The sequence below is a fragment of the Cryptomeria japonica genome, chromosome 4, assembly GCF_030272615.1.
Source record: "Cryptomeria japonica chromosome 4, Sugi_1.0, whole genome shotgun sequence".
In the NCBI taxonomy this organism is placed as follows: domain Eukaryota; kingdom Viridiplantae; phylum Streptophyta; class Pinopsida; order Cupressales; family Cupressaceae; genus Cryptomeria; species Cryptomeria japonica.
Window position 1 is genome coordinate 766,564,041 of NC_081408.1, and position 72,089 is coordinate 766,636,129.

At 37.7% G+C, this 72,089-nt stretch overlaps 1 protein-coding gene and 1 long non-coding RNA gene across 2 annotated transcripts; both read left to right on the forward strand.

Annotated features, from left to right (window-relative positions):
• The first annotated feature begins 23,826 nt into the window (after nt 1-23,826).
• On the forward strand, nt 23,827-29,940 carry LOC131041649 (receptor-like protein kinase HSL1). Its single transcript, XM_057974806.2, has 3 exons — nt 23,827-25,864; nt 26,963-28,573; nt 29,232-29,940. Exons 1-3 carry the CDS (start codon nt 24,880-24,882, stop codon nt 29,606-29,608), a joined length of 2,973 nt encoding a protein of 990 aa, XP_057830789.2. The 5' UTR covers nt 23,827-24,879; the 3' UTR covers nt 29,609-29,940.
• Nucleotides 29,941-39,324: 9,384 nt separating this feature from the next.
• On the forward strand, nt 39,325-54,813 carry LOC131041650 (uncharacterized). Its single transcript, XR_009105051.2, has 3 exons — nt 39,325-39,482; nt 39,647-39,716; nt 54,528-54,813. It is a non-coding gene; the product is annotated as an uncharacterized LOC131041650 (long non-coding RNA).
• Nucleotides 54,814-72,089: the final 17,276 nt, after the last annotated feature.

Sequence of the window (72,089 nt, forward strand, 5' to 3'; positions counted from 1 at the left end):
CAAAGTTGCCCCAAGATGGGAATGATATGCCCCCTCGAGAGATTGGATGAAAATGTCTGAAAAGATCACAGACAATCTCTTGATAAGAAATAAAGGGTAGAATGGACTGACCAGATAAGACAGAGTGACAGAATCATAAGATAACGAAGACTAACTCGGGAAACGAGGGCTAGGGCTAGGGCTAGGGCAGTCTATAAGATAGACCACGAGGGGAAAACATCCTCATTGTCATCCACACATCCAAGAGATCAAAGTGCAGAGAGAGCAGAGAGCAGTCAACAGCGATGGCATTGGTTCACAAATTTGATCACGTTCACCGATTTTAGAGGCCAACAGATGCAGGAGAGCCGGTGACTACCACAAAACCTCCTTGTACTTTGCCACATTAATTGTTGTCATTAATGCATGTTAGGTAATGCAATAAATGTGCATTTAGGAAATGTCAAATGGGGTAAAAATGTTAAGGCACATCTGCGTCATGAATGCGTGCTTATGTCTTCAAGGTCAAATCAACAGTTCTGTGATAAACATACGTTGTCGATTGGATAAGTTGCTAAGAGGATACACTTAATCAGGTCCTCTAAGGAAGACTAGGATAGCAGATAGGGCTAGGATCGACAATTCTGTGATAGAACATATGTTGCCAATTAGGAAACTACTCAAGAGGATACACTCAAGCAGAGGCCCTAGGATAGGATAGATCAAGACACTTTGTGATGAACAAGGAGTACCAAGACATAGTACTTTGTGATGAATAGGGAGTACTAAAAAGAGCAGCACTTTGTGATGAACAGGGAGTGCAAAACACGTAGTACTTTGTGATGAACAGGGATTACCACTAGGATAAACGACAACACTTTGTGATGAACAAGCAGTGTCACTAGGATAGATTACCATAAGCAACACTTTGTGATGAACAGGGAATGCTACTAGGATTGACACAATTGATTTGCTTGACTGCAGGAGGACCTACCTATGCTGGAGTCACGAGAGATTCCCTTCAACTCAAAGTTTGCGAGCAGAGCTGACAGTTGAGGAGAGAGCAGCAGTTCAGGCTATGGGCCTGCGACATATTCTGTATGTGCCTGAGTTTCGGGCGAACATGAGATTGTTGACTACACTGGCTGAGAGATGGCACTCAGAGACTTGTAGTTTTCATTTGCCAATGGGTGAGATGACAGTCACCTTAGAGGATATGTATAGGATACTGAGGATATCTATCGATGGGGAGTTAGTTCCTTATGATCGAGAGGGAGATAGGGATGCACTGAGACGAGTGTTCCAGGATCCGAGATTGGAGATGAGGGTTGGACACGTGGCATGGGACACCATGACATGGACAAGATTATCACTACTAGCAGTGTTGACAGGAGTTATCAGTGGGTTCCTCTGTCCGGATAGGGCGACATGAGGGTTGGCTATGGGTTGGGGGAGCACATTGGAGACACTGGTGACACAACATACCAAATATGCCTAGGGACTGTGCATGCTGGCACATTTGTACTATGAGCTTCATCAGTTTGTATATCATGGATCTGTAGGATTAGGCTGCAGAGTGACATTATTGCAGGTATGGGCTTATGAGCATCTGCCAGTTACCCGACCAATTCATTTCAGAGGTAGGGGCCATGGGCGTATTTTTGTTCACTTATATGATATGATTACATCTCAGCCGTGGATCGGGAGACTAGAGCACTGGCGCAGGGTCATTGATGAGGTTGACATTGTGGTTTGGAAACAATACCAAGAGTGCAAGGAGTGGGAGGATGACGTAGTGGAGCTGCCATACACCTTCAGGAGTAGGTATCTGATTGGGCGAACGCCCTATGTACTAGAGAGGCAGTTGGTTGACAGGGTTGGTAGGCAGTTCGGTAGGCTTCAGCGGATGCCACAGGGTTCCAGGATGTATCTCGGACAGTGAGGGATCAGGCACACTTCAAGCCATTGTTGTCATATGATCAGGTAGTGACGCAGATGGTAGAGATGATTCCCTTGCCTTGGGATATGTGGCCAGAGATAGAGGATGCAGGGATGGATGTAGAGTATACTTCATATTGGGCTGAGCATCCATTTCCTCGACTGATAGATCCAGGTGAGAAGATAGATGATGATGGAGATGGCAGAGGTAGAGGCCGACGGAGGAGGCAGGGTGTGATAGGGGAGAGGAGAGTGGCTCCGCGGAGAGAGGGTGGAGAGGAGAGACAGGCTCGGGTGGTGAGAGGAAGAGGTGGATTGCCTTTACAGATGCCAGCAGCACAGGGTCCCAGATAGGTACAGGGACAGGGACGAGGATAGGGACGGGGGCAACCATAGGTACAGGAGGAGAGGAGGAGGATGAGCTATTGGAGTTGAGGTAGATCTGCCAGGGATAGGCAGATGAGATCCAGGATCTCGAGCGGGAGAGGGAGAGACTCAGGAGACAGTTGAGGGACACTGATCGGGAGAGGGATTAGGCTATCCAGCGCTATATTGAGGCTAAGACAACATTGAGGGCAGGGAGGCAGACGACAGAGGACACAGGAGCTGGTTATGATTATGTTCTGCGAGCCAGGGAGGAGATAGGCTACTGGAGAGACCTATACTATGGAGTCATGCCACCAGGGCAGCGGGTTAGGAGCTTCCGTAGACCATCGCATACTACGACGACCACTGGAGGGAGAGACAGGAGACAGGTGTCTAGCGGTGGGGTTATGGGTCCTCTACCACCACCAGACAGAGGGGACAAGAGAGATGATCCTGGGGCAGGTTCTTCCAGGGCTCAGACTTCGTCGAGGCCAAGCGGCTCTAAGGGAGGGAGTTCATCATAGCCTTAGAGGGCTCCTTATGTATCAATTTTGTACCATTTTGTATGATGACACCTTCGGGTGATTGTAGCCATATGATTTTGACATCATTGTATCACGACACTTATGATTTTGATATATATATGAGATTCATCCTTGCGGCAGCTATATGCTTGTGTACCTATGTGATGCTTCTATATGTTTCTATGTGAGGCTTATGATATGGATGCAAATATGTACATGGTGAAATGTCGTATTTTTGTTCTTTTATGTTTTTAATGTTATGCCAATGCAGATGTCAATGTATGAAATGCTAACATGTGGTAATGCAGGTGCAACTGTATGAGATGCAAATATTTTTGGCGTGTCATTATACTTAGTTGTGTGATAGCAGGCTACACAGACTCAAGAAGGATGATGGAAGTCAATCAAGAAAGGGGGATGGAAGATAGAAGATATGAAAGTGAAAGAGCTTCTTGTGCGTTATCATCATTGAGCTTTATTATGGCAAATAGGTTATGACGATCAAGGCATATGTTCGACCCAGAAAGTCATTGTACCTATTTGCACGGAGATTAGACAGTCGCAAACAAAGAATGCCCCAATTCATACTAGACTCACAGTGTCCTCATATCCTTGGACAAGTCATAGCATTACTAAGTGACAATTTACAGACAGCAAAGAAAAATAGGTGACGATACCCCATCCTCACCTTTCTAGTCAACGACATCCTGGAGATAAAATCTCTAGTTAGAGACATCCCGGAAAAGCTAAAAGACATGTCACCAGAAAGATAAAAATCAAAAGAAAACCAAGACTCGACACCAACATCCATTGTAGTCCTCAAGTTTAGTGTCTCTTGTCACTGGTAGAGGTCATTTGATTGTGGTCATAATGTTTACTTTCACAAAAAGGATAGATAACACTGAACCATAATGTTGTCTGAGTATGTTGAAAGATTTGATTTGTTGAAACCCATTGTTGCTGCTGTGTCTCATCTGAAATTGACTGAATCCATGAAACTGATACTTTATTGCGAAGAAGACGGAACTTTATTGCAGATTGGTGATGTCAATGTTGCTTTATTGTGGATTGTGCGCAGATAGACTGAAGAAAATTGGAAGAGACTGTACTCCTCAGAACATGTGATGCTCTTAGTTCCACACCCATCACTATACATAGGATTTGCCTTAGCCATAGATAGGAGCTGATTTATTATGGATGGCTAACCAATCTTGGGTAGATCAATAACAAGCCATGATGGGAATGGGTAAGTTTTTTATGATTGGATAGGTTGTGAGTGTGTGCAAAGTGACGGGATGAAAGTGAATCTTGAAGGAGGGAGGAGCAATGTCTCTACACATGGCGTCGGTGACCCGATTTTCACCATGGTACTTGCCCAGGGTGCCAGCAAAGCGGTATTCACCATTGGATGAAAATGTTTTTCTGTTTTTTCAAAAAAAATATATTGTGTCACAAGGCGCCTGTTTGCCAGGTTTTCACCAAGTAACAATTTTTTTTATGTTTTATGATTTTTTTCTATTTTTGAAAAAAGATTTTTTAAATTTTTTTGTATTTTTGAATTGGGATACTCAGAAGAGCTATGTGTAAAACCTGCGAAGGTGCATGTTGTTGATAGGATCCTCCAAAGGTTCGCCTTCTATGGTTGAGAGCTGATATGCACCAGATCCATATGCTGCTGTGATGATGTAAGGACCAAGCCAATTTGGTTCGAATTTTCCCTTCTTCTCTCTGTCTTGCTGAATTTTAGGATTTTCTCTGAGAACTAAGTCACCTACCTCAAATGTGCGAGGCTTGACTTTATGATTGTATCTGCGACTCATTCATTGTTGATAAGCCTTGAGATGATTAAAAGCATTTTGTCTTCGTTCATCCAATAGTTCAAGTTCCTGTAAGAGAGAGACCCTGTAGTCCTCATCACTGATAATGTTTTGCAAGGAGACTCGTAAAGAGAGTAGCTCGACCTCAATAGGCAAGATAGCTTCAGCGCCATAGACAAGTGAATAAGGTGTAGCTCCTGTAGGTGTGTGGACACTTGTGTGATAAGCCCAAAGTGTGGGATTAAATTGGATATGCCAATTGCGGCTAGCATCTTCGACTGTCTTTTTTAGGATTTTAAGGATTGTTTTATTAGACGCCTCAGCTTGACTGTTACCTTGGGGGTAATAAGGTGTGGAGAAACGATGAGTAATATGGAAGCGATCACAGAGTTCACGAACATCCTATTTTTTGAAGGGACGCCCGTTGTCGGTGATGATGGAAACAAGAATGTCGTATCGACAAATGATGTAGTTGAGAATGAATGTAGCAATCTATTTCCCAGTGACTTGTGTGAGAGGCACAACTTCGATCCATTTTGTGAAATACATTGTGGTGGTGATGATGAATTTGTGGCCATTGGAAGAAGGAGGGTGAATCTTTCCTATGAGATCGAGTCCCCATTGGCAAAAGGGCCAAGGAGTCGCAATTGGTTGAAGTTCTTGTGATGGCGCATGAATGAGGTCTCCATGAAGTTGACATTGTTTACATTTCTTGACAAACTGATATGAGTCTTTTTCCATATTGGGCCAGTAATATCCAGTCCTGATGAGTTTCTTGGCTAAGGTAGGACCACTAGAATGTGGACCACATATCCCGTCATGAACTTCACGTAATGCAATTTGAGCTTCATCCCTTTCTAAACATCTAAGAAGAGTGCCATCTAGACCTCGACGATATAGGATATCAACTAAAATGACGTATCGAGACGATTGGCGAATGAAAGTGCGACGTTGGTTATTGGATAAGTCAGGAGGAAGGGTATTGTCATGAAGGTATGCAAAAATGGAACCATATAAATGGGAATCAGGACCAATGACACATATCATTTCAGTAGGAGTGATCTCATACGAGGGAACCAAAAGGTTATCCACCAAGAACTCATAGCGGGTTTCATTTTGTGGTAGATCGATTAGTGAAGCAATTGTAGCCATGGCATCTGTGGCTCGATTCTGCTCTCTTGGTATCTGCTCAAAGTCTAACTTCGTGAAATGTTGTTTCAGGTCATCTACCATTTTTTTGTAAGGCATTACTTTCTCATCCTTTGTTTGGTAGTCATCAGTTGCTTGACAAATTACAAGTTGAGAGTCCCCAAAAACATGAAGTTCCTGGATTTTCCACTGAACTGTGATCCATAATCCAGTTGTTAATGCCTCGTATTCTGCTATGTTATTAGTGCAGGGAAATGATAATCAATATGATTTTGGTATGGAATCCCCTTGAGGAGTTTTGAAGAGAATACCAACTCCTGCCCCATGCTGTGTGTATGAGCCGTCAAAGTATAGCTGCCAAGGCTTTGTGTGTGACACTGTCAAGATGGATTCATCTGGAAATTCTGAAGTTAGAGGAACATCATCTATCATGGGAGAATCTACTAACTGATCTGCGATAGCTTGTCCTTTTATTGCTTTTCTGTCCACATATTCAATGTCGAACTCACTCAGGAGCATCACCCATTTGGCTAGTCACCTAGTAAGCATTGCTTTATTGAGAAGGTATTTCAATGGATCGATCCTTGCAACCAACTTAGTTTTATGAGTTAGCATGTGATGTCATAATTTCTGTGAAGCAAAGACCACTGTGAGACATGCACACTCAATTGGTGTGTAGTTTAGCTCATATCCCACCAATGTGCGACTGATGTAGTAGACTGCCTTTTCTTTGCCCTCAACAACCTGTTGTGCTAAGAGTGCCCCCAGTGTTGTTGAAGTAGCTGATATGTATAGTAGTAGAGGTTGATCTGGAACTGGTGGCATCAAAACTGGCGGATTTAGAAGATAGTCTTTGATTATCTGGAAAGCTTGTTGACAGTTATCATCCCATTTGAATTTGATGTTTTTATGTAGCAAGTGCTGAAAAGGGTTACATTTATCTGCAAGTTGTGCTATGAATCTTCATATGGACTGGAGTCTCCCTTGTAAAGATCGAAGTTGACTGATATTTCTTGGTGGTTGCATCTCTAGGATGGCCTTGACTTTTGTTGGATCGGCTTCGATTCCTCATTTTGAGACAATGAATCCCAGGAGCTTCCTAGAGGTTACTCCAAAGACACATTTCTTGGGGTTCAACCTTACTTTGTATTTTTCCAACCGATCCAAAAATTACTGAAAGTATGTCCAAATGTGTACTTTGTCTATTGATTTTCCCAAGAGGTCGTCAACATAATCTTCCACAGTAACGTGCATGAGATCATGAAAGATAGTAGTCATGGCTCTTTGATATGTAGCACCTGCATTCTTTAGCCCAAAGGGCATGACCTTCCAGCAGAAAGTTCCCCAAGGACAAGTGAATGTTGTTTTGTGCTGATCCTCAAATGCGATTTTTATTTGATTATAACCCAAGAATCCATCCATCAAAGATAACGTCGCATGACCTGTTGTAAGATCTACTATCAAGTCAATATTTGGTAATGGAAAGTCATCCTTAGGACAAGCTTTGTTGATGTCTCTGAAATCTGTACATATTCTGTTGCTACGATCTGGTTTATTGACAGGCACTAAGTTGGAGATCCATTCAGGATAATCAATTGGGCGTATGAATCCAACATCCAATAATTTTTCAAGCTCTACTTTGAATAATAATGCCACTTGTGGATGCATCTTTCTTAATTTCTGTTTCACTGGTTTTGCCCTCGGTTTAATCGTCAAATGATGCATTACCAAATCTGGATCCAATCTAGGCATATCAGCGTATGACCATGTAAAATTGATTTGTCGCTCCTTGAAGAAACTTATGAACTTTGATCTTTCTGTCTCTGTCAGGGATTGAGCCAGGAATATGTTATGTGGAATTTCTTTTGTACCAATGTTTGTTTTGATGGTTTCCTCTACCAGCATAGATGATTTTTCTTCATATGATGATGGGAGAATGTCGAGCCTTCCATCCTCAGGTGCCTCAGAGAGGTTTTCGCCCTTAGATACGTCCTTTCTTTTTACTTTTTTGGGGTCAGACAATGCTACAACGTGGCTTTCACCATAAGACCCTTGATTTATTTTTATGTTTTTGCGACTGGAAGGCCCAACACCCTCACCAAAATATGCCACGCTATTAAGTTCTATAGTGTATCCTGCCTTATGGTCCCCAGGGGGAAGATCATCTCGTATGCCAAGATAGTCAATAAAGGCTTCATCATTTTGGAATGTGTTGAACTATGCAGGTCCTTCATGGTCCCAGTCAATAAGTTGGTGGTGAACAAGGGGAAGGCCTTTGATGTCTTCGAAGTTAGCTGGGCTAAGGGTGAAGATACAGTTATATTCAGGTATATTGAGGTAATTATCGAGGTCATCGTTGGCACTCTCCTCATCTGTCTCGATCGCAAATGAATCCAAATTATCATTACTAGTAGTGCATTCCGAGACAGGTGTCCTCATTCTATGTGATTTTGACCTAGAACCTAGAGGTAAGGACTGTGTGGGATCCTCAGGGGTTGTTCCTTGACCAACTTTGAATTTTCTATAAAATTCCTCTTCTTCTGTGGGTTCACCTAGTTCTTTGAATGTCTTGGTGAGTTCATAGTCACTGGAGGATTTATTTGAATCCCATTCCCATTCATTGGAGTCTGTGGAATAGCGATTCTCTTGTTGAATTTTAGCAACTTTGATTTGTAATGCTTCTTCTGTCTTTCGAATGTTTTCCTTAGAAGAAATGAAACCAAACCCTTTCGAGCGTTTCTTTTTGAATGTTAATTCTAGTTGTAAAGGTTCAATGATGCCTTCCTTTCTTAAGCCAAGAGGAATTTTGCCATCATACCCAAAATTTTGTAGGATCTTGAACCCTTTGCCATATTTTTCACATGGTATGCTGATGTGATCTTGTGTATCATTTTCAGGGTCTTTGTAAAGCATTTTGTATAAGTCTTCTTCTTCCACTTCACCCCACTTTTGGAAGATAGTAGGATCCCATTTCAATGTAATGATGGATATCCATTTAGAAGGATGTGGTCGTCCATATTCTTTTGGTGAACTCATAACTTGTTATATGCACATGGTTTGATTCAAAGTGTATTCACACATGCCCTTGTCTTGAAATTTCCCTTTAAGCTCACCTTGTTTTGATGTCGAAGGTTTTAATGATTCAGGATCAATGTATGTAGAAGAAGGGATGGCTTCCCTATTACTTGGAATGATCGTCTCATTTTTTGGCTCAAGTTATTGCAGTATATGAATGGATTAGGATCACCATTAACTGTTATTTCAACTCCATTGTGAGGAAACTTAATGCATTGGTGATATGTAGATGGGACTGCCCTCATTTCATGAATCTAGGAATTGACAAACCACATCCTTTGTAACTGGCCCAACTCTGAGAGGTAAGGTGACTGTGCCTTTGGATGAACGCTCTTCATCATCATATGCTTTGATGGTAATTTTGTTTGTAGAATTCACAACTTTATTTGAATATCCCAATTGTTTAATAGTGCTCAATGTGCAAATGTTTAGACCTGCTCCTCCATCTATCAGGACTAGTTTTATTCGATGTTTGTGTATGGAGGCTTCGATGTGTAAAGGTGCATTATGTGGTTGGCTTACGGAGGCGTCATCGGCTTCTGTAAATGTGAGGAAGTGTGGAACGGAAAGATATCCCACCATGACTTGAAAATGGTCCACGTTCAGATTAGTGGGGACGGTAGTGTCTCTTAAGATTTTGTCAAGAATAGCTTTATGTGCGGGGGATATGCGTAAGAGCTCAAGGATTGAGATAAGTGTGGGTGTCTTCCCTAACTATTCTACAAGGTCATACTCAGGCTTGGCTGATGACAAAGCAGTGTTTTTAGTTGGAGCACATTGCAAAGTGAATTTACCTCGATGAGTTGTAACATTACATTTAGAGGTAGGTTCAGAAGAAGATCCAATTCCTTTCAGGATGATCTTGGGTCTTTGGGTAGAATTCTCAGGTGTTTTATCCTTGATGATAATGGTAGAGACATAATTGTCCATTGAAATGTGATTGATAGTTGAATCATAGTTATAGGATGCTTTGGTATAGTGGTATGGTCATCTGTGGCTTTAAATTTTCCCTTGTCATGCTTTGGAAATGGTTCTTTAAACATTTCATGTTCTTGATTGGATGAGTGTCCTTCAATCTCAATGTCACCTCTATCAATGAGATCTTGTATGATGTTCTTCAGTCGGTGACAATTTCCTGTTTTATGTCCTTTGCTTTTATGAAATTTACAATACTCATCATCATTCCACCAATTTGGTTTAACCTTTGGCTCATATGGAGGCAGATCTGGAATCGTTAGTATCTTGTTTGCCACTAGCTTCTTGAAAATTGGCTCTAGTGGTTCTCCCAATGGAGTGTACTTCCTTCGTGATTTTGAAGTTGTTTGAGTATTCACTTGATTGTTTGTAGTTCTTGATCCCAAAAAAACGATTTTGGGTCATACTGTATTGGCATCAACAACACCATCATTGACTATGTGCTTGTTTTTGTTCCAAAATCTTGGCTTGTCTTTTCCTTTATAGTCCTCTTTGTTTTCTTTGAATATCTTAATTACTCCTTGCTCAATTAGGACCTTCTTTGTTGCTAAGCCTTTTCAAATGACATCCTTGAAGGTGGACAAACAAGCTTTTCTCAAGTCATAACCAATGTCTTTATTAACATTCTGAGTGAACATCTCTACCATTTGTTTTTGTGGAATTTCACAAGAGCATCTGTTGGCTAGATTTCTCCATCTTTGTAAAAATGAAAAAGATTCTCCATCCTTTTGTTTGGTGTTGCACAAAGTGGTGACTGATATGTCTGTCTCTATGTTGTTTGATAAATGTTGGATAAATGCCTCTGCTAAGTCACCCCATGACTTAATTCCAGGTGGAAGTTGAGAGAACCATTCCATAGATTGATCACCTAAGCTCTGTGGGAATAATCTCATCAAATATGTCTCTTCTGCTGCTACCTCAATGCAGGTTGTGAAAAATTGTCTTATATGTGCCTTAGGATCTCCTTTGCCTCTATACTTATCAAACTTAGGTGTCACAAAGTGTGTAGGAAATGGAGGCATTGGAATGCTTTTGTCAAATGGATAGGGACATATGTCTCTCATTGTGTAAGTTGGCTTTGGTGTATTTATGTCCTCCATTTTCTTTTGTAAGTCCTTGATTTGTTGTTCCAAATTATTCTTAGGTGGAGATCGACTTCTTGGACCATACCCCATGCCTGAACCATCTGGTGGAGGAGGAGCATGTTGCATATATGGAGGAGGTCTATAGTGATGTTGCGTATAAGGACCATTTGGTATAGAGTCATGATGAGAAACAAAATATCTGCTTTGTCCATGTATACCATACTCTACCGGAATGTCATGAGTTTGTTCTAGTGTGTTGCCCCGAATTTGACATGGGGTTTCCTTGTGTCCAAATTTTGATCATGCCTTTGGATATCCAATTGCCTTGGTGGTAGGTCTTTAGCATTAGCATGTGATTGAGTATATTTTTCTGCATAAGACCTCCATAATGGTCTGCGAAGGTGAGTATCATATGCTTGACCATGTGTGTATGAGACCTCTAGTTTTTGAAACAAAGATGATGGTGATTTAGGCACAAGATGTGGTCCTATTGCCTCCACTATTAGGCCTTCTTTGATCCATGTTGGAGTGAGTTTGTTGCAAAGGTCGATTTTCCATTATTTGAGACATGTCAAAATCATGAGGGATCTTGGCTCCACTTCGTGCCATGACTTGTAAGAAGTATTGTCTATCTCTCCTCATTATTTCCTCAACCAATCGATTGAAACGGGTATCCATAATGGAGTCTTCCACTTCTGCTGAATGTACTGAAATGTTATCCATATTATCATTGTGTGTACCATTGTTGTTTATAGTATCCATGTTCTCAACATTTGGAATGTTTCTATAAGCATCCATGTCAAGTAATGTAGTATGATCAGAATTGAAAAAGATATCATTGTCGTACTCATAGGAACTCATGTTTGCGGACTCTTGAGCCTCTTTAGCTTCTCTCCTAGATTTTTGGGAACAGGTTTCAACCATGAACTAGGTATTGACCAAGATGTGAGAGACTAGATGAAAATGGAAAGGTATGGAAGACCAAGAGTTGGATGAAAATGTAAATGAATCTGAAGTGTACTTGCAATGTCCAAAGTGTAAGACCAAGTATGTATGTAGTAGAGTAGGTGTGACTTCCAAAGAGATGATAGTTTCTCTTGATGAGGTAAGTTGACCTTGACTCTAAGTAAGACCAAATGAGACCCAAAGGTGATAGACCTTGATGAGGGACCACTTAGCAAAATGTTGTTGTATGTAATGTGTTGACAAAGTATGATGAGGACAAGCAAGTGACCTTTTGATTGAAGTTTAGACAAATGTGAATGTAATGGAAGGTGTAAAGCAATGATGGACTTTGTGAGACCCAGAAATAGGTTGAATGCTAGATGAAAACCCAGAGAGATAACCTAGGAAGCTCAATAAGTCTGAAACTGACTGTTCTTGTTTGCTGGATTGTAAAAGTTTTTCAATTCTGAACACAGACGTGCCTGTATACTTCACAGATGCACTTATATGACACAAACGCAGTTCTGTTCAACACAGACGCGTTTCTGAGATTTTGTAAATGCAATATTGCTCAGAGGACACAGATGTGTTTCTGCCCTTTACAGACGTGCTTAAATGACACAGACGCGATTCTATCAGACACAAACACATTTCTGAAAGCTTTGTGCAATTTTTCCAATGTGTGAAGTTGCTTGTTGTGACCAAATCTGAATGTTTGACTATTTTTCGTGACAAGAGGACACAATGTTGATGAGGACTCAATGTTTGCAAGTGTTTAGACTCAAAATGACTCAAAGAAAACTGTGTTGTTTGATGTAAAATTGTTTTGCATACACTTGAAGACACAAAAGAAACAATGTTTTAATGTTTGGTCTTGAATGTTTGATTGTTCAAAATAAGACAAGCACAATTCTTATGGTTGGCCAGGACAATAGTTGTTGATTCCCACATGAGGTTGTGCTATTCAGAGCGGATACTTAGATGCTTGACCCCACTGGCTCCACCCTCAGCACTAACTTCTCAGGGCAGCCAAGCATCACTCCCCATGAAAACTCCTTGTGGTGAACTTTGTATTTCTACTAAGAACCGTATGTGTGTGGGCCGCTCCAGAGGTCCGACCTCCTGCCCCAACAACTAGAAGGATTTTGCCTTCTAAAAAAAAAAGGTTCTAGTAAGGGCATCCGCTCGTGTGGCCATACATGCGGCACTTTCATCTCTGTAAATACAGAAGGCTCCCAATTGGTAGGGGTTACACCCTACAACTGATCAAATAAGTTTGATCAAACGAGTTTATGGGGAGACATAGTGTCGGTATGAAATAATCAACACATGTTATCTATAGTTTTCACCATGAATACAATTGTTTATAGTGGTTCGGAAGAGGTGGGTTTTCCTTGCTACCACTTGGGTCATTCTCTCCTCACTAGTAGTCCTAATGACCACACGGGGAGACAGGCCCTTTAAAGACGAAACAAAAAGAGCCTATTGCTCAAGACACAAAAGACACTGGTTCAATTTTAGTGCACCAATTGAAGTGTTTGCTAGTCTATGAAAACAAGGCACACAATAAAGATCAAAAATCCTTGCTAAGGTCCTGCAACAAAGATCTATTAGTAGTTTGGATTGTTTCAAATGATCACCCCTTCCTGCAAGCACACAAGTTAGGTAAATTTTAGATCCAAAAGACTTTGTGAAATAGGGGCCTTCGACAAAACAATTTTGCTTTTAAGACAAGCTGCACCAATTTCGTTAGATCTGAAGATGTTAGCTCAATATAAACCAGATCTGAAATCCAAATGACGAAAAACCGAATCAAAGAAGCAAAAAATGCAACAACTGAACATAGACACGATTCTAATTAACACAAATGCTATATAAATACGCAAATGCGGTTACATCCGACACAGACGTGGCTCCCAAACACAGACGCGACTCCTGCACACAGACGCGTTTGGAGACCTCACAGATGTGAATAGGGAACACAGACGCATTTCCTGGAATCTGCAAAAATAAAATAAAATAATGTCGAAGGCGCAGACGCGATTCCAGATGTCATAGACGCGACAGAAAATAAAAAATGCGATCTGAAGGTACTCAGACGCGAAAATGTCGAACTGTTGTCGGAAATGTCAGATCTGCAACTTCAAAAACACAAAATCTGCAACAAAAGATGTTAAATGCAAAAGGGACAAGGGTCCCACCAGGCATGCCAAAATGTTTATGGTGAAAAGTGGAAACAACAATAATATTGAGAGACTAAATGAATTCAACCACAAAACCTTAGCCTAACAACAACAAAGATCCACCATAACATATGAAGATTACCTAAGACAATGCAAATCAAATGAAATCACAAAGATTATACCATCACATGTCTAATAGGGTTTGGATCTCCATTCTTCCTATCTCTATTGATCTTGCTTGATATATTTGCTCTCAGATTTTATTTGTGCACAAGAGCTCAACAAAGAATGAAGATGTGGTTGCAAGTAGGCTTGATCGCATATGAAAGTTCGAAAGCGTAGTCGAGTAGTCAGCGGGGGTTGATAATGAAGGAGAAATCTCCTTATATAGAAGACACTTTAGGAAATGGAGGGATAAGATTGAGAGGTGTAAAAGATAAATGGTCGGCTATGATTAGAGGGTAGGTAGAGAAAATAAGAAAATAATGAGAGGGTAGGTAGTGTATGAATTAAGAGATGAATGACATGTGTCATAGGTAGAAAAGGTTAATGAATTAATTAAATAAATAGATTTATTTAATTAATAGAGGAAATGGGATCAATTAAATAAATAAGACATTTATTTAATTTAGGAGAAAAGGATAATTTAAATAAATAAAAGTATTTATTTAAATGAGAAATGAGGCTAGAAGAGGATAAATGAATTAATCAAATAAATAAAGATTTATTTAATTAATAGAAGAATTAGGCTTAAAATAATTAATTAAATAAAATGTTTATTTAATTAGACATGACCATTTTAGGTGTCTACAGGTGCTTCTAAACTCTCAGAGGGGACACATAACGAAGTCAAAAAATAGGCGGCTATTGAGGCATTACAAATGACAAGAAACATGGGCTTGTTGAAAATCCACCTTGAAGGCAACTCTTTGATAATCATTAATGGAATTAAAAGAAGGAATATCCATGTGTGGAAGTTGAGTAAATTTATATCCATTTCCAAACTCCTTGTAGAAACTTTTGATGATTTTGAAGTGAGTCATGTTTTGTGATTAGGCAATGAGTTGGCAGACAGGTTGTCAAATTGGGCACATTCCTTGAATGATGAAGTGAGGAGTACAATAGAGGATTTTAGAAATCTCAAACTTGGCATATGAATTGGTGAAGTACACCACCATTTCTAGGAGCTATTAATGATTTGGTGTGGTGGTGGATGGATGTGATGGGGGTTATCAAGGGGATTATTAAATCCTGCGAAGATAGCAGGTGGAGACCATAGATTGCAATGGGTGGCGAGGTTATCAAAACATGGAGGCCACCTTCTCTCTTATTACTCTGAGGCAATAGTTAGTGTTTTGGGGATGAATTTCAGAGAAGAGACTAAAAGAGCTCTTCAAAGTTGATGAGGAGATTTTCATTCAAATAATGGAAATTCTCCTTGGTGAATATTTCTTGGTGACTGAACATAGATATTGGACAAACATTGACATAGTATCAATGGTAGTGGCATGGGGTTAGATGTAGGCAAGAAGAAAGAAGTGGAGTGGGTGGTGAATGGATGTGTGGATGGTGATTGTCTTTTTAGTTTGTAATCAGTGCTTGGTCATGCAGTCTTGGGTGCAGGTTTTCTCCCTGCGGAGGTGGTGTAAGGTTCGGAGGAGGAGGTGCCGCAACAATTGATGCCATTTATACACTTGCTGAAGATGATGAACAAGGATGAGTGTAGGGTCGAGGCATATATTAGATGAGACTCTTTGAAGCTCTTTATGTGTGAGAATGAACATAAAATCTCAAAGGGAAAGAAGAAAGTAGGGGCCACATAGGATTTAGAGATAGGTTTTGAGCTCAAAGATGAGTGGGTTAACGGGCCACTCAAAGCTGTGAGGAAGAAGTAGATGTTTTTATTATAATTGATGTCAAAATTTATGTAGTTTTTGATAGTATAGTATATGTATTTAAAGGTATAAACTTTCAGGGTTATATCAGGTGGTTTTTTGGGTACATAGTAGAAGGTTTTAGTGGTATGCTTTGATGGGTTAAGACTGTTATTGTATTTTATTTTTAGCTTTTTTATGGAGAACTAATGAAGTTTGAACTATGTAATACATTTATATAGTAATAAATTATCAATATTACTGATTAAAAATTTTTTGTAACCATATTTAATTTTAGAACATATGTTATAATAGAATTTGATGTTCATGTTTTGTCCAAACTTGAACACTAATTTGAGGAAATTTTATAATTTTTTCATTGTTTTATATATCTATATCTATATATATATATATATATAGAGAGAGAGAGAGAGAGAGAGATGAGAGAGAGAGAGAGAGAGAGAGAGAGAGAGAGAGAGAGAGAGAGAGAGAGAGAGAGAGAGAGAGAGAGAGAGAGAGAGGAGAGAGAGAGAGAGAGAGAGAGAGAGAGAGAGAGAGAGAGAGAGAGAGAGAGAGAGAGAGAGATCTTGCACAAATATTACTATAAAACTTAATTTTTTTTATCTAAACCTGTGTTATGGTTACATATAAACTAAAAAAATTAAGTTCACATTCACAAATGGTGTATAGGTTATGGGAGAAATAAAAATACTGGCCTAAATCATAGATCTCATTCTACTTGTTATAATATTTCTTGGAAATAAATGCAAAAATTAATAAAATAATAGATCAATATGAGGGGGTGACCTTCAATAATCACAAAATAATATATGAATTTAATATTCAAAGTTATGATGATGTGAGAGGGAGTTATCTTCCTTATTTACATGGATAAATATACAGGGACACACCCCTTCATCCTAATTAAGAGAGGTTATGGTAATAACTAAAATTAATGTTACGGTTAAACTTACCACGAGTGTTTATCTTTATTATACTTAGGGATCTATCATATTAGGATCACAACATACGTTGATGTGATTCTTTGTGGGTTTTATAGAAATGAGATTAAAAGGTTTTTGTTGGATGATTAGAGCACTAAGGAAGAGCTTCTTAGTTTGAAATCTAGTAGTTGGTAAAAAAGGATGAGAAGCTTGATAGGTTGGAGGTTGACATTGTAGAGATAAGAGAAAATATTCAAAAAATTGTGATCTTTGGTAAGGCCACTATCAACAATTTTCCAACAGCATATATGTTTTAAACAAGAAAGTAAAAAATATCAAAGATTATATTTCCAATCCAAATAAAGTATATGTACAAGGGGATGCAAAGCCAAGGATGTTGACACCCTGACTATAGGAGTCATGAGCACCCATCTCCAAGCCTTACACGATTAGTGGGAGGCTACTTTGATGTTGTGTCCTTTATATTTTTTATTTTTAGTCTTACATAGTTTTTATTTCTAGTTATGTATGAGACTTCGATCTACTGTAATAATGTTGGTATTATGCCTATGCAAGGCTAATTGACGGTCACCTTCCATGATTTTTTGTTAACTTGACTATTAGAAGGTTGGGGCCATTTCAAAAACCCCCTCTTTACCTTTTATTAAAGATAAAATAATTTTTTTGATTGTAATTGAACATGTTCAAGTTCTAAACTTTTCTTGATTTATTTAATTGATTGCCAAGTTTCAAGGCATAAACATAATTTTGTGAATGTAATAAATCTAAAAAATATTGATTTGATTCATTTCTCTAATAAGCACATTAACACAATGTGATTTCATTATTAAAGTAAAATATAAGATATTTAGGTGAATTGTCTAGTTTTATCACATGTATACTAATGTCCTTTTCATATCATACGAGTACAAGTTAAGTAAATAAGATCATATATTTTTTATCTTTCATCTAGCATAACTCCTAACCCTGTAGACTAATATCCTTCATTAATTAGTTTAAATAAATTAGTTGATTAGTATTTGATTTTTAAAGGGAAAGAACAACTAAATTATTATTCAAACAATGTAGATATTTAAAAATTGTTCATAAAATAAGAAATAGAAATAAAACATCACATAAGCTTTCCAACTAAACACATAAATCAATTATAATAGAGAAAATTAGAGAAATAAACACATATAATAAAAAGTCTAAAATTATAGGTCTCTATTGGACCTAAAACTTTTTATTAAAAAAATTACTACTTGAGATGGTACACTGATAGTCAACTACCACTATAAATCTCAAGAATCTATCGCAAAACTTAGGACATGATTATAGAACTTCATTTGTTTAAAAAAATAAAATAAAAATGGAAACGAAATTGCTTCATAACTGTTAGGAAATGTTTCGCTACCCTCTTAAATTAGAAAAATATTATTGTTAGTTCTTTAAGCTACAAGAGAACCAACAAACTGGAAAATAGATTAACAATGGCTCCTATATTTTTTAAAGGCATAACTTTCACAAGAAGGTATAAAAATGCAATTAAGCTTTATTTTTTATAGAGACTAAAGCTATAGTCTTTCCCTATAACTCATTGAATCACAAATTTGATCAAAAACAACATCCAACCTTTAAATGATAATTTTTTTTTGTTTTGAAAATTAGCTCACAAATTCCTTCATTATAACAAAGTCTATAGTTTACATTCATGTATAATCTTCTTCAAATAATTTTAAAACACAATGTTACAAATCTAATTACTATCTTGTATCTATATAATCAATACATCTCTTCAATTGACAAGAATAATAATGTGTTTTATAAACTATTTCAAAGCATAATAGGAACAAAGATATGCCACTCCTTCAAGGTCTCTAACTCCAAGCTTCTACCCAACATAAGGCAAGCTACCTCCTAACCATGTGGTACCCAAAGGTCTCCCCACCTTTGGACAACTTAAAAAGATACTTTCATGCAAAGATTGTTTTCATGCACAAAGATAATCTTTTAAGACTCCCACTAAAGATAGATACGTTTAGTTAAAATATTAGAGCTCCTTTCACCATGAATCTCCACCTTAAATGATAAATATAAAAGAAAACATTAAGTATCTCAATAATTATAAACACCCATTAATGGATGCCAACAACAAAAAAATATCACCCTTTCAAGATTTCATAAATCGCTTACTAAGAATCAAGGTGAAACTACTACAATAATTTAAAAAAAAAAGTGTATGCAAATACAAAACTAATTTCTTGATAGTGGATTTATCATAAAAGATTATGTGAAGATTCACAAATTAGTAATAATAATAAAATCAACAAACCATGGTAACATGCAAGATTTATATGGAGAAACCCTTTCGAGAAAAAAAAAAACTCCACTAGAGAAAGAGGACAAGTGTGTATTAATTTTCTATGTACACGATACAATATTAACACACCACACTTTGCACTCTAACAATATTTTGAAAGCATCTCTATACCTCTAAAATATTGATACCAAACTACTATCTCATACCTTGAACATATAAGTAAAGATGAAGGCTAAAACAACAAATATTTTTTACCAAAATAATGGATTCAAAACTATTGTATCTTTAAAAAACCCCACACCCACCTTGGAGAGTACCTTTTGAGAGTAGTAAATTGAAAGAATTACTCCACATAATGAAGAGAGCTACAAGAAACTCTTCAAGTTACTCACTAACGACTGAAGCAATGTGCTCAAATAGCCATTGGTTGGTTGGCTTTTGTTTTTAAGCCCTTTTGGTTTATACTAATAAAATTTTTGTGGACACCCAAATCTGTCCACTTAATTAAATGAATACTTAGTATTTATTTGATTATTTATCCATCGATCAATAATTAATTAAATTAATATTTAATCAATTCATCTTAACCCTCTTTTCCTATTAATTAAATAAATTATTCAATTTATTTGATTTAATTCACTTCACCAAATTCAGACCATTAATTAAATAAATAAATCATATTTGTTTAATTAAATGTCCTCTCACATTTAAATATTTATTTAAATCCCCCAAAATCCCATCTCTCACATTTAAATAAATTAACATCTATTTAAATCACTTTTATCCTCCACCCACTTGCATTTCCTACAAATGCAAGTTGCACAACTATTTTAAATAAATAAATAATTTATTTAAAATCCTATTTATCCTCACCCACTTGAAACCTTTAATGGTTTCCCTTAAAGTCTTCAAACTTAATGGCTTCCTTCTAGAGTCTTCTCAAGCCTTTAATGGTTTCCCTTAAAGTCTTCAAACTTAATGGCTTTTTTCTAGAGTCTTCTTAAGCCTTTAATGGTTTCCCTCAAAGTTTTCAAACATTTAATGTTTTATCTTCCTTTTACTTATGTTTAAATAAAATCCAAAATTTGCATTCACATTTAAATAAATTAATATTTATTTAAATATCTATCCAAATGCAAATTACACCATTTAATTGAAATAAATGATTTTATTTTAATTGAAAATCTCAAAATTCCTCCCACTTGCATTCTCCTACAAAATGCACTTGCATGCCTAAATCCCTTCTAGATTCTTCTAACTCCTTCTAATTAGCCTAATCCAATCCTAATCATTGTCACATTCCTAAATAAAAGGAAGTCACTTCTCAAAAACCTCCAAAGTCTTCAATAACCATTAAAGGCTTTATGTCTTCAAATGGTTAACCTCTAAAGTCTTCCAAACCATTAAAGGCTCTTACATAACCATTTATGATTAACTCACCTTTTACCTTTGGTTAGAGACTTTCCTCTAACTTAACCATCCTTTTGACTCATGGGTCTCTTCAAAGCATTTATTTCTTTGACTAAGGTAACCATTTAACCCTTGCACATTCATTTATCCTTTGGATAAAAGGAATATCCATTAACCTAACCCTAACCCAGCCCCCTAGGGTAACCATCATGTCCCCTCAAGCATTTAATGCTCCTTATCTCTACTCTCAAGCCTCCTTATGGTGACACTTCCCAACATGGGATTGGATTGAAAGTCTCACATGGATTGAATATCTTTCAATCCTAACCCTTGTTAAGATTTCTTAATCTTAACCTTTCATTTCCCCATTTATTCTATAAATAGAACCCTTATCCTCAATCAAAGGAGGAAGCATTAGAGTATTGTTACTATACTGGTATTAGCATAAAGGTTTCTCATAGCATCACTATTTACACTTGCATAGCATTTGTTTATCATATCCAACCATCTTGAATCTCCATATGGCATCCATAGCTAGTGCTAAATGCTGAGAGCTACACTCATTTGGGACTTGGAGAGGGGAGAAACAAGGGAGAAGCATCAAAAGGCATCATGGAAGCATCTTAGGGAGGCTCTTCTCCTTTCTTTTGTTTTGTTAAACTTCTTTCATGCTTTTTGAAATCTCTTTTGACATGCTTGGAATGGTTTTTAGTTCTTTGTTTTGGTTTTATGGTTGAAACCAACTTATTAACATTAAACTTTGTTGTTGCCTTGTCCCCATTTCCAGAACATCAATTTTATATTTCATTACTATTATCTTGTTAAGACTTTTATGCTATTTTTTGATATGTTGTATGTATGTTGCTTGTTAGTGTGCTGTAAGTTGTTAATGCTACTCATGGGGTATTAGAGTAAATGGTTAGCACCCTTGTTTTGTTGCTTCTTATATAAAAAATAATTACTTCAGATGGATTTTACTCACATCCCCATCCCTCTCACGATTGCATATGACAACTAATACCAATATTTTAGGAGAATCTAAATTATAAATTATTTTTTAATTACACCTTAGGCATCCAAGTGCACCTTCTAACACTTTGGGAGACACACACACACAAGATTTGCAAAGTTAATGACACCTTTACCCCAACAATACCTTTAGTTCTTATCCCTTCACACATATCAAGAGAACTCATAAATGAGAGAGAAAGTACACTACAAGCCTCCTACAAGCTATGAACTCCTAAACATGTCGAGTATATCAGTCTCTCATGGGAGACTATTATCAAGGTCAATGAAGTATATCTACATACAAACAATCACCAACATACATGTATCATGACGTTCTCTTATCCTTTTGACACAAACTTGTAAATAGATAAAATTCTTCCTTTTCCACAACTAAATATATTCAAAATTCTTCATATAAAACTTTATTAAAATGAATCTTTTGTGCTCATACTCTTGATTTATGGCACTCACTATTCACCTCTTTGCTTATTTTATTCCCTCAAGTGTGGTCTTGAAAAGCAACTCTCCTTGGTGCTTCTCTCTCCTTTGATATTATATCCTACACCTGCAGACAACTGATTATCAATTTTTTTTGGAAGCTCTGCTATCTTGCTGTCTTTTCTAACACCATAATTCCCCTTCGAATAGAAACTCAAATGATCTGTGCTAATTTGTCTCTCCAAATTTTGAATTTGCAAATAGCCCAATCTAGCCTTTTACTTGATGAGAAAAGACATGACCTCCCTTTACAACTACATGCAAAAACTGAAGGTAATGGAGTATCAAACACATCATAAACATTGGTTATCACTCTTTTAGATTGATAGCTAGTCTGAGAAAATAGATGCAGCGCTGGATCTATCAAGGCCAAGAGCCACTTTCTACTAAATGACACAAAGTTGCTCATGAATCTCTATGTTTGTAATATCACTACAACTACATTTTGCTGCTACAATTGATTGCATTTTTTTCTATAGTTGTTAGTATGTTTCTTTGTAATTTGTATTTTTTCTGCCTCTTTCAATTTAAAAAAAAAATGTTTAAACACAAGGAAAGGAATGATAGAAATACTATTTTAACACACTCCTTTTTATCTTTTACATAAGTTTTTGGTGGTTGACTTAGGTGAACATATCCTTTTGAGATAGAAGTAACAATCTTTCAAATGTATTTCTAAATATTGCTATTCAAATATAAAAAAAGATAGAAAAAGCATATATGAACTAAGCAAATAGAAGAGTATGGTTACACATTGTGTAAAGTTATACATGAACATATAGGATGAATTTGTGATTTCAAACTAGACACGAACCTATAAACTTAACCCTAAACATAACACATAATTAATAGATGATTCAACAAATATCATTAATAAAATATCATTTTTTGAGCTCAAAGCACTTTCATTTTAATGTCTATAATACATTCACATATCATCTATAGACTTAAAACTAAGTGCTCAACCTTGTCTACAATACATTCACATATCATGTATAGACTTAAAACTAAGTTCCCAACCTTTCTTTACCTTTAATTTTTAATTATGACTCCCACCACCATCATTATCAAATTAATGGTTACATACATGCATCTTATTATTAAATTAGCACTTATTATAGTTAAGGAAAGCTTATCTTGCTTTTGTAGATATTAAGGTATATGGTATTTTTAATATCAAAACTTTTGAATTTTTTTTTTCGTAAACTTCTTAAATTTAAATATCTTATTTCACTAAACTAAAAGTCCTCCTCCTTTTCATAATATTCAACACTTTAACAAAAATAAATTATGTTATGATGGACCAGAAGTTCAAATATTTTAAAAATTTCAACTCCCACTTATTATAGTGGGAATTATTTACCCAACTAAACAAAATGAATGGAGGCCACCTAATTGAGGTACTATCCCATGTTAGTCCCAGGGACGGTCCAGATTCATTCCAAGCAGTTTGGAATTAAAAAAAATGTTCATCAATGGAAGTTGCCAACCGGTAGATGACAGATGTCCCAGAAGTCATCCACCCAATAAATAAGCGAAGCCCAAGAAAGAAATTTGTCCTGTTGAAAATTATATCAACATAGGACCAAAAGATTCCGCACACACTTAAGAAAATAAGACTGTAAAGATACCTGAAGACACATTAATTGCACACTTTGTCTCCCTCTGAGCCTGCAAAAAAGTGTTTCACCCACCAAAAAGATTGAGTGATGACACTTGTGAATCCTATTACACTCTCTGCAACTCATAACAGCCATGGCTATTAATTATGGTCTTCACTCCCATACGGATCTGTATTCTATATAATAATATATTTACGTATGTTTGCAGGCCCCAGGCGATTCACGGGCTGCTTGGCTGCCACCTTTTGGACGTACGCAGTGAAGTGCGCGCCCATGCAAAGATCAGAGTTTTTAATGTCTCTCTGCGCAATTTTGACTCAGGAAAAGTCCAAAACGAGGGGCTTTTAAAGCGACTGCGGCGTGCAGGACGATGAGAAGCGACCAAAAAGTCTCATCAGAGAGTCCAAATGCTGGAGCGCCAAAAGGGGTTTGATGATATATACAGTAACGGTACGAGCATATATACAGAGGGTTGGGAGGATATATACACTGTACGAGCACGCCCACTCCAATCCGGTAGATTTACTTGAGTGTCTTGAGAAATATGGCTGTGTTTGGTGACTTTTTCTGTTTATGCAATTGCATGATCGATTGATGTACGACGACACTGCCCACTAAGTCACTGTGCCCGGTGACTTTTTGCTCAGATCTTTTTCTGTTTGGAGGATGCTGTTTTCCAATGCGCTGAAAATTGTGTCTTTTTAGTGCCAATGATATATTTTGGTCATCAGCCTTCCTTGCTCGTTCGTCTGTCTGTAGCTTCTGTTTCTTGTTCTTTTGAAGACCCTCTTTCTTCGTCTGTAGCAACTGTATTTAGACCTTCGGAAGGCCTTCTTTCTTCGTCTGTAGCATCTGTATCTTGTTCTTTTTAAGGCCATTGTTCTTCGTCTGTCTAGTTCTTCTGAAAGCCCTCTTTCTTCGTCTGTAGCATCTGTATCTGGCTATTTTGATTTGAAGGCACTCTGTCTTCGTCTGTAGCATCTGTATCTAGCCCCCCTTTGAAGGCCATATATTTTCGTCCGTAGCATCTGTATCTGGCTATTTTGATTTGAAGTGGACATTTTTCTTCGTCTGTAGCATCTGTATCTGGCTACTTTCAAGATGGCTGTGGAGATTTAGAAATAGATTTTAAAAAAAGGAGGAGTTTTGAAAAGAAAAATAATGGGGAAAAACGGCGTTGGAGGCGTTTTATTTGCTGCGGTGCTGCTGTTTTCGTTTAGGTTTTGTGACGCCGGGAAGAGTGAGGTGGAAAGCTTGATGGAGTTCAGGAGGTATATCGGCGACCCTGGTGGTTTTCTGGCGACTTGGAAGTCGTCGGACGGGAGCCCTTGTGCGTGGAAGGGCATCAAATGCACCGTCGACGGCGCCGTGAGCATGGTCGATTTAGAGGGCATGAATTTGACGGGCAGTTTCTCGGCGGACATCTGTGGTTTGTTGAACCTGACTGAGCTTAACCTTGGGGCCAACAATTTTAACCAGACGATGCCGCTCGAAATAAGCCGGTGCCAGAGCTTGACGACGCTTAACCTGAGCGGCAACTATATCTGGGGGACGGTGCCAGAGCAGATTTCCGACCTGGAATCGCTGCAGGTTTTAGACCTCGGCGGGCTGTGTTTAGAAGGCCGGATACCGGTTGCGCTGGTGGGGATGAGAGGGCTCAGGGTTTTGAACCTTGCCGGTAACTGGTTTAGCGGTCCTGTGCCGTCGGAACTCGGGAACCTGACGGAGCTTCAGGTGCTGGATCTGTCGGGGAATGATCGGCTCGGCCCCGGTTCGATCCCCGTTGAGATCGGACAGCTTGCAAAATTAGAGGAGCTGCATTTGTCCATGGCGGCGTTCACGGGTCGAATCCCCAGCGAGCTAGGAATGTTAAAGTTGCTGAGGGTGCTGGACCTGTCGCAGAATAATTTAAGTGGCTCCATTCCGAGCGAGCTCATGGGGCTGCAGCGTCTGCATTACTTGCGTCTGGATCATAACGCGTTGAGCGGGGAGATACCAGCTTCCATATCGAATCTGAGCGCGCTCAGAGTGCTGGATTTGGGGAAAAATGAGCTGAGCGGCCAGATTCCTCACGATATTTCAGAGCTCTATGACCTCGAGGTTCTGGCGCTCTACATGAACCAGCTCGCGGGCCCTTTACCACCAGGTACTACTTCTACGTTGTATATAACTGTGTATTTTTGCCTTTTTAAAGCATGCCCCACTGTTTTGGTAGGTATTGTTTTCGGTCCAGGGTTTTCATGTCCAGTCTTTGCCTGTTTTTCTGCTAGTCAAATCCCAATGATTCCCAAATCGCTAAAATCCGTATGAAAATATTCGAGGTTTTCTTAGAATGTTTCAAAAATTAACAAATTATTTATTTGTATTTGTATTAATTGTCAAGATCACTAAGATTTGTGTTTGTCCAGCGATCCTTGTTCCGTTGGTAAAATTGAATGGTGTAAAGAGGGTCCACTAAATATCAAGTCTTCTACAGTTGTTCTAATACGATGAAGGTGGCCAAGACCTTAGTATTTTCAAGGCCTATTAACGTCTACTGTTCAAGTCAACGCTTATATGATGATTCCTATTCGAGAGAATACTGTACCAATCTGATCATATTTTATGGTAGCACCATTTCTCCTTCTCTGTGATCTTACATGGATCTTGTTTGTTTCTGTTACCTTGCTTCTTTACAGCCCAGGACAATCGAGGAATAATTTTTTATTTAGTATTATCTTCAGCGGAGACTCCGAAGGCTCTTTTATTCCGAACACTTATTCTGATAAAGGCCCATTAGTTTTCTTAAAAGGAGCACACCTAATATCCTAGAGGTTATCTTTTTGTAATTTAGTCGGGTCTAACTAGCTGTTGAACCCATCATGGAAAAAACCTCTGAAATTTTTATAAAAATCTTATGAAAGTTGTGTTGGTGGTTGTAGTTTCAATCGAGAACAATGATATGTTTCTTGATTATGTCATATTCCAAAGTTCAAGATAAACCGGGTCTCCCTTACTTGTACCAGTGCAGCTAAAATACAATTTCTGGCCTAGATTTATTCTCCCTCATAACGATCTAATCTGCTTTATAAAGGTCGAGATGCTGATATCTATATAAAAATAGAAATGCCGATATCTATATGATCCAGTTGTTTTGAAAACAAATTTATGTTTCCTATTTTTTTGAAATTTCATTTTGATTTTGCTACTGCATTTGATTTTTTTAGTAGAACTTGCAACTAACAAAACTTTTCTATGCACGCAGGTATTGTGAATCTTAAAAAACTCTTGGTAGTGTTGATTCACACGAATATGCTGACAGGCACACTTCCTCCAGAGCTTGGGCTCAATGCTAGCTTCACCTCCTTTGAAATCTCGCTTAACAATATCCGGGGTCCAATTCCCCCGAATCTCTGTCACGGAGGTCAGCTACAGAACTTGAGTCTTCACACCAACCATTTTTCAGGGCCAATTCCCCAGTCATTTAGCCAATGCCACAGTCTCGTCAGGCTCACTCTGCAAAACAATGAACTTTCTGGAGACTTCCCCAATGGTCTCTGGTCAGCTCCCAATATGACCATCATTAGACTGGAAAACAACAGAATCTCTGGCACCATTACTCCTGAAATTAGTCAGGCCTCACAGCTAGCTCAGATTCAGATCGATAACAATCAATTTAGAGGCACCTTCCCTCCTGAATTAAGCCAGCTTCAGAGCTTGTACAAGCTCTCGGCTTCCCAGAACCTTTTCACAGGCAACTTCCCCCCAACGATATGCAATTGCCCTGTTTTGAGTATCATCAATGTTTCACAGAATTTATTGTCAGGCAAACTTGCGGAATTCAGTAGTTGCAAGAAGTTGGTATCGATTTCTTTTGCGGAGAACAACCTTGAGGGCGAAATTCCCCCTTCTCTAGGGACCCTTCCTGTGCTTACATACCTTGATTTGTCAACCAACAAGCTCACGGGCAATATCCCTTCCCAGCTGGCAAATCTCAAGCTTGTATTGCTCAATCTCTCTTTCAATAGGCTATCAGGCAGGGTCCCCGCTTCTCTGATTTCAAGTTTGCCCGCATCATACTTAGAAGGAAACCCCGGCCTCTGTGGAACAGGACTGTCCAAGCCCTGCACCTCAAAGTACTTAGATCAATCTGGGCACAATCACAAGCACCCTGTCATTCTGATATGGACCCTTATCACTGTATTTTTGGCCGCTGGAATCATATTTGTCTTGGGGTTGATTCTCATACACAGATCCTGGAATAGACTTGGGTACAATCCTGGAAAGCCAACATGGAATACTGCATCGTTTTGCCACTTGGGGTGTGATGAAGACGAGATTGTCTCAAAGCTAGACGAGAAGAATGTTGTGGGAAGTGGAGGTTCTGGCAAGGTCTACAAGGTTATATTGCCTGGTGGCGAGCCTGTGGCAGTAAAGAGGCTATGGAAAGCAGGCAAGGTAGGGGGAGGAAGACAGGCTGGTATCCTCAAGACTGAGATTGAGACGCTAGGCAAGGTTTGCCACAGGAACATTGTGAAATTGCTTTGTTGCAGCTCCAGTGAAGAAACAAGTATTCTAGTGTATGAATTTGTGCCAAACGGTAGCTTGGCTGATGTTCTGCATTCTTCTTCAGATGTTGTTTTGGATTGGCCTCTACGGTTTAAAATTGCCATGGGAACAGCCCAGGGGTTGGCCTACCTGCATCATGATTATGAGCCACAGGTCCTTCACAGGGATATCAAGTCAAACAATATACTTTTAGATTCCAACTATGAACCGAAGCTTGCTGACTTTGGCCTCGGAAAGATATTGGGAGAGACTACACATCATCATTCCATGTCTTCAGTTGTGGGGTCTTACGGATACATTGCTCCTGGTATGCTGCTATACCTAACATGAAAACGCCATTTTCTATTTTAAATGCTTTGACACATTTTAAAATTGGTTTTGTTTTATGGTATTCGTCTTATGAAAAGTCCCGAAATTTTTAGTGTTGCTTCACAATCCTATATTTTGAAATTCATTAAAACCTTTTGGTCTTAAAGCATGAAATGTACAAGCTTTAGAGGACGGTCACTACTCTTTGTAAGGGATTGGGTACAGTCAACTCTTTAAAACATAATTCAAGTCTACCGTTTTGAGCTTGTTCATTTTTTCCTAAAGTCTATATACAGACTGTATATATATACTTTAGGGACATGAAACATGCAAACCCACATTTAGAAGACTATTGAAAATGCTCGTTCAATTACAATGGAGTTTGCTAAAGATGTGCATTTATATTTACTTTCATTTCTAATGAGTAGTTTTCATCTTTTAAACTTGTTGAAGCTTCGGATGTTTTGTCAGATTGAGTTGTACTTCAATCTTTGGCTTTCCTTGAGAAGCTTTGAGCTGTATTCTTGTTTCACCAATTCTGTGCTTTGGATGTTTTATTATACTCTACGAAAAACAGTCTTGAAGATTTACAAGGATTGTTATGTTTTCCTAACTCTCGTTTCCTTTTCTTGTGTTTTCTTTTTGTGGAATTGCAGAGTACACCTATTCTGCTAAAGTAGATGAGAAAAGTGACGTGTACAGCTTTGGAGTGGTGCTGCTGGAGCTGATAACAGGAAAAAAGGCAGTGGAGGTGGATCATGGAGATTTGATTGATGTAGTGAAGTGGGTCCGAGGAAAGGTCAATACGAAAGATGGTATCTGGAAAGTTCTGGATCCAAAGATTAGAGAGAGATCAGAGCATGAGATGATGGCTGCACTGAGAATTGCTCTCCTGTGCACCAGTGTACTTCCTCAGCGGCGGCCTTCAATGCAAGACGTTGTTGAAATGCTCCAGCTTGTGAAGTCTGCTGGTTCATCAAACCCTGTAATTAAGTTACCAGACAATATTTCTGATTCTTCGCTACTCCCTTAATTGTCCAGCTAAACTTCAAGATTTCTCTTATTTCTCTTTCATTCATAATGACAGAGGACTGTAAAATGGATGACCAAGTAGCTTCTCTTTACTAGTCAATTTAAATCATATAATATCCTTTATCTCGAAATCTGTTTTTCTTATGGCAACTGATCCCAACCCCTTGGCATAGTGCATTCCGCTGGATGGAATGCATCAGCTTGTGTATAAGCCCGAGGTTCTTGTTGAAGATGTAATTCAACAGATGAGGCATTTGATTATTTGTGTATTTCATTGTATTTTCATTTTGTTTATGAATATTTTTCTGTATTGAAAAATTAGAATTCATGGTATCACTTGTATGCTGTTCCCTTTTCAAGTCTGCGTTCTTTGATGTTTGATTAATGGAATTGAATTTTATTTGAAAAGGGGAGAAGCTTGACTCTTATACAGAGAGTAGAGATTGAGTTTGAATACTTAAGAATGTTCTGCTGTTAAAGGACAGTATTCTAGTCAATAGAGAGATCCTTTGAAAGAGAACCCTTATAATTAAAAGATATAAGTCCCATCTTATAAACTTGTAAAATAGAGCAGGGTGGCATGTGAGCTAAGTGGCAAAACATAATCACGATGGGCATAGCCAAAAAAAACAATTCCAATTCATGGCCACGCCTTCTTAGATTAGCTACTCTTGCCTTTTCCTAGTTCTTGAGAGTAAGTGGATCAGATCTTCTTTTTTGGAACTCAGTTGACTGTTAAGAGCCAAGATACAGATATGTATTTCTCGTAGTTTCTTGAGCTATTAACTTGAGCAAAAAAAAATTTCCCAAAAGCTTTATATAAAGGTATGAAGTTCTTGCATTTGCTTCCACCATGAACTGAACAAAAATAAAATTTTTTCTGCAAACAAATGATTAAATATAAATGTCCGCAATGATCAAAGTACTTCAACGGGACTATTAAGATACAGCTAGCTTAGGATATATTAGAGAGCATTCAATGCTTCTCCATTGAGCTACTAAAGAAGACAGACACACATTTAGACTTCCAAAATAGCTAGGAAAAATAGTACAACCCTTTGTTTATCATTCTCAAGTATCAGAAACATCAGACAGACTATCAATTTGAAGAATGCCTTGAGACAATTTTAAAATATCGTTTGAAGAATGACGAGGTTTAAATTCTGGCGTAGTTGGTGTTGTGCTGTTTCCCATCTCTTAAGTTGTGGAGCCATCGATGGAGCTGATGAAACTAGTAAGCTGAATCTAGTGAGTAGTTGTATCTCATGTGCGTAAGAGTTGTTACCCAGTTTCTATTGGCTCGAAGGTTCTTTGGTAGGATTGTAGCAGTTGTTAATCTTGATGCTTCTCCAAGACTGCTATGGTAATGTCTTCTTCATCATCATTTATATATATGGAATTTGTCCATTGATTGTACTATTAATATGCATATAAATTGTATAAAAATTATAAAATATTCAAATTATCAATTTTCAATTACAAAATGACAAGCAGTGGAGATATGGTATTGCTCTGATTCAAGATTTGCTAACATTACATCAAAATCAGTGGAAGTCTTAGTCACAAACACTACGAGGGATTTTGCTTCATCCAATAGAACCCTAAACAATCACTTGTATCTCCTTTTCATCAACTTATGTGGCATCTTTAGAATCATGATTTTAATGTATTGTTGGAGTTTGATTATGCTCGTGACTTTGTTGATCTTGTAATCACAAAGATATAATGCACAACCACCAACTTTTTCAATTGTTGATAGTGAGTCTATTCTTTTTTGATTGACCATATCAAGTTGTAGAGCTAATAATTAGTCAAAATATCTGATATATTGTTAGCCATATAATACCTATTATATGGGTGATATCTAATAAAGTATGGTCTTTTATATGATAAATTTATGATTTGTTTACATGTCAACCTGAGTAGGTATAACAACTAGTTTCAGCAAATTACATTTCTCAAGTGCACATACCTTTTGTTTTGGCTTGCTATGAATCATAGAATATAGCTAATACAATGGAGCTATAAAGATATTGCAATACAAAGAAGAAGATAATTTCCTTGATAAAAACATTTCTCAAGTGCACATACCTTTTGTTTTGGCTTGCTATGAATCATAGAATATAGCTAATACAATGGAGCTATAAAGATATTGCAATACAAAGAAGAAGATAATTTCCTTGATCTTTATCAAGGAAATTAGTAAGGGATGATATTTCTACAAATAAGTGTTATAAATTTCTTTGTTTATTCAAGGATTGACTCGCTTAGTGATATGTGTGAGCGATCTTTTGTATATATGTTCTTTAGATAATTATTCAGACGACAACCACCCAGATAAGGTGTATTATACCTAAAATAGTTAGAGATTTGGTCAATGCATGAAATTCATAAAAATGCAAAAACCAACCATTTTGGTGGGTATAAAATGAATATTAAGTATTTGCCTTTTTCACATACTATTAAATGATGCAACTACTATTATTGTATTAAGACTTATTTTTTAGTATTGCACCCAAACTCTATCGTTATATAATCTCTCCATAACACTCAAAACTTGGTAAGAGGATGTGGTTAATCTACTTAACAAATATAATGAGCTACACAATTTTATACAACTTGGTCATTTGATATCTAATAAAAAATCTTATGATGAATTTAAATTTCAAGATATGTGATACACATCACCCCATTTGCAATGATTTGAAGTGGCTTGATTGTTGGCATTATAATATCATGATCATGTTGGCTAAGTATCAACTCATACCCTAGATAATCATCAATGCGGTCAAATTGTCATTGAAAATTTGTTGATGTTTACATAGACACCTAAAAATGTCCTCAATTCAACCAATATTATTTATTTATTTAATTAATTCATTAGCTTTTTCTTTTCTAAATTAAATAAATATTATTAATTGTTTTATTATTTCTAACTACACTTTTTTCCTCTATTAATTATATAAATGCTTGTATTTATTTAACTAATTCATCATCCTCTTCTCTCTAAATTCTAGTCCTCCAATTAGTTCGCATGGTTTATAATCTAAATACATAGTCATGTGACAAGTTTTTAATTCCTTTTCATTCACTTTGTCCTTTCTCTCATGTTTACATTCATTGAACCAAAAAATCAACCCACCTCTTGATCTCATCTCTTTATTCAAATGATCTCATCTTCTTCACTCTCTTCCACCTCTTAATCCCATCGTCATTCTCATTTGTACCTCTCAATCTCATCATCCGTCTCATTTGCACCTCTTAATCCTATCCGTTCTCCTTTAACCACTTAATCATGGCCGTTCATATTTTAACTTCTTAATCTAAGCCCTTAATTCTCTTGGAGAGTTCTATAAAAAGGGGTTTATTTTTCTCATTTTCACATCTACAACTAGTGTCTACATCCATTATGCTAAAATTTGATTAGAACTACCATCATTGGTTTTATTATCATCATTTTGTTTGCATCATCAATCAACCACCCTCCATTTCTTTATGCCATCTTGTGCTAGTGCTTAATGCCAAGAGCAAATAATCTTATTCACAAGATATTAAAGGATAGGGGAACAAAGGATTCAAGCTTATCATGTATGTGAGGTATAATCTTTGTTAATTTTTGTTTACATTGCATGATTTAGGGCTCCATTGGTGTTGTTTCTAGGAGATTGCAAGATGGAGATCAATGGTGTAGGATCATTTAGTCCTCATAATGCATGAGAGGTTGCCAAGTGACAATATGGGAAAGGTGGTGATTGGAGGAGTACACTTGGTGTTGGAACAATTTCTCATAAAATTACAAATTTAGCTCATAAACTTGCAAGAACTAACTCAAAATTGAGTTCTAAGTATGTTTATGTAGTCTACAATCATCTCCTAAAACTTTGCAACATGTTCAATAAATAGAGGAAGGCATGTGTCTTGCCTTGTTGGTTGTAGGTGTCCCTAGATGCTTTAAAATGGTCTTCAACTATTGTCAACCGCCTCTAAGAAGCTTGGATGATACCAAAATTGATTTAAATGTTCCCAAAATTGCCCTATATTTGCTCTTTGTCTTTTATATTCTTACCACGGGAGCTTCACTTAGTGAACCTGGGTTATAGCACATGCGTTCATGACATTCTAAAGAACCCCCCTATTTTGAAAAAATATTGCTCTAAACTCCTTTTTTGTCACCCCCTCTTGATACACAACTTGAATTAAAAGCCCCCCTATTTTTGCCAGATATTGTATTTTTTCATAGCCCAAATTAATTAAAAACCCCCTATTTTCACCAATATGAAATATATTGTACCCTCAATTTTGGGATATTAAACCCCCCAATATCAATGCATGTGATATAATATTGTCTAGCCAGTGAAGCCCCTGTGATTCTTAGTCCACCTTGCCAACTACCTTACTAGCTTCCCCAAAACATAGGACATGCGACCTTTTTAATGTTTTCAAGTTGAGAGAGACCTTGGAGTCAGATGGAAAAAAAGTGGGTGATTTAAGACCTCTTAGACTACTCCAAACTAAGCCATTATTGCTTAAAATTGTTTTTGGAATGCAATCATACCTCTAATGTCTTTAATTATGTAAAAAATGCTTATCAAAAGTCACAAACTAACCTTATCATTGAATTTGATGTCTTTGTCTTCTTGACAACTTTTTTTGATATCATGAGATAACCTAACTTGACCCAACCACCCCTTGCCTCAGTCTTACTTTTTGCCAAGTTTTGGGGTATAGAGGGGCGAGTTGAGGCAAGAATACCTTAATGGATGACTAAGTGAGCTCAAACAACCCAACCACCAAGTAAATCTAGCTGGTGAGAGTTGAACCTTGGACCCTAATGGGGAGAACCCATAGCCTTGAGACAACCTTACCAACTATTTGATCTATGGATTGAAGCCCTTCTTGACATATTGTCATGCCCCTTGAAAATTCTCTCATCATTGTCAAGTCATGTAATGCCTTGATATTTCATGACCTTTGTTATGTTTATCTCTATGATGAAACATGATTGATACTATCACCTTTATCCCCTTTCTTGTCCATTATCATGATCTTCAAACATTTTCTTGAATTTTATTTGAAAGACAAACACCTATCTTCATCGTAAAAAAAATTGTGAACTTATTTCTCTTGAAGGAAATTTACTAGAATCTTGGAGGTCTTAACTCATGTTACTGTTGCTACTTCTAAATGACTATGGTGATTGTTGCATCTTTTGAAGTGCCCATTGTGTAACTCTTCTTAGTCTTATGATTGTCTTGCTCTTGATACCTATCCCTTTTCCATTCTTTTCTTCATCTTTGTCTTACATGTTATCAAATATTTCCCTTCAAACCTCTATCAAGTATTATGATTTAGACCATCACTATCATAATATTATAGATCATCAATTCTTTCTAGATTGTCCTTTTCAACCTCACAATGAATGTCCTACCAATTCTTGCAAAACTTGTCACTATTGAAAGTGTCAATGTTAATAGTCCCTTAAGTTATATCATGGAACATATTCAAGCTGTCCATATTTCAATTCTCACAACTCCAACAATATTTTGTTACTTGTAACTTCATCCTTTTTCAACAATGATCCTTCATTTGTCTTTATTGTTCATAACAATGCTCTATAATTATCATTCTTGTTAGTTGTCATACTAATTGTCAATTGTCTTTGCCCATAGAAATTGTCAATAAAGAGTTTTGAAAGAGGCTACTCGATGTAAATCTCTTGGCATACATTTTACATGATTATATTATTTGCTATGTCATTGTTATACACCTTATATAACTCAAAGAATGGCATGTAATCTCATAATAGAGTACATGGCTCCCAACTGAGTTCTTTCAAACTTGTGGTTTTCTATAAAAACTGAGTTTTGTTCACTAAGTTTTTTAAAATTGTCAAATGGCTTTTGATGTTTCCTTGTTTTTTTTCTTGATGAAACTTGTATAGCATATGGAGATTAGCCTCAGACATTTTGCAACATTGAGTCATTCATTTATATGAATGTCAAGGGTTTTTTCATTTATGCAATTTATTAGTATATTGTGTTGCAAAGACATCCATTGTACATCAATTTGAATCAATTATCAAAAGGAAATTCTAAGCATTGCAAGGAGATTTTTTTAGGAATAGTTCAGTTTGTAACACTAAAAGGAACCCTTAACTCACATCAAAGTCACCTAGAACACTTCCATAAGTTTGAGAGTATTATTTTCTATATTCATCAACAATTGAATACCTAGTCTAATCTAAAGGATTGGCCTAGAGGAAAATTATCTTTGTGATCTAATGATCTCTCTAAGGCATTTTTAATACTTCTAGCCCCTATGATTTCATTAATATTAGAGATAGTGATAACTAAGTTTCCTATAGTCTACAATTAGCTAGATTGATCTTGTGAGTTTTCAAATAATCTGTGCATTAGGTCAATATTATGGAGAATAGAATTCAACCCAAAATGATATAATGATTGATATAAATCTGGAATAATAAGTAAGCTAATAAGTAAGCTAAAAGTATTGCATCATAAAAAGGATAAAATATGCATAACATCAACATTCAATTCTTTATCATAATTTCTTAAATTAAATGTCTAATCTACCTCAATTGATTTTCAAACATCTATGATATATTTATTATTCTAAAATATATTGAAATTATAATCCCCCTTATTTTATATTTGCCATTCCAAAATGTATTGGATTTATCATACATAATTTACTATATTGTTGTGATGAATCTAAGTTAATTTGTGCCAATTCAATTTAGTTAACCTATATTTACATAACAAAAAGTAATATTACTCTAAATTATATTTATTATTCTAGAATATTATTAATTGACAATCATCAAACTATTTAACTTATATACAAATATGATTAACATGTTACAATATCCATTATTTACATTTTTCAGCCTAACATATAGACCTCTAACATAAAAAAACATAATGTTTTAATATTAAACACATAATAGTATTTAACATGTGGTGATCTATACATAATGACAAATGAAAACAAATTATTCCATAATCTTAGATTTATATACTTAGTTTTAAATAAGCTTACAAAAAAGTTAGGTCTAATGTAAAGACGTAAAACGTTCTAAATTCAACAATAAAGCGAAATACTCTTTATTCTTAAATAAACTAATAATTCCTTTAATAAGTTTATTTTCTTCCATTATTCCATCCTAAAGTTCTAAATGATCCTTCCATTGAAATCATAATAAACATGAGATTTCTAAAATGAGATAGAGATTCTTTATTCAATAGGAATTTGTAAGTAGTATCTTACTCATATCTACATACAATATTTAGGACTTTCCAATGCCTTAAGTTCATATAACAAGAAAAACATAAAGTAAAGGACGAGATGCGTCCATTGATTCACAATTCAAAACCATCTTCAATGCAATCTTTAGAATGAAGACGAAAACAAGATTTAGGTGCTTTTTCCACCCAACCTTGAAGCTTACACTTCCCCGGAATTCTTGGTCAAGCAAGAATACCCGACCTTGCACAAATTGCTTAGCAAAAAGAATTCAATAGACAAGATGGAATATGGTGTGTGCCTAGAATGATACATGCATTTTCAAATTTCTAATTCCATAAAGAAACAAGCAAGATCAATCAAGGATATGGTAGAGAGTATTCTACCAATTACACATATCTGCACACAAAGAATGTATAAATCTATGATCAATATTCATATTTAGCTTAATATTTGAATATAAGTCTTGCTATGAAATAAGACATATCATTTCACAATCACAAAATTAAATCATGCAACAGATACACACATATATTCTAAAGTGGTGTGTGAGATTCCCATCTATTCTAGAGAAGTCCATGAGCTAAAACAAGTCTACCTGAACCATGTTCTTGCCTTCATTCGTGTTGACCTGTTCCCGCATTCACTTGCACTCAATTGCTCATTAGCAATGATGATCCCAATTTCTTAATTAAAAATAATACTGATCATTCAATTGCATGTAAATCATTTCATTGCATTTGATCTCCTATCTTATTTCATTAAAAATTCTATTTCCATTTAATTTCAATTTCATAAATAAAAAAAAATAAGCATTATTTTCCTAATAAATAATTACAAATAAATATGGTTCGTGACATCCAATTTTAGTGAAATTTAGGTTTGTACCAATGGAGGTTGTGATAGACAAAGGAAATTTTCTATTTGTATTCTCTCTCACCTAGGCATAGACTTATCATTGATAACTTAATCATCTTGCATTTGTCCTTAATTTCACCTTTGTTATAAAAGTGATTTGTTGCATATCTTTTCTCTATTTTGTGGGCAATTATAGTAAGTAACTACTAATGAAGAGGAGCACACATAGATATTTAGTTGGACCCATTACTTTGAATGGATCCCATGTCTTTTTATGTTTAGATATTTACTTTCTATGTAGAGGTGTGAGTGTTCACATACTTTAAATGTGTTCATGTTAGTATAGCCATGCCAATTCTCTGTTAGTTTTAAGCCTATTTTGGTAGAATATCTTAAATTTAAACAAATGAAATTCTTGCACATGAAGTTGGATTCATTACCTTATCTTTCATCCATCTTCGTCTACACATACTTCCACATTATCTTATCCATATCCAAAATTATTCCCACACAGTCACTATTACCATCTATTAATCATTTCTATCGTTGCACAAATCGTCATACATGCATTCCCCACCTTAATATTTCCAAGTCTTCCTTGTCTCGAGTCTATCCTATGTCATGTAGGTTCACTCCCATGCCACATGGAATTGACCCTTAAAGAAATTTAATATTTTTTTTGGTAATTCTTGCCTATTTTATCAATTGTTATGAGTGGACTAAGTACACATTTATGCAATTTTTTTTATATATTGTGTTGTGCAAAGACATTCAATGTGTGTTAATTAGGACATATCAATTATTGAAAGAAAATTGTAAGCATTACAAGGAGAAATATTTTAATTTGGAACACTAAAAGGAACCTTAAATCACATCAAAGTCATCTAGAACACTTGCACACTTGAGAGTATTATTTTCTATGTTCATCAACAATTGTAGAACTAGTCCAATGAAGAGGGTTGGCCTAGGAGAAAATGATCCTTGTGCTTCAATAATCTCTCAAGGTATTTTTCAATACTTCTAGTCCCTATGCTATAACAAACATTAGAGATAGTGATAACTAGATTTGTAATAGTTTACAATTAGCTAGATTCACCTTGTTAGTTTTCAAACAATGTCTTAGATTAGTATTTTGAAATCAATCTTGTACAACATGAATTCAACTAAGATACTATAATAATTGATATAAATATAAAACAACAAATAAGCCAAAAATGTCACATCATAAAAAATATATAATGTATATAACATCAATATTCAATTCTTCACATTTTCTAAATTATATATCTAATCTATCTCATTTAATTCTCACACATCTATTATATATTTATTATTCTAAAATATATTAAATTTGTAATCTATCTCATTTAATTTTTGAACATTTTTATATATTTGCCATTCCAAAATGTATAGAACTTATCATACATTTACCATTGTTGTGATGAATCTAAATTAATTTGTGCTTTCATTTGCATGAATTCAATTGAGTTAGCCTATACTTACATGACAACACAGTAATATTCTTTGCAAGTATTCTATATACAATAGACAAATAGAAAGTGGTCAACGTGTATTCCAAAAAAAAAAAAGGAAAAAAGAAGCCCTAACCCTAGAATTCTCAAGAAAAGAGGAACTTGGAGCCTTTAAAACCCCGAGCTATTGACTTGGTGCAGCCGCGTTCTTAATTCTGAGCTTCTGATTGAAATGTTAATGCTTCAAAATAATATTCCAAAATGCAGCAACCATGTGGGAAGGTGTATATATTTTACTCTGTTTTCCTCTCTGTTTTACTCTGTTCTCCTTTGTGTTTTCCATTGTTTTCTGTTTTACTCTGTTCTCCTTTGTGTTTTCCATTGTTTTTGGCGTGATCCGCTGTTAGTTCAATCTTTTAAACTTTAACTTGGTGTATTTGTTCCAGCGATATGGTTAATAAATTTATTTCGACGCCATTGTCTATCAGAATGGGTGGAATTGGAAAGAACACACTGGTATGGATTTTGTTACACACTTTTTTTTTTATCTATTTTGTTGCATTGTTGCAAGACATATATATATATATATATATATATATATATATATAGTCAATCGTATTGTTTTAATGGCATTTAAATCAATTAGAAGTTAGTATCCGTTTATGTTCTAGAAAATTTTCTTTTTTCGCCTGAAGATATGCAGTTTTTTAAGGGGTTAATTTAACTTTTAACATGTAAAAGCATAATAGATCCTCACACTTAAAATTAAAAGTACCAAACTTTGAAGTCATGGCAATTTTTCTATTCTGACGAGTGGAATTTAAAAATTGAAATGGTTGGAATGATAAATTCCACCATGAACCGTAAACTCCACAGCTCTCTCTCCATTAAGACAGACTTTCGTATGCTTACCTCTTTCGTAAGCTTACCTTGCTGGATGCATCTGCTGCTGTTCAGTTTAGGTAGAAATTTTGAACATAGGGTAATAGTAAATATTTATTAGTACTTGCTCTTAGGCAATAGTAATTTTTTTTATTGGTTAATTAGTTATTAAAAATATTTATTTCAATCAATTGTAATAAATTTATTTACTTATTGTAAAGGATAGATGATTATTTTTTAAGATTATTATTTACAAAAGTTGTTCTTCTCTTCCGTAATTGGATAATTTTTTTTTTTAAGGAAGCACTTTGTCATCCCTATTTTACTGCATGATGGGTTCTTTGCCATTCCTGCTTTTCTGCTCGACACTCTTATCTTGGCTTTGTTGTCTTATTCTATGGTGGTTGTTTATCTATTTAAACTTACCTGATTCAATATTTCCATTATGAAGCATTCGCGACCTCTGCAGAAAAAAAATGTAAGGGTTTGTTTTGTTTTGACTGTATCTATGCAGGTAGATTGCATTTTATTTTATAAAGCTATTACTATTTCCGTTTTTATTGCACAGAGCTCCACCATCAATCTATATGTTTTCTCTAGTTATCTTTAGGAAGCCTTAATTTCATTCCTCAGTTTCTGCAACATATCAATAGCAGCAACTCGACCATTAAAGCACGACCTCTTTTATCTGCCGTCACCTGCTCTTGTCTATTGGGATTTCAATGGCACACAGTTTGTCCATATGCATTCGCTCCTCTTCTGCATCTTCAACCTCTGGCAACATTTGAGCCTCTTCTACGGCTTCCGCCATGAACTGCGATCCACATCACGGGTAATTTGCAAATTGTCGTCTTTGAAAGAAAAAGATGGGAATCGATTTAGAAAGAATGAAGGCAAATATCAGAGCAATGAACGCATACAGCGGAAGCCTCACTTAAGTCCCCATTTATTCTGTCTTCTTATGTCCTCTATTTTTGAGGATTTCAGATTCTAATTGTGCCAATATTTAAAAAACACAAAAACTAGGTAGCTGGCAATCAATATTCTTTGGTGCCCTGTGCATGCTTCTACATTTTGTTTTATTGTTCGCGAGTACAGTCATTTCTAAAACATTCCACCAAGTTTCTCTATCCTCCTCTGTGTTTTGACATATGCTCCCACCCACTTTGTGTTGCTCTTTGGTACTTTTGTCCTCGATGACAAGAAAGAAAAAGGTGATGTGTTGGCATACACGGACATACTGACTTGGCTGACGTGTTAAGTGTTTTTAAAACATGTTCTTTGGAGCCATGTTGGTGACACGATAGCTCTGACTTTGCATTTATGTTAATGACATCTTTGGTTTAAAATTGCTACGGTTTAAAGGGCATATTCCTCATGATACTTATTGTATCGAACAAGTTAATGTTTTTTCTTGGAAGTTGCATTTGACGTTTCATTTGTTTTGGTTTGGAGTCCGTCAAACCCTAACGCCGTGTGAGTCACAGTGCCGCTGGAGCTACAGAGCTCGAATCAGTTACAGAGAATGGTGCGAACAATGGTTTCATTCAAAAGATTAACGGTTGACTGGTTAGTTTATTTGTTCAGTTTGCGTTTAACAGGTATGGTTCTTGAAACACATGATTTAAGAGATTCTATTTACCTTGGTTTGAATTTTTTAGTTATGCAAAATAAAAATAAGGAAGTGGTTGTGCTTTATTTTTGTTTTTCATGACTGGGAAATTAAAATGTCTTCCGTTTCTACTGTTTCCGTTGCACAGTTAGAATCAGTTATTTGTTTTTCAGTTTACAAATCTTGTAAGTTAACAGGTTATTTAAGATGAAAACGGGATTCTTTCTGTGTGTGCATAAAACAGTTTGACAAATCAGTCTGTGAGAAGAAAAACGGAGAAACACAGTGCCATAGTTTGAGTGTGAACAAAGTGCTAACATTAAAACAGAGAAATACAGTGACGTGTTTTGAGTGTGAACAAAGTGGTAGCATTAAACTGCCGTAGTTTACCAGAACCAGTCGAGGGTTTCTTGAGAATCAATACTCTATTTTTGTTACAGAGTATATGAGGCTTCATTGAATTGAAACCATATTGTTCAGTGTTTATTTGAAATCATACAGTACAGAGTATTTGAGGGTTTGTTGATTTGAAATCATATTGTTCAGGGTTTGTTGATTTGAAATCATACTGTTCAGAGTATATGAGATTTTATTGATTTGAAACTATATTTTCAGAGATTGGATAGTGTTGAAGAATATTATTGCAAAATTTTCATATGTACAGACTGATAAAATATTCTCGCTCCAATCCCTGATGGTTTTGTGACTGCAAGAATAAAATGCATGCATAAAATCACCAGTGGTTGTAGCTCGAGTTGAAATATACATTGAGAAGAAGAGGGGTTGGTGCTCCTTGAGGCCTTGTGGTTTCTAAAACATGTGAACTGAGTTGGTGCTCTTTTTGAATTAATATAAGGGATCTTTCGAGTGGTTTTTCTACCCCAAGAGGGTTTTCCACTCATGCAAAATATTGTGTTATGTTGCATTGTCGTGTTTCATTCTGTTTACTAGTGTATGCTCTGATACATCATTTTTAGTCCTCTTTATCTCATACTCTGTTTAGTTGGATGTATGTAATGCAATGTTGAAAGTATTTTTAATGTTTCAAGTTTGTGTAATATGTTAATACCATTTTGTTAAACAAGGTCTGAATCAGATGTTTTAGTTGGTTCAATGATATACTTTATGCTGCATTAATGTATTCCTTCAAAGTGTTAAGTCTCAGCCATCTGTTCACACTGTGAATTAAAATTGTCAAGGTCCATAAAAGTATAACTCGTTAAAATTTTTGTCACACTCTGATTCACCCCCCCCCTCTCAGAGTGTTTTCCACTTCCAACAATTTGCAAGCTTCCATTCCGATACAAATTGGGAATAAATGTTAATTGACAACTTGACAATGTTAACTGTTTTAATTCGCGTCCAAGCCCTGTTTACTAATTCCAGCTTCTTCGTGCATGGAATTCAAGCAAGTATAATTTGCAGAGCCCTATTGCCAATGTGAACTTGTGCTTCCACTTTCAAACCCTCAAAAGTCACTGGTTACGTCTATGCTAATACCCTAAATCTAAGTGCCCTATTTCTATGTAAATCCATTTTGTTCATACCATGCAATCAACATTTCCTTGATGCGTTCGGTCAAATTGTTCCATGCCTTGTCTATGCATCCATGTTTTGGATACACAAATACAAGTCATAATGCTTTGATGAGTATTAATACTCTATTCCAAACTTCTCCGCAGCTTGCTTCAGAGACCAATTGTATTCACTTACAATTCACACTATAGATGCATGTGATTGAGGGAAATCTTCCAAAGGAAACACTCCCCCTATATAAGTTATTAGTCTGACTCCCACGCATTGATAGACATATGATGAAAGTTGGCAACTACCTCAAAAGTCAAAATCTCTTCCAAGCGACCCAATAGCTAGACATGGGTACCTAACAGATCGCTTACTTGGGCCTTGCATGGATGATTTTGGAGGATTCTAGAAGTAACTACCAGTTTCAAACTGCAGATCCATAACATTCATAACTTCTGTCCAATACAAAGAAGGTTTTGACATGACAAGAGAGCTCCCACATATTTAATGTGACTCCTAGCAATCCAAGAGCTAGACGGAGGCTTCCACAAAATCCCTTTTTTGGGTATGCCCCAGATGATAATTGGGGATCCTAGAATCGGCTCCCAATGCTAGACTTGCAAATCTACCACTTTTTTGTATTGTGTCCAATACCGAGCCTATTCTGAGATGGCAAGGGAGCTGACACATTGCAACCAGGTGCCCTTGGTCAAGTTGGATCCCTCGTGGATTTGAATGGCTCTAAAATATATCTCGTGTTCTGCACAAAGGAACTTGAATGATCCCTTAGTAGACCTGGTACACACATAAATACATAACTATAAACATCGTGAGCAATCCCTTAGATTGGCTTGGCTTGGATGATTTTGTATGAGTCCACACTATTTCATCCCACTGTCCTCTTCTTAGGTTCTCCATTAACTTGTGTTTTTCTACACTTTGTTATAGCTCATTGAATGCTACCATGGGAGTCCTTGGATTGCCCTCTGGAACGATAATGATTGGAGAAAAAGAAAAACAGTATCAGAATTCAGACTAAGAGCCTGTAGAAAAAATATGACTTAACGAGTATTAGAAATTTAGAACAATCCATGCTCGTCACAGAAAAAGAAACAACACATAAGTAATTAACACATTAGAATGCAATGGAAGGTTCTATATTTAAGACTTAGATGGTCGGCAAGAAAAAAATCCCAAAATCTTGTATTACTAATGCAATAAATCACTATTCCCAAAATCTGTATAAGTAAAATTGAAATGTAAAATACTGGGCTTCGGTCCTATCTCGCCTAGTCGTGGATCGCAACTTAAGGCGTGGGTATGCTCCCCATGGTCTTGAGTTCGAGTCCCCGACTGTGTTAACTCTGTGTGTGTTGCTACCTTGTGAGTGGGTCGTACACACTAGAAGATTAGTCTCGCTTCGGCGAGGATACCACAGATACCAAAATTTTATTTTGGCTGGTAATTTTCTAATTCAATGACCACTTACCCCAATTCTTAAAGCATTTGCTCATCCTCAAAAGATTTCTCTCGTTTATGCTTACGCTTCTCACTAACATTTACTAAATATTTACTGATTGGACCAGTACTATAATACATACTTCTCAGCGCATATCATATATATCAAGTATGTATTGTATGTTTTCTGTTCTATATAACTCTCCTATTTACTGTAAACTATTTTTACCAGTATCACTCCTCCACCTTCCTATTAAGTATCCAATCTCATGATATCTTTCATACTTTGCTTCACTGTACAGTGCATGCTCTGGTTACTGCATTAGGCATCACCACCTACTTGCATTTGATGAAACAACCCCAATATCTGGTTAACATTGTTGGTGTTGGAAATAAGCCACACCCAGACCGATGATGGACTGGTCCAAAAGGGGCCAATAGCTCAGTGGTAGAGCACTCCAGTAGCGTATGGAAGGTCCTAGGTTCGAGTCCTAGCTGGTCCATGTCTCAACATGGTATCAGAGCTAGGTCCAGGCTAGGAGCCCCAAGCACACAAGAGGTGTGGCTTAAGGGGGCGTGTTGGTGTTGGAAATAAGCCACACCGAGACCGACGATGGACTGGTCCAAAAGGGGCCAGTAGCTCAGTGGTAGAGCACTCCAGCAGTGTATGGAAGGTCCTAGGTTCGAGTCCTAGCTGATCCATGTCTCAACAGACATGACCATTTTTTTGCATAAACTCCAATCATGGCATAATTATGGTGTTGTAGAGGTGTTATTTTTGTTGGTGCTGGTCTTTTAAATTCATATATTCTACTTTCAATTTCCCTTTCTCAAGTTTTGGAGCTGCTCGCTTTTGTATCTTGTCTTTTTACAGTGAGGCTTCAAACGTTATCTGCTTCATTGTTATTAAAAACAACACATTCTTAACTTCTTTTGTTTTAAGGCTTTTATAACCATCCACCAAATTAGTATCGTAGATTTTATTTATTTTTATTATTTTTATACTTTTTGCAGCTCACTAGATTTTATCACAGGTACAGGCTTTCACTTGAGAGCAAGATGAAGCAGAGGTCTACATTGTTGTTATCTGGATTTAATTTCTGTTTTAAGATAAAAATATACATATTATTTTTATATGAAAATCTTGAAAATGCTTAACCCCCAAAAATTTGGTGTGCACATAACAAAACTCTCAGTCCTCTAATAGAATATTCCACCCCTAGTTGAAGGACACATCATATAACACTTCTGAAACAAAACAATACCGAGTCCCATCATTCTTCTTGCAATATGCAAAATAACTGATGTATTATCTTTCTATTACAATAAAAAATATGTAAGCTTTTGTGCAAGACAATTTAGCAGAAAAGCCTTTCATTTTGATAGTGCTCCCAGACATTCTTAGTTTTATCCTCTCAAACATTTGAGAACAGAGTCGCCACATACCTTGCATATGATGGCCTACAATAGATAATTGAAATACCACCCTAATTTTCATTCAACCTTTGTAATGTAAATCTCAACTCTTGCCATTTCTTCATTTGCACTTATAAAGCACAGTAGAAGAGTAAAAACCTTGTGACTTACTACGGACTGCCGAGAGCCTCCACATAGTAGTGATAAAACCAAATTTTAAAGTCTAATCTTTTAATAGTTATTTTTGTTTAATCAACTCATGATAAAGAATTCAGCATAGCGCTAAGATATTGAAACAGAAGTTAAATAATCAATTGACAACTCTAGGTTGTTACAACTGACAACTCATTTTAAGAGTCAAAATTTTAATTGTATTTTTACGTTTGATCTTTTAATAGTTATTTTTGTTTAATCAACTCATTTTAAATTGTGATACAGTTTCCAAGTTAGGTGTGAGAACACCTAGATTTTTTAAGGAAGTTGGTGGTCCCGACACAAATTATCTCTAAGCTGTAGGGGCTAATTACGCTAAAAAATGAGAGCTTCTACTTTTTAGGAGAATATTCCAAATAATCTTGTAGCCAAAATTTTAAATTAACACATGCAGGCCTCCATGGCATGTCCATTCTCCGTATACCTACCAATCATTGCCTTCCATGAGATCACATCTCTTCTATACATTTTGTCAAACAGGAGCCGCTCAGTTCCTATACTCCCACACCTAGCATACATAACTACTAGGGAATTACTCACTCAACCATCCAACATAGCCCCATTTCGAATCACGAAAGCATGAATTGACTTGCCTTGTAGAAAAGCTCCTAATCCAGTACATAGCTCCTGATTATTACATTCCACATGAGAACATTTGTTTCAGATATTTTGTCGAACACCTATCAACCATAATCTATAGAACCCACTTGAACCCACTTTGTCATGGTTTGAAAATTACTACCCTTTACGTCTCTGCTGTGTTGTACATGACCTTTTATTCAAAGCTTTGCTTAGAGCTATAGTAATTATTGTTAATTTTTAGTGATCAGATTAACAAAACTCAGAAACAAGTCAAATGCAAACACACAAGAGACATAAAACACCAGAATACCTAGGGAAAACCTCCCTCTCGGAGGAAATACCCAACATCAAAGATCCAGATCAAAATCCTTATCATGAGCAAAATTATAAGTACAATGAAGATCATATTACTTATCTGATTAATCACCAATCTAGGATAGAACTTTGCCTAATTCAAGTCACTGTGATATGCTGATGTATAAACCTGATTTTTCGTTTGAGATTTTGGCACCACTAGGAGAGAGAGATTGCAGTCCAGACAAACTACAAATTCGCCTTGTAGATTCAGATAAGATTGCCTAGCAGATTAACTAAATTAGTGCATCAACAAGGCACAATTTGTTGCTTGAAGTCGCCCAGAAATGGCACATAAATCGCAGGTCTGAGTGGCAGATTTGGATGCTTAGAAATTTAGAATACACAATAATTTCGCCCAATCTCCAAGCCAAAGCAAATTGTTTAATGGCTGTGAAAATGAATGTGTGTATTCACAATGAAGTTCATATTGCCTTTATAGGAGACTAACCATTTGTTTCTCCATGTCGGCTAGGAGTCAAGATACACGGCGCCAAAATACAATAACCTTAAGCACGTTACATTTACAACTTTCATGAAATAGGTCTTGACCTATCATGTGAATTTCAAGTTATATTTGCCCCCCTCATATAGCTTATAGGACCATGCTTTAAGATATTACAATATGCTTTAAATTTTAATTGTCATTTAAAATTTAAATTAACCAATCTGATTTGGCTATTAATTTCAACACTCCCTCTTAGCTAGGGAGGATTATAGCGAGTGACCACACCTTATTGTAATAACACATCATGGAACTTTCCATGAAATCCATCTTGCATTGCTGGTTGCGTTGCTCGTAGAGTGTGGAGGTGGTTTTTCACCTCAACCTTCTCCCTTAGAAGGATTCAATGTCACCATGCATTGCTCATAGAGGGTGTTAGATGCAAGTTAGTGCATCACTTGAGACTGAGACTCCCTCTCAGCAAGAGCTGTGTTCTCAACAACTGCAAGTCTCTCTCTGAAGCATTCAAACTACACACGAGCTAAAGGCTTGGTGAGAACATCTGCAATCTGCTCATCAGTGCTGAAGCTAAATGACACCTCTCTTTACCATATCACGAACATAGTGATAATGAGTTTCCACATGTTTTGACCTGTCATGAAACACTGGATTAGCAAACATTTTAATACAACTCTGATTGTCACAATGAATGATTGTGGGTTCCCAAGGTTGTCCAAACAACCCAACAAGAAGCTTGCGAAGCAACATTGCTTCTCTTGATGCCACATTTGATGCAATGTACTCAGCTTTTGCCGTACTTAATGCAACTGAGGACTATTTCCTGTTGGCCCAGGAGATCACTACAAAACCCAAATTGAAACAGATTCTAGAAGTGCTCTTTCTATCAGTTACACTTTCTGCCCAATCAAAATCAGAGTTGCCCTCCAAGGTGATGATAGTGTTGATTGGATACTTCAACCCATAGCCAACTATGCTTCGCAAATCTCTCAGGATATGCTTGGCTGCAATAAGATGAACATGCTTCGACTTGTTCATGAATTGGTTGAGGGCACTCATTGCATAACAAATATTCAGTCTAGTGTTAATTAGATACATCATGGATCCAATCAACTGCCTGTACTCCGATGGATCTGCAAAATCAGAGTTAGCTGCAGATAAACTCAATTTCTTCAAGTTAGTTTCCATAGGAGTAAGCATAAGTTTACAATCCAGCATACCAAATCTTTTCAATATATCAATGGTGTATTTTCCTTGACTACGGATAATTTCATTAGATCTTTGCCATACTTCTAACCCTAGAAAGTAATGCATTAAACCTAGATCTTTCATTTCAAATTCAATGGCTAATTCTTTTTTACTTCTAATGATGAATCTCATATTTTTTGGGTTGCTTAATATAGACTTTTTCCTCAATGACACCATTAAGGAAAGCAGTCTTTATATCCATCTGATGCAACTTCCAACCCTTAGGTGCAACAATAGCTATAATAGTTCTAATAGAAGTATATCTAGCAATAGGAGCAAATGTTTAACCACGAGCTACAAATCTAGCTTTAAATATTTCTCAATACTACCATCAGCAACATGTTTAATTTTAAACAACCATTTAGAAGAAATAACAAACTTACCTTTAGGTCTAGGCACAATATCTCAGACATCATTCTTGACGATGAATTGATACTCTTCGTCCATAGCTAGTTTCCATGCTTGCTGGTTCATAGCTTCTTCTATGCTTGATGATTCGGTCTCAATTATATTGCACATCATTGCAACATAGTTTGAGAATTTATGACGTCTTTAACTTTCTCTAAATGTTCCTTGGGGATTTGTAAACTTTTCTGCTTCTTGAATTTCGCTCCTAACCCAAAGTTGTCTTTTCTTGCTAACTACAATATCTCTAGGTCCATCAGTTGGATCTAGAGGCTCAGGAGAATCACCATGCTCAATAGGTTCGAGAGGCTCAATAGACTCCCTATGAATCTTAGGGTTAGTATCAATATCCATATCTTGATTATCATTAACTTCTCTATCATTATTGACAAGAGAACCTTTAGATTTCTTAAACGCAATATTTTCTTCAAACATAACATCCCTACTTACCTCAATGTACCTTTGTCCTGGAATTTAGACACAAAATGCTTTGGAGGACTCACTGTATCCAACATGGATATCTTTATTCCTGGATGGCTCTAGCCTAGATCTCTTTTCTTTTGGCACATGAACATAGACAAGGTTAATAAAAATCCTTAGGTGACTGATATCAGGTTTGACTCTAGTGAAGGCTTCGTCGAGAGTCATGTTGTTCAGAACACGATGAGGGCATATGTTCTGAATATACATTGCAGTCTTAGATGCTTCGGCCCATAGGAAAGTCTGCAGGTCTTGATCATGAATCATAGCTTTAGGTGCTTCAACAATGGCTCTATTCTTCTTTTTAGCCACACCATTTTGTTGAGGATTGTAGGGGATGCAAAACTCCCACTTAATTCTCGTCTTTACACAAAAGTCATGAAAACTACTTGAGGTGTATTCACCTCCATTATTAGATCTTAACACTTTAATCCTTTTAGAGTCTTAAATTCTTTGAACCTACTTAGTACTTCATCAGATTCTTTAGATCTTAGAAAGTAAATCCTAGTCTTTCTAGAAAAATCATCTATAAATGTAACATAGCATATAAATCCACTAGGAGAAGGAACTGACATAGGTCCACATAAGTCAGAATGAACAAGTGCTAATTTTTCCTTGGCTCTACTTTCATTTTTATGAAATGGATTTTTAGTGTTTTTACCTTAATGCACAACCTTTGCAAGTATCATCATGAAAATGACTAAGTTTAGGTATACCTTTAACCATCTTTTCAAGTGAGGGAAGTGCCTGGAAGTGAAGGTGACCAAGCCCTTTGTGCCATAGCTCGCTAGATTCAGGAGCCTCATGAATGAGTGCTTGAATAGGGTGAATTGAAAACTTATACAAACTATCATATCTATTTCCAATAACACGAGCAGATTTAAAACTAGAAAATGCTACTTGATAATCTTTATCTTCTAGGGTAGAAATGAAGATTAAATTTCTCTAGATTCGGGAGCCTCATGAATGAGTGCTTGAATAGAGTGAATTGAAAGCTTATACAAACTATCATATCTATTTCCAATAACATGAGTAGATTTAAAACTAGATTTCTTAGGCCATGCAAGTAGTCTACCCTCAAAAAATGCTACTTGATAACCTTAATCTTCTAGGGCAGATATGAAGATTAAATTTCTTTCAAGTCCAAGAACAAATAAAATATCACTAAGATGTAAGGAGATATTAGATTCTAAATTTAAAGAAGTATTGCCAAAACCTCTTACTTAATATCGAGCATCATCACCAATTACCACATGAAGGTTGGACTCTTTCTCCATTAAGTCTGATAGGTGCTCTCGGTATTTTGTGATATGCCTGGATGCACCACTGTCTATCAACCAAGTGTTGCTGTCAATTGATACATTGCTAGATAAGGCAGAAATGAAGATGAAGTCTTCTTTATCCTTTGAATCTGCAACTTCATTCAGGTTCGCTTCTCCTTGCTTGGGCAAATTCTAACATTCTTTAGCATAGTGTCCAAACTTATCACATCTGAAGCAACAAATACATGAAAGATCCCTTGGCTTCTTCCTTGAATTGTGAACAACAAGAGGTCTGAAATCTCTATTTCTTTTGAAGTCGTTCTTCTTCCAATGACCATCCCTCCTATTGACACATTGAGATGCAAACATGTGATGGTCGCCTCCATGAGTGCCCTTGAGCATTCCTCTTGTAGCTAAGTGTGATTCTTTTTGAATGCAATCAGTTCGAAGGTGATCAAATGTGGGAAATTAAGATCTTTCGCTTATGCAATCTGGTTGATGGCTCTGGAATTAGTTCAAAGTCTCCAAGTACCTCCCTTCTTTGGTGCCAAAACGGTGGGAATTGCACATGGGTTGATGCTCTTCCTTATCAGACCATTATCCAAGAGTTCTTGGATTTGTTTAGCTACCTCTTTATTCTGCTCCAGTGTCATTTTGTAAGTTGCCTTATTAGGTAAAGAGGCTCCGGGTATGAAGTCAATTTGGTGACTTATGGCACGTAGAGGAGGCAAGGTTGCAGGTGTTCCATCACTTATAATGTCCTTGAAATGATTTAATATCTGCTGCACTTCATTGGGAATGCATACTTTCTTATCCTTGCTTTCTTCTTTTGGTTTCACTACAAGTGCAAACCCCACTCCTCCTTCCTTGAGAGTGTTAATAAACTCCTCACCAACTAGCAACACATTGGAACCTTTAGATCCACTCTCTTCTTGATCTCTTATGGACTGAATTTTATAGGTAATCCCATCTTTTTGAAAAGTATAGGCATTGTTTTCCCCATGGTGTATTGCTTTTCTGTCAAATTGCCAAGACCTACCTAGGAGTAGGTGGCATGCATCCATTGACAAGATCTCACACTAGATTTTGTCCTTGTAGCCTCCTACAATGAACTCCACCCAAGTTTGTTCATTCACTAGAACATGCTGCCCCTTGTTGAGCCAAGTAACCCTATAAGGATCACTATGTGGGATTCTTTGCAGGATGAGTTTACTTAGTGCTTCTTTTGACACTATATTATCAATGGAACCTGAATCCACCACCACTCTACACACTTTACCTATAATCTTGCATTTTATCCTAAACAAGGATCTTCTTTGGTTAGGTTCCTCCTTAACCGGTTCTTTGATCAAGACTCTTATCATCACGAGATTCTCTCCTACCAAGATCTAAACTCACTTCTGATGCTTTCATATTTGTTACATCTTCCTGAATATAATTTACTCTCCTCTCACCTCCGTGGGATGAAGAAGACTTCTCAGGACATCTATAGGCTGGGTGTCCAAGTTGATGACAATTGTAGCACTTCATTGTGGCAAAATATGACCCTCTTCCTTATCCACTAGACCTTCCTCTACTAGAGTTGCTAGATCCCCTTCATCTATAGTCGCTCTTGCTATTGGAATCCCCACTCTATTCTACCAGCTTGGATTCCCCTTGGGATCTTTGGTCTACACTTCTTCTACCATAGCTACCTCTTTGACCTCTGCCATCTCTTCCCCTACCTCTACCTCTGTTGCTTTGCTCTTGTTTCTTTTTGCTCTTCTCTTCCACCTTGAGTGCCAATTGGTAGTACTTGTGGATAGTACTAGGACACAACAAACTTAACTCTTTTTGTATATTACATCTCAAACCATTCAAATGCTTGACTACCTTGATGCTTTCATCTTCCACCACCTTAGATCTTAGACACAACTTTTGAAATTCCTCAGTGTAGCTGCTCACATCTAGTTCTCTTTGTCTCAAGTTTTGTCTACTCTTGTGTAATTGAATTTCATAGCCTTCAAGGATATAGGCTTCTCTCACCTTGGCTAACATTCCTTTCCAAATGACAATTGGGTTCTTACCCTCCTTTTGCCTATCCTCTTGGGTAAACTTCTACCAAGTCAAGGCTGCTCCTCTCAATCTAGATTTGGCTACCTTCACCTTTTGTGCTTCACTAATTCCATCACATTCAAAGTGATTCTCCAATCCTTCCATCCATTCCATGACCACTTCTGGTTCCATTTTTCCACAAAAAGTGGCACTCTTAGGGACTTTCCTCTTAAGGCTTTGATGGCTCTAAGGAAAGGTTCTTCAGGTAGAATAAGATCTGGTTCAGGTGTGCCATCCTCTTCTACTACTTCTTTACCCTTCCCTTCGTTGATTTTGATTGTTGCCTTCTCAGTCTTGTCTTCAACTTCGCCTAGTTTGCTCTCTAATTGTTGCAATCTTACCCTGAGGAGTTTATTCTCTTCCTCTTGATCTTCTACCTTTTTGGCTAACTCTGCATTGGTCACCATCCCAAGGCTATTTTTTCCTATTATTTAGTCTCTGACATGAACTGGTTTCTTCCCAAAGCTTAACTGGCTCTGATACCACTTTGATGGGGAGATCCTCACAAAAGAGTTACGTCTTGCTCAATAGGTAGGTAAAGGATGTTTTAGTGGGCTTCCAACACTCTTCACTTATCCATTAACAAGTCAAACAATCTAACTCCCTTGGAGTGCTCCCTATCAATTTGTTTTTTGCAGTTGCTCTCAAGCATGGCTAGGATTCACTACAGTAAATCCAACCATTAGATCATCCAAACCTCCAACTCACACTTGTAGGGGTCTCGGGGGGTGTTTAGTAAATATTTCATCTCCATTCAAGTGGTTCTTCAATTGGTTTCTCTCCATTTTCTCATCGCTTCCTTTTCTTCCTATTTCTTAGGCCTAGTAGCCCTAGAGCCCCTATTAGCCCTACCTTACCAGTCTTTGTGCAATTATTTAGAAAACCTTCAAAGGACCCCCCAAAAGCTTTGGTGATCCGAGTACCCTTTTGGACAAACTTTTGGATTCCCTAGGGGAGGCCGTTTGGTCTGTCTGTATCGGTACAGATTCCAAAAATGACACTTTTAAGGGTTTTATAGTTAACAGTCTTCTCTAATGGGGTTCATTGATTTCTCCACCCAGTCACACCTCCATCTTTTACGTGGACAAGGATTGGCTTTTGATGGTCTTTTGCGTGGACAGGGATCACATAATGATCCTCCTTGATATTAATTTTGGTATTATTTGTTCAGATTAACCTTTCTGGTTGTAACTATGTCATATATGTGCTTGATGTTTAGCCATTTTTCATTCAACCTGTTGCATAATATGGAACAACTTTGTTTATTGTAGTTGCGTTGTAATGTTTACTATTATTGTCCCTAACCATCTTTTATAATGTATCTTTGTATGCAGGTCCGTTGTTTTTTCGCCCTTTTTTATCACTAAATGGCTTTCACATACACATCGGGCGATAGGCGCAAGTTTTATGCAACTTAATTTTCAGTATTACGCTTTTATATTTTCAATTTATTGAATGCTCTAGTTAAATAATTAATACTCGTGGTGTGATTAGTCTTGCGTTTTTTTAGTGCTTCACTCTTATGTCTTACATTTATTGAATGCTATAGTTATTGTGTAGGGGAAAAAGCGAGACTAGGTTAACATGCCCTAATCCTACCTTTTGACACACATTACGAAATACGAAAGAGCCTAGAGATATCACACAATTGGCTACTTCTTTTTGTGAAAGAGAGAGCCACGGGATATCTATTAGGATTTCTATTCCCTTGTTGAAATTGTAAGATAAAGTAATGCAAGTTCAAATCCTAATCCCAAAATGCAAGTATGAACTAATAACAAGATTGCAGAATTGAGATTAAACAATGAACAGTTGTAAATACAAGGATGAAATAAGAATGCAGATGTGTACCCGGAGTCAAAATTGGATTGAAAATATTCGGGACGAGAGCGTGGGCGCCACTGTCCTGAAAACTGCACCGGAAACTGTCGTTCTGCACTCTGAAACACTGTCGGAAAGCTGTCTGAAAGCTGTCTGTCCGGAGGACCAGGGCGCCTAGCGCCTCTGTCTCAGGGACCAGGGCGCCCAGCGCCCCTGTCCTGGCAGGACCAGGGCGCCCAGCGCCCCTGTCCCAGTCTTCTGCTCTGCAATTTGATACAGAGTGCTGTCTCGACCTGTTCTCTTCGGATCTGTATCCTGCGGCGTCGTCCGAGTCCCGAACCTGCACTTATATCTGAAAAATGGGATGGGCGGCTATATAGGGTTTTGCCTTAGTCAAACCCCCCCTTCGGTGATTTCCACCTCCACGAATAGCCAAGTTGTTTTGTAAAATGTATTGTGTGTGCAAGGTCCTAAAAATGCAAGAAAACAAACTAGAGCAACCTAGAAAGTAAACCCTAATTGCTTGTAAATGACAATGTAAATGCTCTAAATCAAGATGCAAAGTGATCTAAAGCATGAATAAATGATATATTGAAGCTTATGCAAAGACATGAAAACAACATGAAATCATACCCAACCCTCAAGGGAGGAGTACAAGCCAATCTTCAGTCGGTAATCTCCTATTGTTCCTCAATGTCTTCCAAGCCCTAAGTGAAGGAATGAAATTGATAGATGCTTGATAGAAGGATGTTGAATGTTGTTGAAGTCTTCAAAGATCTGCTCTTTCGCTGCATATGAGGTTCCTGAAAACAAAAATCGGGATCCCTTCAAATGAAGAAAGAGAGCTCTTATGTAGGAAACCCTACATCGTAAATTCGTCTTTTGGCCGACCTAGAGATTGAATATCCCGCCAATTTCTTGGGGTTAAGCTTTATTTTATGATTGGATCGTGCTCCCAAAATTTCGGGAAAAATGTCCGGGACCATGTGCACTCCGGGCGCCACGGTCCCGACAACTTTTTACCAAATTTTCAGGGCCGTCGGATATGATGATTTTAGAGAGAATCCCGAAGTTACAGGTGATTTCGAGATGTTTTGACCCCGAAACCAAGCCCCCAAGTTCGAAATAGGACTTAATTAGGGTTTTTGATTGAGTGATGTATTGGAGGAATAAAATGTAAAGGGCACGCTTTAGCGAAAGGGCCCAACTTTATGATGCAAATGACGATGAAATAGGATCTTAGACCTAATTAATTTGATTAATTAAGTGCTAAAGGAGAAATGCAATGCAAAATGTAAGATGCACTAAGGCGGGTGCTAAACTAGGTGTGAAATTGTACCACCCTAGCAAGTGCGTACAATTTACGACGCTACATTTAGCCCCCACTTTAGCGGTCATATGAGTACTACGTGCATATGCAAGCTAAAGTACAGAAAAGTAAACATCATTTGAAAAAGGATATATCCATAAGTTGTCGGACGAAGCCCCCAGCGGTATCTGCAGTACACAGTTAAGAACCGCACCCTACAAAACACACGTTAGATCACAAAATCACTTAATGCTTACTAAGGAAAGTGATGAAATCTGTGAGTAGCTATATGCCCCCCCTGTTTCGACTTGCTTATTAAGGAGGTGAAACAGGGTAGCATGTTTACTTACGACAAATTGTGTAAGAGATTATTGATGAGGGGTGTTCACTAAATAGGCTTCATCAGAGCACTTTTTGGAACATCCCGAGAGTAAGAGAAGGAAAATACGATTCCAACGCAACAAACGGCTCGAAAATCGCATCTCTCAAACCCAAGTTATGATAAAATGAATGATAGAGGAAAATTAGGGTTTCAAAAGTGAAGATAAACAAATGAAAGTATATATTTTGAAAGTGACACTTACATTTGTCACTTTGTTGATTTCAGAATACTATTCAGTGCAGCGGAGCCCACATAGCCATCATCATGCCTTCACGATGACCGGAGCGTCCCACGAGGATTGAGATCCTGCGCCAGGCCGTGATCGACGACGAGCCACTGGACGAGGTGAGTTGACTGAACATTGACTTTTGATTTTTTTTCGCATTTTGACTTTTCTGTGATCGTATGCGGGCCTTGAATGTTGACCCGGGGCCCACCCAGGGCGCCATGGTCCCTGTGGGGCGCCCTGGTCCCCTCAGGGCGCCATGGTCCCTGACAGGGGCGCCATGGTCCCTTCAGGGCGCCATGGTCCCTGACAGGGGCGCCATGGTCCCTTCAGGGTGCCATGGTCCCAATCAGGGCGCTATGGTCCCAATCAGGGCTTGGCGAGGGGATTCAGGGTTGGCATATGATGTTCGACAGTTTGCATGGGCTATTTTGATGATCGAGTACTGATTACGGTTACGTTTTTGTGTTGCAGGGTCTCCCATACATGAGAGAGCATACAGCGGGACATATTCTTCTCAGTTTGTGAGATCAGATTCCGCGGCTGACTCAGGCAGAGAGAGACACATTGTCGATTGTGGGATTGTGGTATGTGATTCTCATGCCAGCCATTCGGTTCCATCTTGCGATGCTGATGGCATTGATGGAGCGATGGAATCCTGACACATGCACTTTTCACCTTCCAGTAGGAAAGCTGACGGTTACACTCGAGGATGTGTACCGTATACTTCGTCTTCCTATCAGAGGAGCGACTGTTACATACGCGACCGATCGGTTAGCGGAGGATCATCAGAGAGAGCAGGTGTATTGCATAGGGAGAGTCATGCCGAGCGAGACGAGAGGTCGCATCATGGTCAGCTGGCTCTTACATCCTACAGGGGAGGTACCCCTTCTGAGACGCCTTATGATCGCCATCATAGCACTAGCCGTCTGCCCTAATAGGCGAGGGACGCACATGCATGGGGGTCTTACATGGTGTATCAGAGCGATGGAGAGACACAGGAGAGTGTATGCTTGGGGTCGGAGTATGCTTGCACATCTCTATCACGACCTTGAGGAGTACGTATTTGGACAGGGTTGCAGTTTGATGACATGCACACTTCTGCAGGTGTGGATTTTAGAGCACTTCACATGCACCAGGCCTGTCGGCTTTTCGCTGAGTACGACGAGCGAGTGACTTAGGGTGTTTGCTTATCCACTTACCAGCGAGTGGAGATTTGGGGATTTGTTATATTGGAGAGTGATTTTTGATAGACTGACAGCCAAGGTGACAGTGTGGAGACCTTACCTACGGATGCACAGATGGGATGGTATGGAGAGACAGTTAGCATGTCTATAGAGGAACCGCCTACTGCAGGGACAATATTCACACATCATAGTCCCATTCTACTTCGATCGAGTACGGAGGCAGTTTGGGCTAGAGCAGTGTGTTCCAGCCGATGTGCCCATCTATACTCGACACTCACGGGTCCTTCCCAGACCTAGAGCAGTAGCGAGACCGACGATAGATGACATCGAGACTACAGACTTAGCGAGATCTGATCAGGATGTAGTCACTGATTATTCTGCAGAGCCTGGAGCACAGCGCAGGTATGTCTTATGGTTTATGAGATCATATCCAGGTCCTATCTTTCCACCAGATCATCCGACAGGCTATCCAGACCCATGGAGACATGGAGACCGAGACGAGGACAAGGGATCCAGGTCAGAGGTGCCAGAGGAGGGAGAGGGTCATGAGGAGGCAGGAGACCCTGATCCACCTACAGGTGATCAACCCAGCGCCGAGGAGGAGGAGGAGGATACAAATAGAGATGAGGACGAGGAGGATGCATGTGATGATGCGGATGAGGACGAGGATGAGGATGACGAGGAGGACGAGGAGGAGGAGGATAGGGATGATGAGGAGGAGTCAGATGCAGCTCCCCACCATTCAGGAGATGATACCATAGCTCTAGATCCACCTCTTATTCCCCAACAGGGGGAACATGAGGCGATACGGAGACCTGTTCCTAGTACCGTCCGGCCTACACCTGTCGTGCACAGATTAGTCGAGCGAGGGGAGCCTAGTAGATCCCAGTCACAGATACTACCGTATCATGATCCCTACTGGTGTGAGGGAGACCCAGGTATAATAGGTTTATATATATATATATTAATTGATTAATGTTTTGATGATATAGAATGGTACTAACAAAAATCTGTTCTACTGCCACAGCTAATGTGCAGGAATGGCGTTCCCTGATTCAGCAGGCAGTGACAGACATTTCCATGATAACACAGATCCCCAGTTCCTCACAGATTGCCTATAGGCCTCAGGGGAACGCGGGTCAGCATGAGGATTTGTTTTCCCCATTCCAAGTACAGGTAGACATATGGAGGGAGAGAGAGAGAGTCCTATCAGAGGACCTTCAGTAGGCGCGACGAGATCTAGCAGCAGCTTAGGCCGAGGCTACCACCTATCGCGCGATCCTTATGGATAGGGATTGTAGGAGTTCCTCTTAGAGTCACTCACGGTCTGTATCACGCTACACACCCATGGGTCCGCCTTCACGGCCAGATCAGGAGGGAGCGTCCAGTCGACACTCTCCAGCCACTAGCCCTAGGGATAAGAGATGATTTTATGATGTAGGAGAGGTCACATTTTGGATGTACAGTGACCTATATTTGTATACGATCCACACACATATATATATATATATATATATATGTATATATACATGCTTCTCTTTTGTCTTAAATGTGTTATCTTTAATGCTTAAAACAATGTATATTTTCTTTTGATTAAATCTAATACATTTGGTAAATGTACATGTATGTTCAGAATTTAATTTCCATGTGATTGATTTCTCAATGCTCCATGATTAAATTGATACATGTGTGACTTAATTAAAATATTTAATCAAGTACTACATTGATGATAAGGAAGAAATATGCATTAAGTCTAAGAATCATATAACTAATGTGATTTAATTTTGAACTTAAACACAACATGATACGATTCTACTTAACACATAATGACACTGTATAATATGCTAGCATAATGGAAATGTAAATCTTTTACAATTTACATAAATGAATTCAAGACAAACTATAAAGTAAAGAGACGCGCTTGTCAGGAACGAAGCAATATAGATTAAACATCATAACATTTAATTCTATTTTGCTTTAATTAAGAGATACTAACATATTATCCAATGTTGAAGAATTGAAAAGAAGATAGATGAGGAACGAAGAATTAAGCATAATATCTACGCAAGTGCATAGCATTGATAGGTTCTTTAAGAGGCGTACCGTCTACATCCGCTATTTTGTAAGCACCTGATCCATAATCCTCAATAACGATATATGGTCCAAGCCAATTAGGACTAAATTTTCCCTTTTCTGCAGGTAAGGCATTCACATTGCGCTGATTCTCATAAAGGACGAAGTCACCTACTGAGAAGGAACGTTGAATGACCTTATCATTATAGCTTCGTTGTAGAGTTTTGTGATACGCTTGAATATGCTCAAGAGCATTTATACGCTGTTCATCAAGCATATCAAGCTGTTGAAGTCGTTGTTCTCTATAAGAGTCATCATCTACTATACCTTTGAGAGAAACCCTAAGTGATGGAATCTCTAACTCTAAGGGCATAATAACGTCAACACCATAAACAAGATTATAAGGAGTAGTTCCCGTAGCAATTTGTACACTCGTTCGGTAGGCCCAAAGAGCATAGATTAGCTGGTTACTCCAATCCTTACCATGCTTATTCACGGTTTTGCGAAGAATTTGTTCAATTATCTTATTGGATGATTCGGCTTGGCCATTTGACTGAGGATAATACGGTGTAGAAAATCGATGTTTGATATGATACTTCTCGAGGAATTTCTTCACGTCCTTGTTCTTAAATGATGTCCCATTATTTGAGATTATAGTGGAAGGTATCCCGAATCGAGAAATGATGTTTTCTAGAAGAAATTGACAAATCACTTCAGCAGTAGTAGAGCGAAGGGGAATAGCTTCTACCCACTTCGTAAAGTAATCTGTTGCGGTTATAATGAAGGTGTGTCCTTGAGATGAAGGAGGAGAGATTTTACCAATAAGATCCAAACCCCATGCGGAGAAAGGCCAAGAAGCTACTTGAGAACGAAGTTCTTGGGCAGGAGCATGAATCAGATTATTGTGTTGTTGACATTGATGACATTTTTTAACAAATGAAAAGGAATCCTTCTGCATAGTTTGCCAATAGTATCCCATACGAAGCAATCTATGAACCAAGGATTTGCCCTCAAAATGCCCCCCACAGGCACTTGAATGTGCCTCTTCAAGAGCAACGGGGATTTCCGATTTGTTAAGACAGCGAAGGAGAAGAACATCATAACCCCTTCGATAAAGGACATTAGAAAGAATGATATATCTAGCAGACAGCTTGCGGATTCTAGCCCTAGTGTTTCTATTAGCGGAATCAGGAAAGGTACCATCGGTCAAATATCTTACGATATGCGAGTACCATTCGTCTGAATCTACCAAGTCACAACATGTTACCAAGCTAGAATCGTCTACAATAGATGGAGAAATAAGGTTATGAATAACAAATTTAAGATCAACCATAGGGTCCTCTAAAGATACTAGAGAAGCCACACATGCCATTGCGTCCGCATGTCGATTATCTTTTCGAGGAACAGGTTCCATGGTATAAGAATCAAATTTTTGTAATAAAGAGATGGCAAGGTCTTTATATTGTAATAATTTGTCTTGTTTTGCTTGATACATTCCTGTTACTTGTCTTATAATCAATTGCGAATCTCCATAGATATGTATGTGTTTTATGTTCAGAGCCAAGGCTGCTTTTATTCCTGCTATAAGAGCCTCATACTCAGCAATGTTATTGGTACACAGGAAATTTAGACAATAGGATAAGGGAATAGGTTTCTTTGTAGGAGAAATCAGAACAACACCTGCCCCTGATCCCGTACGACACTTAGAGCCATCAAAGTATAACTCCCAAGTTTCATCTTTCTCTATAGAAAGAATAAAGTCATCGGGAAATGACTCAGGGTTAGGAAAGGAGAAAGGTGAAGGGGCCTCAACTAAGTGATCGGTCAACGCTTGTCTTTTAATTGCTCTTTGTGAAACAAATTTAAGGTCAAATTCAGTTAACATCATAACCCACTTAGCTAGGCGTCCTGATAAATCAGTTTTAGAGAAAAGATGCTTCAAAGGATCAAATTTTACCATGACATGGACTTCTGAATTTAAAAGATAATGTCTCAATTTCTGAGTCGCAAACACCAAGGCTAAGCATTGTCTTTCTATCGCGGAATATCGGGTCTCATAATCGAGTAAGGTACGACTTATGTAATAAACCGGACATTCCTTACCATCTTTATCATGTTGTGCCAACAATGCTGCGAGAGCATGAGAGGAAGCAGCTGTATACAGAAGGAAAGGTTTAGAAGGTTCGGCCAGTTGAAGAATAGGAGGACTAGCCAAATACACTTTTAAATCTTCAAATGCTTGCTGACAATCCTCATTCCATTGAAAAGTGATATCCTTTTTAAGAAGTTGAGTAAAAGGAAAGGTACGATCCGCAAGCTGAGACACGAACCTACGAATAGCTTGAATCTTTCCTTGTAAGCTTTTAAGTTGAGACACATTTCTAGGAGGTGGCATGTTGACAATAGCATCTATTTTCTTAGTGTCCACCTCAATCCCACGATGCGAAACTATGAATCCTAATAGTTTTCCACTATCCACACCAAAAACACATTTTCGGGGATTCAAGCGCATGTGATATTTACGAATTCTTTCAAAGATTTGACGAAGGATTTTAACATGATCCATGCGAAGAAAGGATTTGGCTAAAATATCATCAACATAATCCTCTAAAATCTTATGCATATAATCATGAAAGATAAGGGTCATCGCTCGTTGATAAGTTGCACTGGCGTTTTTAAGTCCAAAAGGCATCATTATCCAACAAAACGTACCCCAAGGAGTGGTGAAAGTAGTTTTGAATTGATCGTGAGGGTTAATGAAAATTTGATTGTATCCTGAAAAACCATCCATGAAGGATAACAAGGCATGTCCTGCCGTAGAATCCACTATCATGTCAATGTTTGGAAGAGGGAAATCATCTTTTAAAGAAGCTTTATTTAGATCCCGAAAGTCGGTACACATTCTTATTTTGTTGTCTGGTTTAGCCACAGCGACAATATTTGAAATCCATGGGGAATAATCGATAGGGCGGATAAATCCAGCCTCCAATAATTTTTCAATCTCAGCCTTAACAAGCAGAGCCACCTTGGGATTCATTTTTCGAATCTTTTGCTTCACGGGCTTAGCATCAGGAACTAAGACAATATTATGAGTGACAATCTTAGGATCTATACCAGGCATGTCAGAGTATGTCCAAGCAAAGATCTCGGGGAATTCATGCAATAAATTTTCATATTGTTTTTGTTCCTCTTCATCCAAACATTTTCCAATTTTAATAACTTTCTCTTTATTGCAAGGATCCATCTTAACATCGGTGGTGTCACTTATGAGAAGATTACTTTGTTGAGGAGCATCCTTTAACTGAGGGAATTCTTTCACAGTCTCATCATTATCAATCTCTTTTCTAAAATAGGCTTCAGTGTTCAAACAATAAGGGAGTCCCCTATTGTGATGATAACGAGGAAGAGTGTCATAGGCTCCCAAGAACTCAGCTAAAGCATCGTCGGTAGGGAAGATATCCAAAGCACAATCACCCGGAGGATCCCCATCAATATACTCAGGGTGTTGCATTGATAAATATGTAGAGATAGCATTAACACTAATGCATGGTCTTTTAGAAGCTTTAGTACGTTTGCAGGGATTATAGCCAAGTCCAAAGGCATAACTGTGAAAATTAGTCTCTAGAGGAACTCTTATCCCTTGTTCATGAGCACCACAACCTTTTCCATGATACCCATGCTTAGCAAAAATGCGAAAACCACGACCGTAACGATCAGCCATTTCAGGAAGAGAAGGTGGTTTTTCATAAGACAAAGAATCAAACTCTTCATAATTAGAGGTGTGAGGAGAAGAAGTTTGAGAAGCGGCCACAAAATTATTACTCATAGATTCAGGTAAGGTTGATTGATTTTTAGCTTCTTCCTTCTTTTCAACTTTAAGCTCTCTAGAAGGAACCTTATATTCACCTACAAAAGTGGGATCGAAATCAAGGGATCCCTAATCATCTTCTTCGAGGATCTTCTCAGGATCAAAATCCTTCTTATGTGTAGTTTCAAATCGAGAAGAATCTTCTTCAGGAGCTCCAGACTCATCCAAAGAATTTTGATCATCGGAGAGCGAGGATTCATCGATAGGTTTCTTGTTTAAAGAGTCATCACTAGACGAGGATGGCTTAGAAGAATCTTCTTTGGAATTAGATGTTTGTAGACAAGCTTGAAAATTAGTATCACCTATCAAAGTATATGTCTTATTGTTATAAACAAATTTAACTTGTCTATGTAATGTAGAGGGGACAACTTGCATGCTGTGAATCCAAGGCCTCCCTAATAACAAGTTATATGTTAAATTTCCCGACATAACATGGATAGGAGTAGGCAAAGTAACAGGTCCTACTGTGAGAGGTAAGGTGATGATACCCAATGAAGTCTTAGCCACATTGTCAAAGCCACGAATGGGACGAGAGTCAGGCTCAATAAGAGACGTATCCACATTCATCTTATGCAATAGATTAATGCTACATACATTAAGGCCAGAGCCATTATCTACTAGTGTTCGTCTTATAGCAGTATGTTTCATGATAACCACAATCATCAAGGGATCATATTGTTGTTGAATTTCACTAGTAGGCAACTCATCTTGGGAAAACACAATTTGAGCTTTAGGATTCATCACAGAGTTAACCAAAGATGCTATATTACTAGATGTATTCGGTGGAGGAACATTCAAATCTTTCAAGGCATCTTGTAACATTCCATGATGAGCGGAAGAAGTTTGAATCAAATCCCAAAGGGATATCTTAGTAGGGGTAGCTTTAAGTTGTTCTATGAGATCATATTCCTTACCCATAACTTGCGAAATACGGGGAGCTTGAGGAAGAATTGGTTGAGGATTAGGAAGAGAGACTGGAATACCAGGAGGAGGATTAGGTTGCCTATTATTTCTGGTGTGATAAGTGTGGGCAACCGCATGATAACTCTCTCTAGTTATTTGCTTGGCATAACTATAAGGACTTATAGGTTTTCTTCCTTGTACGGTGATAATTGGTTTATTCGGAGTACGAAAGGAATCATGATCATACCCTCCTTGAACAATAAGGAGAGGTGATTTAGGAACTTGAAAGGTGGGAGAAGGATAAGCGCCTTGGACTTCAAAAAGAGGCTTGTTATGTTCATTCAAGTTTATCATGTTCACCAATTTAGAAGTCTTGTTCTTGTTTAAAGATTTCGATAAAGCCACAAAGTCATCAAGAGCATCATCCAACAAAGCATGATCATATCGGTTAAAAGGTTTGTCTTCTGATTCAAAAGGAGACATCTCCTCATACAGGGGATTATTGAAAACAACCATGTTACTAGATTCAGGGGAAGAGTTGATAGGAATGTATCCTTGAGAGGAATCATTCGACTTATCTTTCTCATCACACCTAAATGGCATAGTAACAAGGTTTATGAGTTTTTGGTAAAATGAAGGTTTGGCATCCTTAGGGTTTAAAAACTCATCTAAAGCTTCATCTAATTCGTCTTGGCTATACTCATAATAATCATCGAAAGCATGAACATTTTGCAAATAAAAATCTGACATTTTGAAAAGATTGCATAAAATTTAAACACACAAGGCAAAGAAACACACTCTCTTCTTTTTTTTTTCTTTTTAATGAAAATGAAATGAAAACACACTAAATCTAGATCTAGATCTAACAAATGCAATGCAAGAGGAAGCAATGATAGGTTCACGTCGGGTTCACCAAAATGTGTAGGAGAAAAAGCGAGACTAGGTTAACATGCCCTAATCCTACCTTTTGACACACATTACGGAATACGAAAGAGCCTAGAGATATCACACAATTGGCTACTTCTTTTTGTGAAAGAGAGAGCCACGGGATATCTATTAGGATTTCTATTCCCTTGTTGAAATTGTAAGATCAAGTAATACAAGTTCAAATCCTAATCCCAAAATGCAAGTATGAACTAATAACAAGATTGCAGAATTGAGATTAAACAATGAACAACTGTAAATACAAGGATGAAATAAGAATGCAGATGTGTACCCGGAGTCAAAATCGGACTGAAAATGTTCGGGACGGGAGCACGGGCGCCACTGTCCTGAAAACTGCACCGGAAACTGTCGTTCTGCACTTTGAAACATTGTCGGAAAGCTGTCTGTCCGGAGGACCAGGGCGCCCAGCGCCCCTGTCCCAGTCTTCTGCTCTGCAATTTGATACAGAGTGCTGTCTCGACTTGTTCTCTCTGGATCTGTATCCTGCGGCGTCGTCCGAGTCCCGAACCTGCACTTATATCTGAAAAATGGGATGGGCGGCTATATAGGGTTTTGCCTTAGTCAAACCCCCACTTCGGTGATTTCCACCTCCACGAATAGCCAAGTTGTTTTGTAAAATGTATTGTGTGTGCAGACCTAGTGTGTGTGCAAGGTCCTAAAAATGTAAGAAAGCAAACTAGAGCAACCTAGAAAGTAAACCCTAATTGCTTGTAAATGACAATGTAAATGCTCTAAATCAAGATGCAAAGTGATCTAAAGCATGAATAAATGATATATTGAAGCTTATGCAAAGACATGAAAACAACATGAAATCATACCCAACCCTCAAGGGAGGAGTACAAGCCAATCTTCAGTCGGTAATCTCCTATTGTTCCTCAATGTCTTCCAAGCCCTAAGTGAAGGAATGAAATTGATAGATGCTTGATAGAAGGATGTTGAATGTTGTTGAAGTCTTCAAAGATCTGCTCTTTCACTGCATATGAGGTTCCTGAAAACAAAAATCGGGATCCCTTCAAATGAAGAAAGAGAGCTCTTATGTAGGAAACCCTAGATCGTAAATTCGTCTTTTGGCCGACCTAGAGATTGAATATCCCGCCAATTTCTTGGGGTTAAGCTTTATTTTATGATTGGATCGTGTTCACAAAATTTCGGGAAAAATGTCCGGGACCATGTGCACTCCGGGCGCCACGGTCCCGACAACTTTTCATCAAATTTTCAGGGCCATTGGATATTATGATTTTAGAGAGAATCCCGAAGTTACAGGTGATTTCGAGATGTTTTGACCCCGAAACCAAGCCCCCAAGTTCGAAATAGGACTTAATTAGGGTTTTTGATTGAGTGATGTATTGGAGGAATAAAATGCAAAGGGCACGCTTTAGCGAAAGGGCCCAACTTTATGATGCAAAGGACGATGAAATAGGACCTTAGACCTAATTAATTTGATTAATTAAGTGCTAAAGGAGAAATGCAATGCAAAATGTAAGATGCACTAAGGCGGGTGCTAAACTAGGTGTGAAATTGTACCACCCTAGCAAGTGCGTACAATTTACGATGCTACAGTTATATTATTAACACTCTTATCCTATGTATCTACAAACTGCTACAGAGGTTGGGAGAGAATGATGAGGAGTCTGCCTTATTTCAGCGCCTCTGGGATATCGTTATTTCAGATATTATCCGAACAATAACTCTCGGACGGGCCGGTGAGTGGACCATTCGAATGGGAAGACAATATACCGAGGACAATATGTACATTGTCCACATAGAAGACGTGATCTAGTTCGCTAGATTGTTGACTCCGGTGACAGTCACTTTGTATAGGCGTACTGGCCAGTGTATTTTGCCCTTGCGTACTGGCTAGTCACTCCCCCCCCGAATTCACATAATGTGTGCTAACAAACCCCATTGGAGACGTGGACGGTCCCTGGTGCCATACTCTGATGAGAGTATCGAGGATGTCACAACATTCTTTACATGGAACCTCCTTATTATAGACTACACCCGCATTTTCATGGGTTATGGTAGTCCTCGACCAACACAGAGGTTTGTCAGGATGCATAACAGATTCCCAATGTAGAGAAGGTCCTCTCATTAAAATTGTATAACTGCTCCTGTATGATTGCTCTTTTTATAAAACAGTTCATTTCTATGGCTACATAGTCGATCTTTGTACGTCGTTTGTTTTGATTGTTTACAATTTATATGTTTGTGTCGGTTATGTTTACAATTTATATGTTTGCCTCTATACACTTTATATGTCTACAAACCAATACACTTTATATGTTAATTTAAATCTAATAAATATAATCCTTTCTCTAAACATGTCATAGCGGACACGTCCATTCTTGCTCCAAAATGACAGTACGGATTGACTACCACGCGTGTTAGTCACGCGTTTTACATCGTCGATTTTGCAATTAACGGTTGCGATTGACTAACCTGTGGCTAACACGAAAGGTTCATTTTGGAGCCAAAATAGATGCAACCTGTCATAGCATTAAGTCTACTCTTAAAGGAATAGCATTGATTTCTGTAATAATGCAATTTTGATATGCAATGAAATTAAGATGTGAGATATGGAATGTGGATAATCTAATAAATATAATCCTTTCTCTAAACATATCATATCATTAAGTCTACTCTAAAAGGATTAACATTTATTTCTGTAATAATGCAATTTTGATATGCAATGAAATTAAGATGTGAGATATGGAATGCAGATGTGTAAATTGTGAACACTTGGATTGAAGACAATTTTCTTTCCTTCATGATGATGCAAGTATGTCAATGTTTCGTTTAAGATAGATCAACAAGATTAATTAAGGAGATTAGGTTTTATAAATACATTATTGTTACAATATAAACAATTCATTACATGTCATCAAAGGGAATGGGCCAAGATAATTGAAGACGACACTAGACTATGTGTATAACACTAGCAGATAGTATAAAATAATTTCATAAGTGATCGACAAGGAAAACGTGAAAATTGAACATGAATAACATATAGTACAAATTACCGAATAACAATTAGTACAAATTACCGACAAAGTTGTCAAACATGGTAAATACAGTCCTTGAATCAACAAAATCGACTAACACGACGTGTTAGCCTATTTCGCCATTTCGTGGGGCAAAAGGAAATAGCGGCCAGGCAGTCCGCGAAAGACGTCGTGTTAGTCGATTTCGCTGATTCACGAATTGTCTTTACCATATCCTTTTACCTCGCGAAACGGTCAAATAGGCTTAACACGTCGTGTTAGTCTATTTCGTCGTTTCGCGGACGAAAAGGAAATGGCGGCCAGACAATCCGCGAATCAACGAAATAGAATAACACGGCTTGTTAGTCTATTTTGTCGTGTCGCGGACCAAAAGGAAAGGTTGAAGCTATTCTCGCTCCAAAATGATTGCCATTGACTAACCTGTTGCTAACATGCTGTACGAAGGGTCTTTTGGAGCCAACAATCGTGTTAGTCAATTTTGCCGTTTCGCATGGCAAAAAGAAATGGTGGCCTATTAGCGAAATAGACTACTGACATTTTATTCAACAAGAGTTAGCAATATACATCTAGAAAACTTTCGTAACAGTACAAGCCTCTTATGGAGGCAGAGGTTGAGTAATTAAATGACTTTTGTTTCTCCTAGTGGTCGGAGTAAGGGGAGGCACATCATTCCCATCATCTTCATCGATTATGGAGGCAGACACCTTCGCGTACCTCCGTTTCCAGTAGTGAGCGCGTTGCACACAAACATCTAGCATGCCCTGCATCTGGTCACTTATGATTTTGTTGTTTTTAGTGCACGCCTCACGCACTACCTCTTGTCTCTCATTCGCCATCTGCAAACTATGCATTTCCAGCTCAAGGTTCGTATTCTTATCGTCCAAGTCCATGGCCTTGTTATTGAGTTCCATGCATTTCTTATTGAGTTTAGTGCATTTCTTATTGAGTTTAGTGCATCTCCTTTTCACTTCTGTGAATCTCCATTCAAGATCAGGGTGAATTCACAAAGCTGGTTCCCACTTTTGCCAACGAAGGAATTTGGCGAAAGTGGGAACTTCGATTTTCTCGGTGTTCGAGCGAAATAGCACTGTTCGCTCGGACTACCCCTGGGAGTCTGAGTGAACCCCATTGCGGACCTGGGTTCGCTCGAACCGCGGGTGACTTTTGGGTTTGAGCGAACCCACCTTAATATTAGTATTTTAATGGATTCGAGTGAACCCCCCATTTGCTCGAACCCTTTTTTGGTTAGGGTTTTTTTAAAAATTTATAAATAGCGAAAATGACAGTTAAAGGGTCATTATCAAATTTGTCTTTTTTTGTCTGGTGGGGGTTGGATCAAACTAGTCGTCAGCATCACGTCACTGAGCTTTGTCTGCAGCAGCTAGCATCTTTCCTATTTCAGTTTTCGACCTTTATTATATCAGGTGCACAAAATAACCCTTTGTTTGGTTTAATAATGTCTTTTTTTATTAAATTTGTAAATAATTTGTTTGTTAATTTATTTTTTTAATTAAATAATTGTATATAGTTATTGTTTTTCAACATTTTAGAAAAATGTTTGATAATTTATTGTTTTTCATTATTTTAGAAAAATGTTTGATAATTTAATGTTTTGACTGAAATGTGTCAATTTGTTTTCAAAATTACATAATTGTATAGATGTATATTTTTTTCAACATTTTAAAAAATTGTTATGAAAAACATAGGAAACTAAGGTAGTAAATCAGAACTTAGAAAAACATTAGCAAAAAAAGAAAATTAGAAAAATGTTGCAAATGTAAATATAATAAATTAAACGTTAGAAAAATTAATAAATTTTAATTTAAATAAACATTAGAAAATTTAGATAACAAATTTAAACAAATTAGACAAAATAAATTTCCTCTACAATGTGACCCATTTTCACATCCTATTACATGCACAACATGACCCCTTAAGACCACATATGCCCTGATGACACTATACGTTCCCTTAGGAGGTCATAGAGGATCACATATAACATACTAGTGTACATGTATGACATTCCCTTTAGGATCACATCTAGTGTCCTAAGGGGTCATACGTGGTCCTAAGGGGTCACACATGTGTTATAACACATGCGTGACCCCTTAGAACCGCATATGACCCCTTATAAAATTGTAGTGTGAATGACATACCCCTTAGTCCATCAAATAGTGTCTTAACACATGCGTGACCCATTACAACAACATATGACCCTTTATAAAATCCTAGTGTTAACAACATACCCCTTAGTCCATCACATAGTGTCTTAAGGGGTCGTATGTGGTCCTAAGGGGTCACACATGCATTAACACGTGTGACCCCTTAGTAGGTCACATAGGACCCCTTATAACATCCTACTGTACATATGACATTCCCCTTAGGATCACATAGTGTCCTAAGGGGTCATATGTGGTCCTGAGGGGTCATGCATGTGTTATAAAATATGCATGACCCCTTAGAACCGCATGACCCCTTATAAAATCCTAGTGTGAACGACATACCCCTTAGTCCATCACACAGTGTCTTAGGGGGTCGTATGTTGTCCTAAGGGGTCACGCATGCATTAACACGAGTGACCCCTTAGTAGGTCACATATGACCCCTTATAACATCCTATTGTACATATGACATTCCCCTTGGGATCATATAGTGTCCTAAGGGGTCATATGTGGTCCTGACCCATTAGAACCGCAAATGACCTCTTATAAAAACCTAGTGTGAACAACATACCCCTTAGTTCATCACATAGTGTCTTAAGGGGTCGTATGTGGTCCTAAGGGGTCACGTGCATGCATTGACACACATGCGTGACCCCTTAGTAGGTCACATATGACCCCTTATAACATCCTACTGTACATATGACATTTCCTATGTGTCCTAAGGGGTCATATGTGGTCTTGAGGGGTCGCACGTGTTATAACACATGCGTGACCCCTTAGTAGGTCACATATGACCCCTTATAACATCCTACTGTACATATGACATTTCCTATGTGTCTTAAGGGGTCATATGTGGTCCTAAGGGCTCACGCATGCATTAACACATGCGTGACCCCTTAGTAGGTCACATATGACCCCTTATAACATCCTACTGTACATATGACATTCCCCTTAGGATCACATAGTGTCCTAAGGGGTCATATGTGGTCCTGAGGGGTCATGCATGTGTTATAACATAT

Coding starts and splice junctions, on each gene's coding strand:
- LOC131041649 (XM_057974806.2), top strand. CDS start 24,880: ATGGGGAAAAACGGCGTTGGAGGCGTTTTATTTGCTGCGGTGCTGCTG. Junction 25,865..26,962: donor CGCGGGCCCTTTACCACCAG/GTACTACTTCTA, acceptor CTATGCACGCAG/GTATTGTGAATCTTAAAAAA. Junction 28,574..29,231: donor TTACGGATACATTGCTCCTG/GTATGCTGCTAT, acceptor GTGGAATTGCAG/AGTACACCTATTCTGCTAAA.